Source organism: Coregonus clupeaformis, chromosome 33, assembly GCF_020615455.1.
Source record: "Coregonus clupeaformis isolate EN_2021a chromosome 33, ASM2061545v1, whole genome shotgun sequence".
NCBI lineage: Eukaryota > Metazoa > Chordata > Actinopteri > Salmoniformes > Salmonidae > Coregonus > Coregonus clupeaformis.
In genome coordinates this window covers 13,492,848-13,564,936 of record NC_059224.1, presented here as the reverse complement: position 1 = coordinate 13,564,936, position 72,089 = coordinate 13,492,848, and the positions used below count along the sequence as shown (strand labels likewise).

At 43.5% G+C, this 72,089-nt stretch overlaps 2 protein-coding genes across 2 annotated transcripts in view; both read left to right on the top strand.

The window, feature by feature from the left end:
- LOC121548506 (SNW domain-containing protein 1) overlaps positions 1-10,049 on the top strand; it is a 12,047-nt gene extending 1,998 nt beyond the window's left edge. Inside the window, exons 4-13 of the mRNA XM_041859962.2 lie at positions 1-27; positions 1,153-1,257; positions 1,440-1,509; positions 2,622-2,687; positions 2,810-2,926; positions 3,223-3,367; positions 3,890-3,992; positions 4,767-4,884; positions 6,226-6,389; positions 9,769-10,049. The exon at positions 1-27 is cut by the window's left edge and continues 176 nt beyond it. Of these exons, the coding sequence (XP_041715896.1) occupies positions 1-27; positions 1,153-1,257; positions 1,440-1,509; positions 2,622-2,687; positions 2,810-2,926; positions 3,223-3,367; positions 3,890-3,992; positions 4,767-4,884; positions 6,226-6,389; positions 9,769-9,961 (1,108 nt within the window). The 3' untranslated portion in view covers positions 9,962-10,049. The remainder of the gene's footprint in view (positions 28-1,152; positions 1,258-1,439; positions 1,510-2,621; positions 2,688-2,809; positions 2,927-3,222; positions 3,368-3,889; positions 3,993-4,766; positions 4,885-6,225; positions 6,390-9,768) is intronic.
- Positions 10,050-30,461: 20,412 nt separating this feature from the next.
- On the top strand, positions 30,462-68,858 carry LOC121548508 (serine palmitoyltransferase 2-like). The gene is made up of 12 exons (XM_041859963.2): positions 30,462-30,683; positions 38,270-38,464; positions 39,323-39,477; positions 40,471-40,619; positions 41,377-41,501; positions 53,684-53,777; positions 54,269-54,374; positions 55,097-55,316; positions 56,061-56,187; positions 59,482-59,617; positions 66,918-67,047; positions 68,308-68,858. Exons 1-12 carry the CDS (start codon positions 30,525-30,527, stop codon positions 68,458-68,460), a joined length of 1,749 nt encoding a protein of 582 aa, XP_041715897.1. The 5' UTR covers positions 30,462-30,524; the 3' UTR covers positions 68,461-68,858.
- Positions 68,859-72,089: the final 3,231 nt, after the last annotated feature.

Here is a 72,089-nt window from a genome sequence, read left to right as displayed (position 1 = left end):
CAAGCAGGCCCCTGCACAGTACATCAGGTATGGTTGCTCTCTGTGATATACTCTGTGGCCAGTTTATTAGGTATGCCCATCTAGTGCTGGGTCGGACCCCCCTTTGCCTCCAGAACAGCCTGAATTCTTTGGGCGGTGGATTGTACAAGGTGTGGCGTTCAAACGTTGCTCGATTTGGATCAAGGGACCTAACGTGTGCCAGGAAAACATTCCCCACACCATTACACCACCAGCCTGTACCGTTGACACCAGGCAGGATGGAGCCATGGACTCATGCTGCTTACGCCAGATCCTGACTCTGTCATCACCATGACGCAACAGGAACCGGGATTCGTCGGACCAGGCGTTGTTTTTACACTCCTCAGTTGTCCAGTGTTGGTGATCGCGTGCCCACTGGAGCCGCTTCTTCTGTTTTTAGCTGATCGGATTGGAACCCGATGTGGTCGTCAGCTGCAAAAGTCCGTCCGTGACAAGGACCGACGAGTTGTGCGTTCCGAAATGCTTTTCTGCACGCTGTTGTTGGCCTGTTTGTGGCCCGCCTGAATGCTTGCATGATTCTTGACATTCTCCTTCGATCTCTCGAGCAGTTTTTGGCCACTGGACTGCCGCTGACTGGCTGTTTTTCGTTTGTCACACCATTCTCTGTAAACCCTGGACACTGTCGTGAGTGAAAAGCCCAGGAGGCCGGCCGTTTCTGAGATACTGGAACCGGAGTGCCTAGCACCCACGATCACACCATGTTCAAAGTCGCTTAGGTCACTCGTTTTGCCAATTCTAACATTAAATCGAACAGTAACTGGTACCTGTCTGCCTGCTTTATATAGCAAGCCACGGCCACGTGACTCACTGTCTGTAGGAGCGAACCATTTTCGTGAACGGGCTGGTGTACCTAATAAACTGGCCTCTCAGTGTATATGATGCACACATTTTACATCATTGTATGTATTTCTGTCCTACAGAATAATATAATACTACGTCTTTCAGACGCAATTTAGAAATCATCATTGTGGTCTGAACACAAAAGTACAATCGCATACTTCCATTTACTTCACGTTCAGGACAGTCCCCATGAAACCTATAATGGATTCAGTGTTTGTGTGGTTTATTGAAATGGGCATGTAGATGCTGATACCTTGTGTGTTATTCCCCCAGGTACACTCCTTCCCAGCAGGGTGTGGCCTTCAACTCCGGGGCCAAGCAGAGGGTCATCCGTATGGTGGAGATGCAGAAGGATCCCATGGAGCCCCCACGCTTCAAGTAAGTACATTTTCATCATGGTCACTGACTAAATTCACGCTAAACCCGTTTAACTTACATGCTTGTCACTTTTATTATCTTGCTGGGGGAACTCGAGTCATGCACATCCTTAAACAAAACTGATGTAGACTAGAACCCACCCCCTGCGTTAACTAGGATGTAATGTTTGGTTGTTGTTTCAGGATCAACAAGAAGATTCCTCGTGGACCTCCCTCCCCTCCTGCACCAGTCATGCACTCCCCCAGCAGAAAGGTACCGTTGGGGTTCAGACTAGGGGTGGGACGTTTAAACATTTGAACGAATTTGGGATCATTTAACGTTTAGAAAAAAATCCCTAACCAAAACCTTTTTATTTATTTATATTCAAATCCCGGTGCAGTTATCACAGAAATACCACTAACATGTCCTGATCATCATAAAGGCAAAACATTTAAATGTAACAAATACCTAATGCAATAATGCTGTAAGTAGGAGATATGCATCTTTCAAATGATTTGCCTCGGCTATAAAGCGCTCCACACGTCATCGTTGTTAACTGTTGGTAAAATGGCAGAGAGTGAGACAAGGAAGCGACAGCAGCGAAGACCTGTACGGCAATACTTTGAGAAGTTAAATGAGAAGGTGATGAAATGCAAACTTTGCGAAGTGTAATTGAGCTGCAGTGGCAGTACAGGTGCAATGCTGAAAGGGAGGCGCCGTGAGACCAAACCCGTTGCTGGCAGCAGAGCGATAAGGGACGGAGTGAGAAAATCACAGCGCTCATTACAGAAATGATTACAGTTGATATGCAGCCATTGTCAATGGTAGAGGATGTCGGCTTCAATACCCTGATGGCATATCTAGAACCAGACTACAAGATGGTAGGTAGCCATGACTGCGGTGCATTGAACTGCATTGCCCCCTAGCAGTCGTACGCAGGACCATTTCTGAAATGTGAATTCATGTCATTTTATGAAGAAAATAAAATGAACGAGAGAGAAAAATGTCAGTTTAAACGTTAAATAGTTTTAATAATTTGTCACAGCCAGCTGTACTGTGTTTCCTCGGATACGGTGCGGCTGGCTTCCGGGTTAAGCGAGCAGTGTGTCAAGAAGCAGTGCGGCTTGGCAGGGTCATGTTTCGGAGGACGCATGACTCTCGACCTTCGCCTCTCCAGAGTCCGTACGGGAGTTGCAGCGACGGGACAAGACTGTAACTACCAATTGGATATCACGAAATTGGGGAGAAAAAGGGGTAAAAAATAAATAATAAAAACATACAAAAAAAGCATTTGGTCAATTCAATACATTTCATCTAGAACTTTCTCCCTCTAGCTGTGTAAATGTTGGACAAAGACGTGAAGTGTTTTCTCTCTGTCCTTTCAGATGACTGTCAAGGAGCAACAGGAGTGGAAGATTCCTCCCTGTATTTCAAACTGGAAGAACGCAAAGGTACTGACTAACTCTGCTTCCTCCCTCTGGAGGCATTAGTGAATCAATGAGACATTTGTCTTTGTTTGAGGCCAAGAGCGACGACATTGGACGAAGCCCAACTCCTGTGTTCCGTGTTCTAGGGTTACACCATCCCACTGGACAAGCGTCTGGCTGCAGATGGGAGAGGACTGCAGACCGTTCACATCAACGAGAACTTTGCCAAACTGGCCGAGGCGCTCTACATCGCTGACAGAAAGGTAAACAGTCTGTGGTTTTGGACCCTGGTGTTTGTCCTGTGCCTAGCAACTTCTCAGAGCCTCTCTGAAATATCTGGTCATCTCTCTGTGTCCATTTTCAAAGCTGACTACAATTCTGTATGCTCTTGATTTCAGAGTGATTCTGTCACCATGAAAATATGATTCTGTGCTGTGTTCTCTCTTTGTTGTTCTGTGTCTAAGCCTTTATGTCTGTGAGTCACACTTACGCTTGTGACCTTAAGTATAGAACATGATGCTGATTCACATAGCAATTCTTCCCGTTGTGTGTTGTCTAGGCCAGAGAGGCTGTGGAGATGAGAGCCCAGGTGGAGAAGAAGATGGCCCAGAAAGAGAAGGAGAAGAAGGAGGAGAAGCTCAGAGAGCTGGCTCAGATGGCCCGGGACCGCAGGGCAGGGATCAAAGGTCACGGAGGGGACAAAGGTCAGTCCACCACCCTCTTCCTCCTTCAGGTTTACCCTAACCACAGATCTAGGATCAGGTCATCTGTTTATGATTTCATGTTTTCTTGTACAAGGACTTCCAATATATAGAGTAGTAAAGCTGTGTGCATGGTCACATAAATCCTTAATAAGTACATTTGAAATTAAATATACTGACAATGTTTAACCAAACGCAGCATTGAGAAACACAAACCAATAGATCTTTCTGAGTCTTGTCCAAGTAGCTCTGTGCATGTGGAGGGAGGACTCAGCTGTCATTTCTGTTTATGTGAGTGAGCCTCCTGGTAACCACGTTGCTCCCTCTCTTCCCCTGCACTGTCCTACTCTCTCCATCCCCTGTTCCTTCTCCATCGCTCCTTCTCCATCTCTCCATCCCCTGTTCCTTCTCCATCTCTCCATCCCCTGTTCCTTCTCCATCTCTCTCCTCTCATACCTCCCTCTATCACTCCCTCTCCTATACCTCCCCTCTATTTCTCTCCTCCCTCCGTCTCTCCTGTGTCAGCTGGAGAGGACGGTGAGGCCAGAGAGCGTGACGAGATCCGTCATGACCGGAGGAAAGAGAGACAGCACGACAGGAACATCTCCAGAGCCGCCCCCGATAAGCGGTACATGCTTCTTTAACAACGCATACATACACAAACCATATGTCCATACACCATCACATACACACACATGCACTCCAGCCACACACACGACACACTCACTTTACACACACACACACACACCTATCTACATGGTGCGTAACATTTACATTTACATTTTAGTCATTTAGCAGACGCTCTTATCCAGAGCGACTTACAGTTAGTGAATCATTTTTTTTATTTTTTATACTGGCCCCCCTTGGGAATTGAACCCACAACCCTGGCGTTGCAAACGCCATGCTCTATCAACTGAGCTACATCCCTGCCGGCCATTCCCTCCCCTACCCTGGACGACGCTGGGCCAATTGTGCGCCGCACAAGAAATGTTGAATGAATGCAGCTGGCCACAGCAGCACCCAGCCCTGACCCCTTGTCTGTCTGCTACGACTGCAGTGCGACAGAGAGACAGCAAGTGAGAGGGCGTGAGGGGGGGGGCAGGGAGTGAGGGAAGGGCAGGGAGTGAAGAGGGGGAGTGAGAGAGGGAGGGGCAGGGAGTGAAGATGGGGAGTGAGGGAGAGCTAGAGACCCACAGCGACTACTTAACCTTGCTGTGTGCTGGACGTGATCATCTGCAGATTTGTAGAGATTGGGAGGGTAACGTTATCGGACCGTGCCCAGGCGGTTTGGAGCAGGTTGGGGGCGCTAGGTTTAGCTCGTAAGCTGCATTCCATTGCAGTACACCTGAAATGAATAGTTATCCTGTTGTCTCTGTCCTTCCTCCTTTATTCCCATCGTCAGGTCGAAGCTGCAGAGAGACCAGGACAGAGATATCAGTGAGCTCATCGCTCTGGGCCAGCCCAACCCTAGGGCCTCCAGCGAGGCTCAGTACGACCAGAGACTGTTCAACCAGAGCAAGGTGAGATGGAGTGCGCACACACACACACCTACACACACACTAGTGATGCATGGGTTGACTTATAGCCCACGGTTATATCTGCCGGGCGGGTTTAGGGTCATGAAATATTGTGTGGATGAAGTCCGGGTGGGTGGCGGGCGGGTTGAATAAAGAGAAAACAAAACTTTAAATTAATAAATGTATCATTCTTGTGCGATTTCTATCTATAGGCTACATTTAGTCTAAAATAATGAAAGAAAAACCTATCTGGCATTAGTGCATAAGGCTGAGGGCCTAACTGTATGCATGCCAAATACCTTACACACCAATTACCAAATATTTTGGGGACAGGCAGTAAAAGTTCTCGTCGAACCATGGAGGCAAAAACAACTATTTGAGTTTAATTCAATAAGAGAAGAAGCTGTGAAATGGAGAGGTGAAGATAAAGAGAAGGGAGGGCCAGAAAAGTCGTGTTTGGGAAAGATTTGGTGAAGTGGTAAAAGAGGATGATAGCAGTGCCGGCTATGTTATGTGTCCCGTGTAGCTCCGCTATGATACCAAATGTAGGCTACATTTTGACTCGGGAACAGGAGTGGAGAAATATGATTTATTTCTTTCAGCATCTTGAGAGAATGCCAATGCACAGGTAGTGCTATCTTTATCAGCATCATAGAAGCTGATAGTATTTCAACCACATAAAATATGCATCCAAGCTGAGCTGAAGTCTTATCAGAAACATGTTGGGTAGTTTTCACTGCTTTCTATTTCCTTACTACCAGTCGAACTGATGTCATTTGAACGTTTTACACAGAAAATCTTTCCCATTTCTCTATTTTGTTATGGCATTTTCTCTCCAGTCCCTAAACGTTTTTGCTCCGCGAAAGAAGCAGCGGTGACCGAGAACTTTACCAATGTCAACTAGATTGAAGCATTCATGACAAGTTGACTAATGGATAGCCTACCAAAATGTCGGAAATTATAAACAGAAACGTCTACATCAAGCAAAACTAAGTCCTGCACCCTCTGTCAAATATCCCAAAATCATTCCGTCCAATTTCTATATTGGCGGGTTAGGGTCAGGAGTGGGCCTCAGATTTTCACTTTATCACATATAGTCTGTTGCAGATGGGTTGTTAGCAATTGCGGGCAGGTGAAAAAACATCTGCCCGCGCACCACTAATACACACACTTTATTGTCAGGGGTTAATAAAGGCTCTCAAGTGTCAGTGGGATCCGCTGGCTGTTAATACATCTGTTCGTAAATGTCAAGTGGTTCTCACAAAGAAGGTTATGAAAGTTGTGTGCTTCCCTGGTAGTTTTTTTGAACAATCCCATTCTAAGTCTGATGTCATTGTTTACCAGGGTATGGACAGCGGTTTTGCAGGCGGGGAGGATGAGATGTACAATGTGTACGACCAGCCGTTCAGGAGAGGCGCCGACATGGCTCAGAACATCTACCGGCCCACCAAGAGCTCTGACAAGGACATGTATGGCGACGACCTGGACACACTCATGCAGACCAACAAGTACGCAAGGCCATCTGTTACATTACCCTTCTGTGTATATACTGTTAGATATATACAGTCATGGTCAAAAGTTTTGAGAATGACACAAGTATTGGTCTTCACAAAGTTCGCTGCTTCAGTGTTATGAGATTTTTGTCAGATGTTACTATGGTATACTGAAGTATAATTACAAGCATTCCATAAGTGTCAAAGGCTTTTTATTGACAATTACATTAAGTTTGTGCAAAGAGTCAATATTTGCAGTGTTGACCCTTCTTTTTCAAGACCTCTGCAATCCGCCCTGGCATGCTGTCAATTAACTTCTGGGCCACATCCTGACTGATGGCAGCCCATTCTTGCATAATCAATGCTTGGAGTTTGTCAGAATTTGTGGGTTTTTTTGTCCACCCGCCTCTTGAGGATCGACCACAAGTTCTCAATGGGATTAAGGTCTGGGGAGTTTCCTGGCCATGGACCCAACATTTCAGAAGTTTTGTTCCCCGAGCCACTTAGTTATCACTTTTGCCTTATGATCTTGCTGGAAAAGGCATTGGTCGTCACCAAACTGTTCTTGGATGGTTGGGAGAAGTTGCTCTCGGAGGATGTGTTGGTACCATTCTTTATTCATGGCTGTGTTCTTAGGCAGAATTGTGAGTGAGCCCACTCCCTTGGCTGAGAAGCAACCCCACACGTCAATGGTCTCAGGATGCTTTACTGTTGGCATGACACAGGACTGATGGTAGCGCTCACCTTGTCTTCCCCGCCGGATGCCCCAAACAATCGGACAGGGGATTCATCAGAGAAAATGACTTTACCCCAGTCCTCAGCAGTCCAATCCCTGTACCTTTTGCAGAATATCAGTCTGTCCCTGATGTTTTTCCTGGAGAGAAGTGGCTTCTTTGCTGCCCTTCTTAACACCAGGCCATCCTCCAAAAGTCTTCGCCTCACTGTGCGTGCAGATGCACTCACACCTGCCTGCTGCCATTCCTGAGCAAGCTCTGCACTGGTGGTGCCCTGATCCCGCAGCTGAATCAACTTTAGGAGATGGTCCTGGCACTTGCTGGACTTTCTTGGGCGCCCTGACACCACCTTCACAACAATTGAACCTCTCTCCTTGAAGTTCTTGATGATCCGATAAATGGTTGATTTAGGTGGAATCTTACTAGCAGCAATATCCTTGCCTGTGAAGCCCTTTTTGTGCAAAGCAATGATGATGCAGGTAACCATGGTTAACAGAGGAAGAAATGATTTCAAGCACCACCCTCCTTTTAAAGCTTCCAGTCTGTTATTCTAACTCAATCAGCATGACAGAGGGATCTCCAGCCTTGTCCTCGTCAACACACTCACCTGTGTTAACGAGAGAATCACTGACATGATGGCAGCTGGTCCTTTTGTGGCAGGGCTGAAATGCAGTGGAAATGTTTTTGGGGGATTAAGTTAATTTTCATGGCAAAGAGGGACTTTGCAATTAATTGCAATTCATCTGATCACTCTTCATGACATTCTGGAGTATATGCAAATTGCCATCATCGAAACCGAGGCAGCAGACTTTGTGAAAATTAGTATTTGTGTCATTCTCAAAACTTTTGACCAGGACTGTACATATGTACAATGACATGTATGGAAATGACTGGGACATCTAGCTGGGCGATGTGGACAAAAATCCATATTGCGGTAAATTGCCTGAATTGATGCGATGGTGACAAATAGAACTATACGTTTATAACATTTAGATTTGATTAGGATCCACATTAGCCGACACCAATGGCGACAGCTAGCCTTCCTGGGGTCCGACACATAACCAGAAAGACATTACAGACAAAATACTTTATCATTTAAAAACATGTTTGCATCTATCAGTTCCACATACATGTTAGTACATACACACAACAAGTAGGTCACATGGGGGAGAGGCATTGTGCCGTGAGGTGTTGCTTTATTTGTTTTTTGAAACCAGGTTTTCTGTTCACTTGCTCTATATGAGATGGAAGGGAGTTCTATGCAATCATGGCTCTGTATAATACTGTATGTTTCCTTGAATTTGTGAGAAGACCCAGGTGGCATGTCTGGTGGGGTAAGTGTGTGTGTCAGTGCTGTGTGTAAGTTGACTAATGCAAACAATTTGGAATTTCAAACGCATTAATGTTTCCAATAGAAACAAGAACAGATGCAGTCACTTTCCTCAACTCTTCGCCAAGAGAGACAGGCATATTATTGATATTAGCCATCTGATTACAATGAAGAGCAAGACGTGGCTCTCTGTTCTGGGCCAGCTGCAGATTAACTAGGTCCTTCTTTGCAGCACGTGACAATATGACTGGACAATATTCACGATCACATCAAACTAGAACCTGCAGGTTTGTGTCAAGAACTGCAACGCTGCTGTGTTTTTCACACTTAACAGTTTCCTGTGTGTATCAATAATGATCCACCACCCAAAGGACATCCAGCCAACTTGACACAAGCTGTGGGAAGCATTGAGGTCAACATGGGCCAGCATCCCTGTGGAAAGCTTTCGACCCCTTGTAGAATCCATGCTCTTACGAACTGAGGCTGTTCTGAGGGCCAACGGGCTGTTCCTAATGTTTTGTATACTGGACACACTCATACAGAGTAACATGCTGTTTCCCTGCCACTGCGGCGTCCTCTCTGGGGAGAGACATATGGAGAGATGCACGGTCCACTGCTGATAAATGCAACGTTTAAGCCTAATTTATACCCTGCGTACCCAACGTGAGAACGCTCCAGTGCATAGGTACTATAGTGATATTGCACTAAGTGGAGCGTGCGGTTCTTAACAGGAGTCGACCGTATAGTGCGTATGCCAGAGCAGAAAGTCTTTACTTCATCTGGAGCATCCCTCCCCTGATGTCCAGTGTCTCCTCAAAGACAGTCTTCCTTGGTTTTTCTGGCTGCTTTATGTGATTGGTTTCTTTATGTGATTGGTTTCTTTATTGGGCTATAGATAATGGGTCACTTTAACAGGGACAGGTGTTACTAGCTATAGGCTGATAAACCCTATGGAACAGTGTATCTGATAGATGGTGGCGATCAGTGGTAAATTCAACCTGCCCTTATTACGTTTCAAATATGGAGACATTAGATGTAGAAAGTTAAATGGAAAATACTTCAAAGGATTAATTATTTAATGCATTTATTTACTCGGCTCTGCACTTCATATGGATCATGGCAACTCTGTCCTCTTATGTACCTACCAGAATTCAGCACCCAACCATTTTTGAGTGAACACTATCTATTTCCAAATGATTAAACTTTCCCTACCTCTGTCCCCTCACCTCTACGCCCCAGGGTTGCAGGGAACTAAAGGAACTTCTAATCCTGGTGGACATGGGTGCACATTTTTTGCCCAGCATGCAACTGATTCCTCCTCCCCTTCCAGGTTTGTTCCGGACCGTGAGTTCTCTGGTACGGACCACGGTCCTCGTCGTGACGGCCCCGTCCAGTTTGAGGAGGATCCGTTCGGTCTGGACAAGTTCTTGGAGGAGGCTAAGCAGCACGGCGGCTCCAAGAGACCCTCCACCAGTAGAGGCTCCAAGGACTACGACCACGACAAGAAACGCAGGAAGGAGTGAGAGGACGGAGAGAGAGAGAGAGACCCAGTCTGGTGGGATGGGAGGGTAGCTCTCAGTAGTCACAAAATGGCTGCGAATGTTTTGAACCAACAGTTCCCACCCAAGACAAGTCTGATAGTGGGGGATGGGAGGGTAGCGTTCATTTGGCACAAAATCTCAGAAAACATTTTGAAAAGTAGAAGTTGCCATTTTAGCGTCTCCAATTAATTTTCCTTTTTGTTTAAACTTTGAAATACGTCTGTCTCATCTGTTGTGTGGCTGAAACCCCCAGGACCTAGCAGGGATTGTTCTTTACATCTGTGTTGATAATTACCTTTTTTTTTTCTTTACGCCATCCCTTAATCTTTACATGGAACAGAGTCCCGCCTGTAAAGGTTTTTAAGTAAAGCCCCCGCTAGTTGTATTAAGCAATGTTGCTATGGCTCGTTTGATAGTCTTTGATCTAGCAGCATTCCTGTCATTGAGTTTGAATTCCGGTCTTACGTGATCTAGTCTATGGTATCTTGATAATAACTACACAACCTCTGTTACTGGTCGGATAGTGTGACCCTACTCTGTAACCACTGAATACACTTCATACAGTGGATTGAACATGTCTCTTATTTTTAGGTTTGTGCTAATAAACATGAAACCAGTGTGATTCTACAGTGATCTAAATGTTTTATTTGTCACATAATAATAATAATATGCCATTTAGCAGACGCTTTTATCCAAAGCGACTTACAGTCATGCTTGGTAAACAACAGGTGTAGACTAACAGTGAAACGCTTACTTACGGGCCCTTCCCAACAATACAGAGAGAAAAAAACCAGATGAATAAATACAGTGAGTAACGCTAACCTGGCCAATACATGGGGTACCAAGTCAATGTGCAGGGGTACGATGTAATTGAGGTAGATATGTACATATAGGTAGGGGTAGAGTGACTACGCAACAGGAAAAATAATAAAACAGTAGCAGCAGTGTATGTGATGAGTCGAGAGTTTAGGGCTGACCCCATTTAGTCGACTGGTCGATTGTTTGGTCGATAGGCTGTTGGTCGACCGAGATTTCTTTAGTCGAGCAAAAAAAAAAAATGGTGTACAAGACACCTGTCTGATTGCCGCCTGTCTGAGTGGACTGATCCATTGTTGAGGCCGTGGGGATGGCACAGTCCGTCACTCCTAAGACGTGCTACTGAAATTGCATATGGTTATATTACGTAGGAACAATGGGGCAACACTAATATAAACATTATTTTGTAAAAGATGCTCTTTCTATCCGAGTTGGATAGCGGTTGCTGTCCGCGGTTCTGAAAAACAACAGTGCGCTGTTGAATTGGCGCCTTTTCCTAGACCATGTTGCTATGTGAATAATAGCAAAGTTAACCAGCATATTGGTGTTGAGAACAATGGGGCGGAGGCAGCAGCGGAATGAGTTGAGAAAACAGCCGTTGCCTTATTGTCTAAGAAAAGTGAGGAGAGAGGAAACCCCAACTTAATTAGGTCTATAATCAATAGCCTAACTGTTAAATGTGCCTGGCTTTATAAATTATCCATATATATCTACAGAAATAAGACAGATCCTGCTTCTGTTGCATGTTGGAGTGGTTGTTTAATAGCCTACTGATTCCGGGAGCACCAAGCATCACGCAACAATTTTTCATCTTTGCTGTGCTGTAATAAAGACGTTATTATTTTTATTCGTTAGACCAGCCTCTGGTATTATTTATCATTTAGTTTGTGTTTACGCTGTTTGTAATTGTCGGAATTTTTTTATTTATTATAATAACCCTATTTTTTTCCCCTTATTACTGTTATTATGATCATCATAATATGTAATGTCATAAGTAGGCTTACTATAGCAGCCTTGTATAACCACCATCGAGCTGCCTAAGCGCATCCTGTTTACATTGCATTTAGCAGACGCTCTTATCCAGAGCAACTTACAGTAGTGAGTGCACACATTTTCGTACTGGTCCCCCGTGGGAATCGAACCCCCAACCCTGGCGTTGCAAGCGCCATGTTCTACCAACTGAGCTACACAGGACTTAGTCATAATAATGTAACTTACTTAGGCCTATATTTAAATATTTATGTAGGCTACTGTATCACTCCAATCATTTATTCGTTCATGTCATCACACAGCATACGAGTCATTCATGATGTGAAATGCAATCAAGCATTTTAGTTTTAAAATAAAATAATAAAGCAACCATTGAATAATTAGCGTAAGCAATAAATAGACCTAAACCGTTCCATTTTGGAAATTGCATGAAAGAATGCGACTGTTTTTAGTCTTTGCTGTAATAAAGGCTTTTCAAAAAAACGTTACCACAGACACTCTGGTACGCTTGTAATTTATTTAGTGTTGCTTACATTGTTCCAAACAGTTTGGCACATAATAGCCACGCAGCGCTTGATCCTTACCTTCTTTTTCTTGATCTCCAGTATTTTCCACAACTAGAGGGTCAATGGAGATAGCTATTTGGTTAGCTATTTAGTAGTCTTATGGGTTGGGGGTAGAAGCTGTTCAGGGTCCTGTTGGTTCCAGACTTGGTGCATTGGTACAGCTTGCTGTGTGGGAGCAGAGAGAACTAGCTGTGACTTGGGTGGCCTTCCTCAGACACGGCCTGGTATAGAGGTCCTGGATGGCAGGGAGCTCCGCCCCAGTGGTGTACTGGGCCGTACTCACCACCCTCTGTAGCGCCTTGCGGTCGGGTGCCAAGCAGTTGTCATACCAAGCGGTGATGCAGCCAATCAAGACGTTCTCAATGGTGCAGCTGTAGAACATTTTGAGGATCTGAGGACCCATGACAAATATTTTCAGGCTCCTGAGGGGGATAAATTAATAAAATAAAAATAAATTGGTCATTTAGCAGACGCTCTTATCCAGAGCGACTTACAGGAGCAATTAGGGTTAAGTGCCTTGCTCAAGGGCACATCAACAGATTTTTCACCTAGTCGGCTCGGGTATTAGAACCAGCGACCTTTCGGTTACTGGTACAACGCTCTTAACCACTAAGCTACCTGCTGGATAAGGTTTTGTGATGTGTGGACAATGATAGTTCTTCGGTGTCCACATCACTAAGGAGCTATCAGAGGATATGCTGTCCTACAAAATGCACTAATAGATTGCAATCATCAGTCACGTTCATTAGACAGACACCAACCGGAAGAGGACTGCAACCGGGAGGTCGCTCATTTAAGTGTTCCGTTGCGTGCCTTAATGAACAAGGCCCAGATGCATTCTCCTCAGTCAGTGAATGCAGTCCCTTCTCTCTGTAGGGTGTCTTGTTGTTGTAACTGTTTTATTTAGAGCGCCACAGTTTCCCCAGATTTTTAATCACGTCCTGAATAGTGCCTCTAATTTACATAGAAGATGAAATGCCCAAAGTTGATTCAGAGGACCCATTAATTCCCTAGCATGACCATCTGACATCAACGGATATGCTCTGCATCCTCTACTTCTGACCAGAGCCCTATGGGCCACTACTTCTGACCAGAGCCCTATGGGCCACTACCCCAAGACAGTTGTTGGTTGTAGGGCCATGTACCCCAAGATAGTTGTTGTTTGTAGGGCCATGTACCCCAAGACAGTTGTTGTTTGTAGGGCCATGTACCCCAAGACAGTTGTTGGTTGTAGGGCCATGTACCCCAAGACAGTTGTTGGTTGTAGGGCCATGTACCCCAAGATAGTTGTTGTTTGTAGGGCCATGGACCCCAAGACAGTTGTTGGTTGTAGGGCCATGATGTACCCCAAGACAGTTGTTGGTTGTAGGGACATGTACCCCAAGATAGTTGTTGTTTGTAGGGCCATGTACCCCAAGACAGTTGTTGGTTGTAGGGCCATGATGTACCCCAAGACAGTTGTTGGTTGTAGGGACATGATGTACCCCAAGATAGTTGTTGTTTGTAGGGCCATGATGGACCCAAGACAGTTGTTGGTTGTAGGGACATGATGTACCCCAAGATAGTTGTTGTTTGTAGGGCCATGATGTACCCCAAGATAGTTGTTGTTTGTAGGGCCATGATGTACCCCAAGACAGTTGTTGTTTGTAGGGCCATGTACCAAGAGACAGTTGTTGGTTGTAGGGCCATGATGTACCCCAAGACAGGTGTTGTTTGTAGGGCCATGTACCCCAAGACAGTTGTTGTTTGTAGGGCCATGATGTACCCCAAGATAGTTGCTGTTTGTAGGGCCATGATGTACCCCAAGACAGTTGTTGTTTGTAGGGCCATGTACCCCAAGACAGTTGTTGTTTGTAGGGCCATGGACCCCAAGACAGTTGTTGGTTGTAGGGCCATGATGTACCCCAAGACAGTTGTTGGTTGTAGGGCCATGTACCCCAAGATAGTTGTTGTTTGTAGGGCCATGTACCCCAAGACAGTTGTTGGTTGTAGGGCCATGATGTACCCCAAGACAGTTGTTGGTTGTAGGGACATGATGTACCCCAAGATAGTTGTTGTTTGTAGGGCCATGATGGACCCCAAGACAGTTGTTGGTTGTAGGGACATGATGTACCCCAAGATAGTTGTTGTTTGTAGGGCCATGATGTACCCCAAGATAGTTGTTGTTTGTAGGGCCATGATGTACCCCAAGACAGTTGTTGTTTGTAGGGCCATGTACCAAGAGACAGTTGTTGGTTGTAGGGCCATGATGTACCCCAAGACAGTTGTTGTTTGTAGGGCCATGTACCCCAAGACAGTTGTTGTTTGTAGGGCCATGATGTACCCCAAGATAGTTGCTGTTTGTAGGGCCATGATGTACCCCAAGACAGTTGTTGTTTGTAGGGCCATGTACCCCAAGACAGTTGTTGTTTGTAGGGCCATGATGTACCCCAAGATAGTTGTTGTTTGTAGGGCCATGTACCCCAAGACAGTTGTTGTTTGTAGGACCATGTACCCCAAGATAGTTGTTGTTTGTAGGACCATGTACCCCAAGACAGTTGTTGTTTGTAGGGCCATGATGTACCCCAAGACAGTTGTTGTTTGTAGGGCCATGATGTACCCCAAGACAGTTGTTGTTTGTAGGGCCATGATGTACCCCAAGACAGTTGTTGTTTGTAGGGCCATGATGTACCCCAAGACAGTTGTTGTTTGTAGGGCCATGTACCCCAAGACAGTTGTTGTTTGTAGGGCCATGTACCCCAAGACAGTTGTTGTTTGTAGGGCCATGTACCCCAAGATAGTTGTTGTTTGTAGGGCCATGATGTACCCCAAGACAGTTGTTGTTTGTAGGGCCATGTACCCCAAGACAGTTGTTGTTTGTAGGGCCATGTACCCCAAGACAGTTGTTGTTTGTAGGGCCATGTACCCCAAGATAGTTGTTGTTTGTAGGGACGTGTACCCCAAGATAGTTGTTGTTTGTAGGGCCATGTACCAAGAGACAGTTGTTGGTTGTAGGGCCATGTACCCCAAGACAGTTGTTGTTTGTAGGGCCATGTACCCCAAGACAGTTGTTGTTTGTAGGGCCATGTACCCCAAGATAGTTGTTGTTTGTAGGGACGTGTACCCCAAGATAGTTGTTGTTTGTAGGGCCATGTACCCCAAGACAGTTGTTGTTTGTAGGGCCATGTACCCCAAGATAGTTGTTGTTTGTAGGGCCATGTACCCCAAGACAGTTGTTGTTTGTAGGGCCATGTACCCCAAGATAGTTGTTGTTTGTAGGGACGTGTACCCCAAGATAGTTGTTGTTTGTAGGGCCATGTACCCCAAGACAGTTGTTGTTTGTAGGGCCATGTACCCCAAGATAGTTGTTGTTTGTAGGGCCATGTACCCCAAGATAGTTGTTGTTTGTAGGGACGTGTATTTCAAGCTTTTGCAACATGCCTTATTCCTTCTCATAATCTTGCTAGGCTTCACATTTTGGTTCTACCTGCAATGTCATTATGTTTGGAACAAAACACACATAGTTCAACTACAAACACTTCAATCTGGCCCCTAGAGTTCCCACTCCGACAGAGAGAGAAACACCTGATAGAGGTAATAATGACAGGATGCCAAGTATACTAGCCTTGCCTCAGTGGTAGACTGTTCTCTTCTGCAGTCAGTTTATTATAGGCCCCATGCCGATTCTCTGATAGACAGTTTTCACACTCCACTTCCACACTGTGCCTCTTCAAGGCTTCACTGCCTGTCTCTAGTCACAGCTGTTATGTTGCCATCGGAATTCATTTCCCTCCCACAGTGAGAGGTCAGGCCAAATGGGATTATCACACACTCCCTGTCAACCCATGGAGCCTGCAAACAAACAGCGTGTGCGTTTGCGTGTGTTTGCGTGCGTGTGTGTGTGTGTGTGTGTGTGTGTGTGTGTGTGTGTGTGTGTGTGTCGGCTTGTCCACACAGCCCCTCGGGCACTGGAGAACAATAAAGCTTGACTCGCTCCATAGGAAAATGCTGTTTTATTTTGCATTGACCTTTATCATGTGGAGAAGAGTGGAACCGGTGATTGTAATCCGATAGCATCTCAGCAGGAGATGCTTTTCAGACCGCGGTGGAGATTCGCTGTAATGTTGTAAGACAAACAGTGGCGTGAGAGAATCAATCCACAGTATGACGAATCAATGTCAGTTGTTACTGGTCTGATGTAGGGCTGCATCTTTTAGTGGTTCAGAGTGGTGTCTCTGTTGTGTGTCGTCTGTAGTGTGTCGTCTGTAGTCTGTAGTCTGTAGTGTGTAGTGTGTAGTCTGTAGTGTGTAGTCTGTAGTGTGTAGTCTGTAGTGTGTAGTCTGTAGTGTGTAGTCTGTAGTGTAGTCTGTAGTGTGTCGTCTGTAGTCTGTAGTGTGTAGTCTGTAGTGTGTAGTCTGTAGTGTGTAGTGTGTAGTGTGTAGTCTGTAGTCTGTAGTGTGTAGTCTGTAGTGTGTAGTCTGTAGTGTGTAGTCTGTAGTGTAGTCTGTAGTGTGTCGTCTGTAGTCTGTAGTGTGTAGTCTGTAGTGTGTAGTCTGTAGTGTGTAGTGTGTAGTCTGTAGTGTGTAGTCTGTAGTGTGTAGTCTGTAGTGTGTAGTGTGTAGTCTGTAGTGTGTAGTCTGTAGTGTGTAGTCTGTAGTGTGTAGTGTGTCGTCTGTAGTGTGTAGTCTGTAGTCTGTAGTGTGTAGTCTGTAGTGTGTAGTCTGTAGTGTGTAGTGTGTAGTCTGTAGTGTGTAGTCTGTAGTGTGTAGTCTGTAGTGTAGTCTGTAGTGTGTCGTCTGTAGTCTGTAGCAGGGGCGGCCTGTTCAATAGGGCGATATGGGCGACGCACTGCCAAACGGGAAAAGGAAGGGATTTTTTTTCTAATCAATTATATCACGGCAACAGTAGTTATCAGTGTTGTAATCTATACGTCTGATCTGCCACAGTGCCACACTGCCACTAAATGTCGAATCAGGCTAAAGTCGTGCTTCAAATGGCTCCCCCCCCTTTTGGGGCGATTTCAGTCAGGTTGAAAATCGCCCATAAGTCTGTCATAGACTCCCATGTAAAATCTATTTTTTTCAAATTTCAGAGCCTTCAATACAATCTCAATGGGTGTCTGTGGGCTTGCACTTACGCGCTTTCGTCATACGTTACGTAACCATGAACGTAACTGAGAAAAGAGTGGATTGTTTGAAAGAAGTTCCTTTTTGTCGGCGAACAAATGAAGATAAATTGGCAACGAAACAATTAGGACCTCCCAGACCAAATTTAATAATTCAACAGGTTTCTACTAAAGGCGGAAAGTCCTACACCCGAGGATTTTCCAAAAATTGGTACGAACGAAAAAAGACATTGCCACTCACTCAACTGGATGACGAGGGATACAGGCTAGCTGTCCGCCGCCACAACGATGAGGTTAGTGTTGATAATCACAAGTTTACTGGAGAACCAACTGAGACCAAGTAGAGACTTTGGACAGGGTGGATATGGTGTAATAAAGGCAGTTTATTCAGAGGTAAATATATCTGGAATCGCGTTCACGGACCCGTTCGTCAAACTCTTAGGGAGCTATAAATTAAGCCCCATTACTTACCATATCAGATAAGAGAAATTGCTGCAGCTACATATATTTTACATCCTGGCCCTACATAGTTCACTATTTGCATCACTTACCAAAATATTACATGTGGTCATATATGCTTGGAAAGTGGAGATGCCATAGAACGTCAAAAAGTAAACATTGCTGGAGACACATTGCCGTTTTGGAGAAGACATCGCGTTTGCTAGCGAAGAGATTTGTTGTGGCAAATGAACTTGGGCTGGGAATTGCCAGGAACCTCACGATAAGATATATGCATCAGCATTGCGAGTCTCATGATTCTATACGTATTGCGATTCGATACTGTGATTTTATTGCGCACCATATGTCTGTTGCAGAGGGATCAGAAAGCCATGAGAACGAGTTTTGATCAGTCATGGAAATAAAAGTGCTGAAAACAAATTGGCTCCCAATGTGAAAAGATTGAGAACAAGCTATGAAGGAACAATAATGGTGTTTTGGTGCAGGTACAGCCAACTAGCGCTAAAATATTGCGATATTGTCAATACAGTATATCGTAAAGTATCACTATGTAACTCGATTTCTTTCACCCCAATCCCTCAAATTAACGGTAAATAACTGAATTGTTTGCCCCACATTTAGCTAAGATGATTAGCTAGCCAGCTAAAATGTTTTATTTAGTTAGCAGTCGCATCTACAATAGTTTACTATAACATGTCTCCAAAAATGACGTGGTGTCTCCAATTGTGTTGACATTTTACAATTGCGATGCGCATCCATGAGTATCCACTTTCTGTAGCTCAGCTGGTAGAGCATGGCGCTTGTAACGCCAAGGTAGTGGGTTCGATCCCGGGACCACCCATACACAAAAATGTATGCACGCATGACTGTAAGTCGCTTTGGATAAAAGCGTCTGCTAAATGGCATATTATTATTATTATTATTATTATTCTGAAGAGAGCCCCAAACATTGTGTGCAGACATTTTATGCAATAAATGAAGTAGGTTCAATCTAGTAGTTCTGATCTTCTGATTGGTCCTGATGAGTTGGGCGAGGTCACCTCCAGGCTACTGTCACTGTTGCATTGGCTCTGAGTCGGGTTCTCTGTCTTCAAATGTTCAGCCTAAGAGAGGGGATTTTTGTGTGTGTGTGTGTGTGTGTGTGTGTGTGTGTTTAACAGTGATGATGTGTGTGTGTGTGTGTTTAACAGTGATGATGTGTGTGTGTGTGTGTTTGTGTGTGTGTGTGTCCTCAGAGCAAGAACTCGTGAGTTGGAAGAACTGAGAGGCCTATGGCGTGGGTGTTGTCCTTGGCCACCTGCTGACAAGATAGGACCCTTTTGTCCATTGTTATTGGATAGGAACAGAACTTATAACCAGCTCCTGACCTAAATAGATCTTAGCACAACATTTTACTCAACATATCATATTCCATATTCACTATAACAAATATATTTACTACGACATTAGCAAGAACCGCCACATCCTCAGCCGGCTAATCCAGTGTGTGAAGTTTTGCGGAGTGTTTGAGTTAGCTTTGCGAGGCAAAGATGAAACTGAGGGCTCCACCAACCCTGGTAAGCCAACACTTTTGAGATCAGTCAATAAATGCTTCTGGTATTGACTTATATGCTGCCCCTGTCTTCATGTTGTTGCTGGACATATCTTTTTTTAAATGTGTGTAGGTCACCTAAATCATCAGAAAAATTGCCCCTCCTGAGAATTTTTTCAGGAGCCGCCACTGGTCTGTAGTGTGTAGTGTGTAGTCTGTAGTGTAGTCTGTAGTGTGTCGTCTGTAGTCTGTAGTGTGTAGTGTGTAGTCTGTAGTGTGTAGTCTGTAGTGTGTAGTCTGTAGTGTGTAGTCTGTGGTGTGTAGTGTGTAGTCTGTAGTCTGTAGTGTGTAGTCTGTAGTCTGTGGTGTGTAGTCTGTAATGTGTAGTCTGTAGTGTGTGTCATTGCTGGTATGGCTTAATTTGGAGGGACTGATATCATTTTTCGGCAAGTTGATGTGCTGTTTATGACATCACAGATAGGACCGAGAGCTTTACTGACCAAGTACCTGACTTCAGGGTGAGGGCCCAGAGAGCACCCCATTCTGTATGATGCTGTAGTCTACAAATTCAATTGAGCTTTTTGAAGCATAGCCCTAACACAGGCACCCTCAGCGTATTCTTTCAGTTCTCTGTTGAGCTTTGACCATTATTGTTGAGACCGTGAGGTGTATTTAATTTTCTCAGACAGCTTGATAATGGCTCTTCACTAGTTGTTCGGGCTGTGAATGTGGAACAGTGGAAGATTAATGAGTTTCTTAAGAAAACGAAATTGGTTCTTTGGCCAGCTTTTGTGTGGCTTTGAACACAAACAGCTAAACACCATTGTGTCCTTCCATAATGGAATCTTCAGTGTGCAGACGGAACACGATTTATAGGTTTTTATCTCTGTTCCCAGAATGGAACAACCCCCAGACAGAAACAATATTGAGTTGTACAGCAAATTTTTCACTTCAAGGGTGGTTTCTAGTTATTTGTTATTATGTATGTGTTTTTGTGATATTTTCCTTCCCTGTCAGTGAGAGAAAGAGGAAGCAATCCGGTTCAGTGATAAATGTGTGTGCTCTGTGGTCCTTTTGACCTGTCTAAAGGTCTGGACAAAGATCCTAGCAGACTGATGGTTTGTTGTTCCACGTGCTGAACTCGGACCCTCTTTCTTTTTATAGAATTACCTACTCTTATGAGTCAGTCTGAGGATTTGATTCTGCTGTATATAAATAAATAATATGCCATTTAGCAGACGCTTTTATCCAAAGCGACTTACAGTCATGCGTGCATACATTTTTGTGTATGGGTGGTCCCGGGGATCGAACCCACTACCTTGGCGTTACAAGTGCCGTGCTCTACCAGCTGAGCTACAGAGGACCGCATGACGCAAGCAAATCCTGACTCAGGCATCCGTTCAAAATACTCAGTGAGAATCTCAATTGCATACTCCTCGCGTCCTCTCTCCTTGCCTCCTTCTCAAAACCCATTGGTTGAGAAAGCCAGAGATTCCACCCCTCTGACCTTCTCCTCCAATGGGGTTTGAGAAGGAGGCGAGGAGAGAGGACGCGAGGAGTATGCTATTGAGATTCTCCCCATCATGCTAATCTAATTTTACTCACCCAGTCACTATTCCATGTTGCCTGGCTTGCACCGTTTCCTCATCACAACAGACTAGTGGAGTCTGGGGGTCTTGGCTTGACACTCATTGGAAAGTCAATCCAGACCAACATTCATATAGCTTGAGATTTGTCTATGGCTCGTGAGAATACTCTTTGGATGACTGAGCAGTCAGTCAGTGGGTGTGTAGCAGAGTCTGAGGCTAGCCTCTGAATCCTGGAGAGCTGAACAGAACCTCTGTTCTCCTGCACTCCACTCCTCTCCTCTCCTCTCCTCTCCTCTCCTCTCCTCTCCTCTCCTCTCCTCTCCTCTCCCTCCTCCCCTCCTCTCCTCTCCTCTCCTCTCCTCTCCTCTCCTCTCCTCTCCTCTCCTCTCCTCTCCTCTCCTCTCCTCTCCTCTCCTCTCCTCTCCTCTCCTCTCCTCTCCTCTCCTCTCCTCTCCTCTCTCCTCAGCCGTGGCTCCTCTTCCCAAGTATGACCGAGAGCATAATCCATTATAAGGAGAAGGTTTAGACAGGCGTAAAAACTCTCTAATGGTTGTGTCAGTCAGAGACCGTCCCCGCCTGGCCGTCACACACACACACATGCACACACACACACACATGCACACACACACAGGCGCACGCACACACACAGGCGCACGCACGCACACACACACGCGCGTGCACACGCACACACACATGCACACACACACACACACATGCACACACACACAAGCAGACATGCACACACGCACACACATGCACACACACACACACAGGCGCATGCACACACACACACACACACACACACACAGTTGCCGAGAGAGGCATGGCTGCCTGGAATTCAATGTTCAGCACACTGACAGCTCTGGAATGCGTTGTGTGATTGAGTGACAGCTGGGACAATGTCTTAATTTAATAAAAGACCAAGTTGGATGTTGTCTATCACAGTGCCATCCGTTTTGTCTCCAAAGCCCCATATAATACCCACCACTGTGACCTGTACGCTCTTGTTGGCTGGTCCTCACTACATATTCGTCGCCAAACCCACTGGCTCCAGGCCATCTATAAATCACTGCTAGGCAAATCCCCGCCTTATCTTAGCTCATTGGTCACCATAGCAACACCCACCCGTAGTCTGCGCTCCAGCGGGTATATCTCACTGGTCATCCCCAAAGCCAACACCTCCTTTGGCCGCAATTCCTTCCAGTTCTCTGCTGCCAATGACTGGAACAAACTGCAAAAATCTCTGAAGCTGGAGACACTTATCTCCCTCACTAACTTTAAGCATCAGTTGTCAGAGCACCTTACCGATCACTGCACCTGTACACAGCCCATCTGAAATTAGCCCGCCCAACTACCTCATCCCTATATTGTTATTTATTTTGCTCATTTGTACCCCAGTATCTCTATTTGCACATCATCTCTTGCACATCATTCCAGTGTTAATACTAAATTGTAATTATTTTGCACTATAGCCTATTTTATTGCCTTACCTCCATAACTTGCTAAATTTGCACACTGTATATTATATGTATTTCTGTTGTATTTTTGACTTTGTTTTGTTTTACCCCATATGTAACTCTGTGTTGTTGTTTTTATCGCACTGCTTTGATTTATCTTGGCCAGGTCGCAGTTGTAAATGAGAACTTGTTCTCAACTGGTTTACCTGGTTAAATAAAGGTGAAATAAAATAAATAAAAATAAAAGTGTCTTACTGTGGGGCCAAATGGCTCATAGTAGTTCCCTGTGGTTGTTGCTGTTCTTTTTCGATGGTGGTGATGTCTGTGATGATCATTTCTTCCATATTTCACTTGTTCCTCTTTCTCTCGTCTCTTTCACTTTCTCTCGTCTCTTTCACTTTCTCTCTCACACACGCGTTCACACAGAGAGGTCAATTATAATAGGTTATAATAGGTTATGACTCGTCAGTGTCCTGTATTCATTATAATATTTACCATGTACATATTGTGATGTCATATTGTGCTAAAGCTAAATAATAGGTATTTTCTGTCCAAGATCAGAGCTTTGTCTGGAATTTTAACCTCAACCTTATAAAACTATAACATTGAGATAGATGCATCTATCTCATGGGTAGGAGCCACCTTAGCCATCAGGGTGATTGGTGTTACTTAGGATCAGGGGCACATTCTGAAATTGCATTTTTGTCCCCCCCCAGTTTTATCATTGGAATGTGATACAAAACGAGACAAAAGTGTGCTTTAGGACCATGCGTATGCCTCTGAGCGGTCGGGTTTATCTGACTGGAATAATAAATAATGTCCCAACCACTTCTAAAACCAAAGTTGCGGCCCTGTTTAGGATTATAAATACAGTGGGGGAAAAAAGTATTTAGTCAGCCACCAATTGTGCAAGTTCTCCCACTTAAAAAGATGAGAGGCCTGTAATTTTCATCATAGGTAGAAATCTTGCTTGTTTGTAGGTGACCAAATACTTATTTTCCACCATAATTTGCAAATAAATTCATTAAAAATCCTACAATGTGATTTTCTGAATTTTTTTTCTCATTTTGTCTGTCATAGTTGACGTGTACCTATGATGAAAATTACAGGCCTCTCTCATCTTTTTAAGTGGGAGAACTTGCACAATTGGTGGCTGACTAAATACTTTTTTCCCCCACTGTAAACGGTAAACCTAGTAATGTATTATTAATCAGACTGCTTGTATTATAGATCTCAGTTCATCATTGTGTTAAGGACATGGCTTGGTCTGTAGTATGGCAAATGTTTAGTTTATTACTTCGACCATTTAAGTACACATAAAACTTGAAAAGCTATACATGCACATGAGTAAAATCATTGAGGAAAACACAAAATAAAGTTTAGGACTTATTTACATTGTGGTTCTCTTAAATTACATGGTGTAAAGTACTTAAGTCAAAATACTTTAAAGTACTACTTAGGTAGATACTGTACTTTAATATTTCTATTTTTGACTACTTTTACTTTTACTTCACTACATCCCTAAAGAAAATAATGTTTTCCTTGATAACCCAAAGTACTCGTTACATTTTGAATGCTTAGCAGGACAGGAAACACGTGGTCATCGAGAACACGTGGTCACCCCTACTGCCTCTGGTCTGGTGGACTCACTAAACACAAATACATATTTTGTAAATCATTTCTGAGTGTTGGAGTGTGCCCCTGGCTATCCGTAAATTTTTAAAACAAGAAAATGGTGCCGTCTGCTTTGCTTAAAATAAGGAATTTGAAATGATTTATACTTTTACTTTTACTTTTGATACTTATATATATTTGAGGAACTCCATTTACTTTTGATACTTAAGTATATTTAAAACCAAATACTTTTACTTAAGTAGTATTTTACTGGGTGGCTTTCACTTTTACTTGAGTAACTTTCTATTAAGATATCTATACTTTTACTCAAGTATGACAATTGAGTACTTTTTCCACCAGTGTGTGTATGTTGTTTAAAGACACTGGTTCCCAATAGGCTGTCTGGGGTGTATAGGGAGAGATTGATGCCCCTGGATGATTTCATTAGATCACATTTACAGTAGGGAAATGACTACACAGGCTGTGAATACATCATTTACATTTTAGTCATTTAGCAGACGCTCTTATCCAGAGCGACTTACAGAGCAATTACGGTTAAGTGCCATGCTCAAGGGCACATCGACAGATTTTTCACCTAGTCGGCTCGGGGATTAGAACCAGCGACCTTTCGGTTACTGGCACAACGCTCTTAACCACTAAGCTACCTGCCGCCCTCATCTACTGTAGGGAAATGACTACACAGGCTGTGATTACATCATCTACAGTAGGGAAATGACTACACAGGCTGTGAATACATCATCTACAGTAGGGAAATGACTACACAGGCTGTGAATACATCATCTACAGTAGGGAAATGACTACACAGGCTGTGAATACATCATCTACAGTAGGGAAATGACTACACAGGCTGTGAATACATCATCTACAGTAAGGGAAATGACTACACAGGCTGTGAATACATCATCTACAGTAGGGAAATGACTACACAGGCTGTGAATACATCATCTACAGTAAGGGAAATGACTACACAGGCTGTGAATACATCATCTACAGTAAGGGACCCATCGATTGAATGTAACTCATAGGCAACACCATGCAATAGATTACCAATGACGTGTTTACCTGTCAGAGGAGACACACAATAATTAAGTTGTTGTTCCTGTATGGATATTTAATATGGGTTGATGCATTTTAATGATTACAGACACATCTGTCCACGTCATATTGTGGAGATTGGTTTGCAGGGATTTAACTTTGCAGAAAATGACTGATGAGACATGGATTGTGTATGTGTGCCTTTCAGAGGGTGAATGGGCAAGATAAAAGATTGAAGTGCCTTTTAACAGGGACATCCAGCCAACTTGACACAACTGTGGAAAGCGTTGGGAGTCAACATGGGCCAGCATCCTTGTGCAATGCTTTTGACACCTTGTAGAGTCCATGCCCCGATGAATTGAAGCTGTTCTGAGGGCAGAAGGGGTGCCGGTGCAACTCAATATTAGTAAGGTGTTCTTACCTAAGTGGCTCATCTGCAACAACAACATTGGCTATCTGTATCTATGCATCTCTGCATTCACTGGATGGAGATAACAGATACATGAAAGTGTTTTACCACAGGCAGATATATCTCGGCTGTTAAAGTATTGGTTGTTTTGGCTGTGTCTTCAGCACATCTGATCACAAAAATTCTTACAGCAAATGCAGACCTCTGTGACAAAATTAACAAGTGATTGATCGATGTGTTTTGTGATTTCCATATGTAATTTCTCCCATAAATAATCTGCTGGAGAAGATAATATTGTTCAGAAGCAAAATATCAATTCAATCAGATTGGATTCCAGGTCTAAATCTATTCGATGTAACAACATTATAACATACAGTGTGTCATCCATTAGATCCCCAGCCTTCTCCCACTTAACCCTGTCCCAGATCCAATTAAAGCGTTACAGTCTCATCTCCACTATTAAGAAGAGATCTTAAGGCTGTGGCACAAACAACACCCTATTCCCTTTATAGTGCACTTCATTCTTTAACAGGGCCAGCCCATAGGGCTCTTGTCAAAAGTAGTGCCATTTGTGACGCATACTATTGGTCTTAACAACCTCTGTGCACGTTGGCAGAGCTAGTCGACATAATCCACTGTAACACAGTGAAGGTATATGACCTTGAATAGGGCGCAAAGCATAAAAGTATCCCGTTGAAAAATCGATTGGACAGAGAATTAATTGCTTTGATGTTATCAGGAAATAATTGTCTTAATCTCAGAGTTCACATTGAGTTAGGTTAGAACATTGCTGTTGTACATTGAGGTATACTGTATAACCAACAGTGGTGTTAATCGAAGAGCGAAGTATTTGGTGATATGATCTTCTCTACTGTTTCTATGGTCCTAAAACGCAATCTAGGAGGGTAAGAGGAGTAGTGAAACACTTATACAAACAACCCTGTTCAATCAAACCCATATGTATGGATAATCTCCAAACCCATATGTATGGATAATCTCCAAACCCATATGTATGGATCATCTTCAAGCCCATATGTATGGATAATCTCCAAACCCATATGTATGGATAATCTCCAAACCCATATGTATGGATCATCTCCAAACCCATATGTATGGATCATCTCCAAACCCATATGTATGGATCATCTCCAAACCCATATGTATGGATCATCTCCAAACCCATATGTACGGATAATCTCCAAACCCATATGTATGGATAATCTCCAAACCCATATGTATGGATCATCTCCAAACCCATATGTATAGATAATCTCCAAACCCATATGTATGGATCATCTCCAAACCCAGTTACTGGTTCTACTGCTCACACAGGGTAGAGTTGTGTTGGAGTGTTTAATTTAGCCTTTGGCTAGACTCAAAGTGCACTTGAGAGAGTGTTCTGTGCCAAGAAAGCAAGTGTGTGTTTATAACATCTAAAAGACAGTACTTTAATAATGCAGCATGGTGAAGCATGTCTCTCTACACTGAGTGTACAAAACATTAGGGAACACCTGCTCTTTCAATGACATAGCCTGACCAGGTGAATCCAGGTGAAAGCTATGATCCCTTATTGATGCCACCTGTTAAATCCACTCCAATCAGTGTAGATGAACGGCGGGAGACAGCATAGCTGCGGGAAGTAGTTTGGGGGTGCTGGAGGTGGGGTAGGCGACGGTGCTGAAAAATGGTTTTGCCCACGCTACAGACGTCTATATCGGTCCACTAATACAGGACTCGTAAAGGCCCAGTGAACTAGTTTTGTAAAAAAAAAAATATATATTGTTTATTTATTGGTTTATTCAGATTTTCCAGGGGGTGCTGCAGCACCTTCAGCAACCCTACTTCCTGCGGCTGTGGGAGGAGACTGGTTAAAGAAGGATTTTTAAGCCTTGAGACAATTGAGACAGGGATTGTGTATGTGTGCCATTCAGAGGGTGAATGGGCAAGACAAAATATTTAAGTGCCTTTGAACGGGGTATGGTAGTAGGTACCAGGCAGGTTTCCTGTGTGTATCAAGAATGATCCACCACCCAAAGGACATCCAGGCAACTTGACACAACTGTGGGAAGCGTTGGAGTCAACATGGGCCAGCATCCCTGTGGAACGCTTTTGACACCTAGAGTCCATGCCCCGGTGAATTGAGGCTGTTCTGAAGGTAAAAGGGGGGAGCGAGTGCAACTTAATATTAGGAAGGTGTTCTTAATGTTTTGTACACTCAGTGTATATCTAAAGGCTGTTGAAGCATGCTGTCTATTGATTGGAGTGGTTGAAGTCTCTTTTGGGTATTGGCTTTGTGTGTGTGTGTGTGTGTGTGTGTGTGTGTGTGTGTGTGTGTGTGTGTGTGTGTGTGTGTGTGTGTGTGTGCGCTTGCGCATGTGTGGGTTGGTGCGTGAGTGCACGTGTGTGTACGTGTACATGTGTGGCGTGCACGAACATGTTGACCAAACAGGAAGAAATGCCGTAACATGACCTGGAAGGCTTTTAAGAGCCAAGTTATGCTTGATCTGAAAATGTGGTCGGTTGGAGGTGCTGTATGGATGGTGTGACGCAATTGTGGAGCCTCTGGAAGCATGCAGAGGCCAAATTGAGCTCCGTACCGCATCGCTGTGCGCCTCTTAAATGTTGTAACAGTGCAGAGGGCTCCGTATAGCTCCGCATTGACATGATTGGTTGACAGGTAGGTGAGGGCAGGAGGTCCTGTATAAACACAAATAAACACAAACTCACTTCCTTGACCACTTCCTTCACAACAGCCAGTGGTGTAAAGTACTTACAGTAAGTAAAAATACTTTAAAGTACTACTTAAGTAGTTTTTGGGGGTATCTATACTCTACTATTTATTATTTTTGACAACTTTTACTTTAACTTCACTACATTCCTGAAGAAAATAATGTACTTTTTACTCCATACATTTTCCCTGACACCCAAAAGTACTAGTTAAATTTTGAATGCTTAGCAGGACAGGAAAATGGTCCATTCATGCACTTATAAAGAGAACATCCCTGGTCATCCCTACTGCCTCTGATCTGGCAGACTCACTAAACACACATGCTTTGTTTGTAAATTACGTCTGGGTGTTGGAGTGTGCCCCTGGCTATCCGTAAATAAATAAAAAACAATAAAATATTTAAAACCAAATACTTTGACTTTTACTCAAGTAGTATTTTACTGTGTGACTTTCTCTTTTACTTTAGTCATTTTCTATTACGGTATCTTTACATTTACTCAAGTATGACAGTTGGGTACTTTTTCCACCACTGACAGCAATTCTGCGCTGCTCGGCGAAGAGCAAGAAGTATAAATGCCCTGACTTCTGCTGAGGCCATATCACCGTAAATGCTGCACGGCCAATGCAGACGTCGGATTGACCAAGGCCAACTTTTTTTTGCTCGAGACTAAAAAAAAAAAAAAAAAAAAAAAAAGTACTGCACTTCAGGATATCAAGGACTATTGTTTCTCCATGGCAGTGGCTCCACAGATCAGGAGTGTTCTTTTCCTTCTATTCCAGGAATGTCTTAGCTGGCAGTTCCAAGCATAGCACAGGCTATGACTGCTGTGTTTGTTATTGTTATGTTCCACTTCTTGTGCTGGTAGGTACAAGAGCAAATAACTGGTAGATAAATTAAATAACATTATGCGGTAAGATTACCTTTATTGTAAGGTTACCTTTATTATAAAGTGTTTATGAATGACTATCACACAATTTTAACCAACAAATGATAGGTGTTTAAAAAGCATTTATAGTGTCTACATTGATGGCCAATTAACAAATTATAATCGCTTTATATATATAAAGTAATCTTGTTTTAAAGCCTTACCGAGGGGATATTGTTGTTTTAAAGCGTTACTGAGGGGGATATTGTTGTTTTAAAGCGTTACAGAGGGGGATATTGTTGTTGTAAAGCTTTACAGAGGGGGATATTGTTGTTGTAAAGCTTTACAGAGGGGGATATTGTTGTTGTAAAGCCTTGCCGAGGGGGATATTGTTGTTGTAAAGCGTTATTGAGGGGGATATTGTTGCTGTAAAGCGTTACCAAGGGGGATATTGTGTAGGTAAAGAAAGGCCCACTGATAGAGGAGCAGATAAGGATAAAGTTACAGGTTACTGTTTCAGGTCCCTGGCAAGTCATTGTGGCTGTGTTTTGCTATGTGGCAGTATGTTGCTATGTGGCAGTATGTTGCAGCATGTTGCTGTGTTTCTATGTTCAACAGTAGGCTATGACTAGGGTAACTCATCATAAAAGGTACACCTGGATGTGCAATTGAATGTGTCCCAAATGGCAGCCTATTCCCTAATAATGCCCTACCTTTGACCAGAGCCCTATGGTCTCCCTATGGGCCCTGATCAAAAGTAGTGCACTACATAGGGGATAGGGTGCCATTTGGGATACCGTGTTATTGGTCTAGGCGAGGTCTCATGTAGACTGAGTGGGTGAGGAAACATATCCTGCAACCTTGGAGGATTGTAAATCGATTAACTGTAAACATTAAACAAGTGATGCTAGTCATAAAAGCTGGAGATAATGTGAATAATTCATTAAAACAGTACACCGTATTATTTAATTAATGTAATTCTATTCAGTTTCCCAAAAATACTATTTTCACAAACATCCTATTCAGGGACATCTGGCTCAGTGAGTGGGTGTAAGGAAAATAGTCTCCTTTGACTGTTTTCCTGTAGGCTATGGCGCAAGGCCAAAGATACTTCACTGGAAAAATCGTCACGGTTTAACCCACGCAAAAGGTTACTACCGGCCCTTTCGATGGCAATTTACATAACTCCGTATTTATTCCTTTTTACATGACGTCATAAATCCCTCATTGGTCGCTGAAAGTTAACAGGGGCGTGTATTTCCGGTAATCTCATTGTGTATTTGCAGTTTCCCCAGCCACAGAGAGAGAAAAGAAGTCCCCGTGTACATAAGTATACAAACCTGGATATTCAGGCGAATAAATGCCACCAAGTATGACCGAGTGCTCGGCGAATAAACTGATACATGGAGATGTTTGCCACCGGACATCCAACAGTAAGACATCATCTGGAAGGAACGGTTTCGTGAAGAATCATTGCTTGTTCCAACAACCGCAACAGAAGAATCGGCGTCCGAGTGAGGTGAGGCCCACCCGTCAACACTACCGCTACTACCGCTCGATTGGAATAGGGAATGGCCACTAGAATATCCAGCAACAATATAGATTGAATAAACACAGCTCAATAAAATATGAAATCGTTGGAATAACTCGCTACATCTGTAACTTTTATAAACTAGTCTTGAAGTTGAGTAATTGTGATAGGGTGGATGCTTTGTAACGAAATTATTACTCCTCAGAATGTGTTGACTGAATAATAATTATTATTATTTATCGTGTGCCTTTTTGAAAATGTCATGCATCTCAACACACCACAGCATCACCACATAAGTACATCAATATATACATGAATTACAAACAATAACTACAGCAGGCAACACGTGGTTACAGTTAACGTTATTCAGTTCGTGTGGGGGGGGAGCAGTTATTGATTCAATTGCCATATACTGGTGGGGATGAATGATTTGTGGGCTCAGGCGGTTTTGTGAAGATGGACTCTGTCCGCGGGCTGATGGTAGCTGGTACTCCTGGTTGAGTGGGTGTGTCAGGACGGTGGCATTTCTCGCTCCTGCCCTCACCACTCTCTCCAAGAACAGCGCTTCCATGTTCTTCAGGTTAACGCCACTGATTTTGCTTGACAGTTTTACTATTTTGTGTAGTTGGTTTTGTTTGAGATGGATAGTTGATTGTACCAGGCTTGGAAACAGAAAGTGAGAACACTGAACAATGGATGTGTATAATATGGTTCCTATTCTTTTGACCTGGTATTTATTTAATCTCCTCATGAAATACAGTCGTTGTCCCTTGTTGTGTGTTTGCAGTCCGAGAGAGTTTTGAGTCGATTATAGTTCCCAGATATTTGTATTGCTCAATTGATTCTATTTGTTCTGAGTCAATATGGATGGGCCCGGTGTCGTCTTTTACGGTTCTGAAGTTTGTCATTTCCTTGTTTGTTTTTTCACATTAAGAATGAGTCTGTTTTCTTTGCACCATTCGGTGAAGTGTGTTATTACTGTCCTGTAGTAATCCTGGACCCCTCGATTAGACTGAAAAATAGGCTAGGGTTGTTGTCAGATAGCGTAATCATAGGCTGCTATGCTTTCATTCTTAATTGGTTAATAAAGTGAATAGGCTAGGCGAGGCCACATGCTTGACTCATTTTCACCATTGTTTTTATTTTGTTTTCCCAAAAGTCACTTTTAAACTAATCATTTACATGATAGTCACTTTTAAAACTCCAGTCACCCAAGTCATAGACAGTTCTATCTGCTACCGCACAGAGCACCAAGTCTAGGACCAAAAGGCTCCTTATCAGCTTCTACCCCCAAGCCATAAGACTGCTGAACAATTAATCAAATGGCCACCCGGACTATTTACATTGACCCCCCCCTTGTTTTTACACTGCTGATATTCGCTGTTTATTATCATAGTCACTTTACCCCTACCTACTTGTACAAATGACCTCGACTAACCTGTACTCCTGCACATTGACTCTGTACCGGTACCCCCTGTATATAGCCTCGTTATTGTTATTTTATTGTGTAACTTTTATTTGTAATTTTATTTAGTAAATATTTTCTTAACTCTATTTCTTGAACTGCGTTGTTGGTTAAGGGCTTGTAAGTAAGCATTTCACTGTAAGGTCTACACCTGTTGTATTCGGCGCATGTGACAAATACAATTTGATTTGAATTAAACTCATAATTTACATCAATGTCACTCCTATAAACTCCAAACTCCTAGCCAGGTTTTACCTGGTGACATGATGATTTGATTGATTAGGATCACCATTAGCCGACGCCAATGGCGACAGCTAGTTTTACTGGAATCTGACACAACCAAAAATACATTATAGACAAAATACTTTAAAACATTAACATTTAGTGTGCGTGGTGTAGAAGGACTGGTCTCTGTTTACACTGACACTAACATGGAGAATACCAGTCAGAACGGGGAGCCAGGGCAGTTCGTAGTGTAACGTAACTGGAGAGGAGTACTTTGTCTCCCAGGCAGCACACACACATGACACAGCACAAGCCTCCCCCGGGGGATAATGGCTGCTGGCTATAGGAAGTGATCCCTGGGAGGGCTGAATGTCTCTGAGGACAGAAGGAGAGAGGAATGTGAAAGAGCGACACTGTGACTGCTTTGATGTGTTGGGAGCTTGGGGGATTGGACACACACACCTGAGGCTACCGCCGAATTCTATATCGACCCCTTTTCCTATACCCCTCGGGCAATGTAGATCTGAAAGGGTCAGATAGAAACCAAACAACATGGTAATAGCGTATATCTGGAGCTCCATCTAGCCCACTGATAGGCAGAATGACTATTCACTATGCATCTGACCTATACACTGCCTTGAGATATAAACAAGTGCCTTGGGGTCAGGAATTCAGCCTTCGGAAGCATTAGAATTGGAATTTGGAGCATTTGGAATTCAACATAACTGACAGGTTGGCCCCTTTGGCTACCCCTAGAAAGAGTTGTTGCTCTCAACCCAAACGTGATCTTTATTGAGCTAGTGATGCAGATAATGCAACAGTACCCTTCCTACCCTCCACACCCTTGGTTGATAGTACTGGGGTTGTATCACTGCCAATGGCTGGTCATGGCTCACATCAACACCATTATACCAGAAACCCTAGACCCACTCCAATTTGCATGCCGACCCAACAGATCCACAGATGATGCAATCTCTATTGCACTCCACACTGCCCAAAAGGAACACCTACGTGAGAATGCTGTTCATTGACTACAGCTCATCATTCAACACCATAGTGCCCTCAAAGCTCATCACTAAGCTAAGGACCCTGGGACTAAACACCTCCCTCTGCAACTGGATCCTGGACTTCCTGACGGGCCACCCCCAGGTGGTAAGGGTAGGTAACAACACATCTGCCACGCTGATCCTCAACACGGGGGCCCCTCAGGGGTGCCTGCTCAGTCCCCTCCTGTACTCCCTGTTCACCCATGACTGCATGGCCATGCACGACTCCAACACCGTCATTAAGTTTTCAGACGACAAAACAGTGGTAGGCCTGATCACCGACAACGACGAGACATCCTATAGGGATGAGGTCAGAGACCTGGCCGTGTGGTGCCAGGACAACAACCTCTCCCTCAACGTGATCAAGACAAAGGAGATGATTGTGGACTACAGGAAAAAGAAGAGGACCGAGCACGCCCCCATTCTCATCGACGGGGCTGTAGTGGAGCAGGTTGAGAGCTTCAAGTTCCTTGGTTTCCACATCACCAACAAACTATCATGGTCCAAACACACCAAGACAGTCGTGAAGAGGGCACGACAATGCCTATTCCCCCTCAGGAGATTGAAAATATTTGGCATGAGTCCTCAGATCCTCAAAAAGTTATACAGCTGCACCATCGAGAGCATCCTGACTGGTTGCATCACTGCCTGGTATGGCAACTGCTTGGCCTCCGACCGCAAGGCACTACAGAGGGTAGTGCGTACGGCCCAGTACATCACTGGGGCCAAGCTTCCTGCCATCCAGGACCTCTATACCAGGCGGTGTCAGAGGAAGACCCTAAAAATGGTCAAAGACTCTAGCCACCCTAGTCATAGACTGTTCTCACTGCTACCACACGGCAAGCGGTACCGGAGCACCAAGTCTAAGTCCAAAAGGCTTCTTAACAGCTTCTACCCCCAAGCCATAAGACTCCTGAACAATTAATAAAATGTCTACCCGGACTGTTTGCATTCTCCCCCCCACCCCCACCCCCTCTATTACGCTGCTGCTACTGTCTGTTTACCATCTATGCATAGTCACTTTAACTATACCTACATGTACATACAGTGGGGGAAAAAATTATTTAGTCAGCCACCAATTGTGCAAGTTCTCCCACTTAAAAATATGAGAGAGGCCTGTAATTTTCATCATAGGTACACGTCAACTATGACAGACAATGAGAGAGAAAAAATCCAGAAAATCACATTGTAGGATTTCTAATGAATTTATTTGCAAATTATGGTGGAAAATAAGTATTTGGTCAATAACAAAAGATTCTCAATACTTTGTTATATACCCTTTGTTGGCAATGACACAGGTCAAACGTTTTCTGTAAGTCTTCACAAGGTTTTCACACACTGTTGCTAGTATTTTGGCCCATTCCTCCATGCAGATCTCCTCTAGAGCAGTGATGTTTTGGGGCTGTCGCTGGGCAACACGGACTTTCAACTCCCTCCAAAGATTTTCTATGGGGTTGAGATCTGGAGACTGGCTAGGCCACTCCAGGACCTTGAAATGCTTCTTACGAAGCCACTCCTTTGTTGCCCGGGCGGTGTGTTTGGGATCATTGTCATGCTGAAAGACCCAGCCATGTTTCATCTTCAATGCCCTTGCTGATGGAAGGAGGTTTTCACTCAAAATCTCACGATACATGGCCCCATTCATTCTTTCCTTTACACGGATCAGTCGTCCTGGTCCCTTTGCAGAAAAACAGCCCCAAAGCATGATGTTTCCACCCCCATGCTTCACAGTAGGTATGGTGTTCTTTGGATGCAACTCAGCATTCTTTGTCCTCCAAACACGACGAGTTGAGTTTTTACCAAAAAGTTATATTTTGGTTTCATCTGACCATATGACATTCTCCCAATCCTCTTCTGGATCATCCAAATGCACTCTAGCAAACTTCAGATGGGCCTGGACATGTACTGGCTTAAGCCGGGGGACACGTCTGGCATTGCAGGATTTGAGTCCCTGGCGGCGTAGTGTGTTACTGATGGTAGGCTTTGTTACTTTGGTCCCAGCTCTCTGCAGGTCATTCACTAGGTCCCCCCGTGTGGTTCTGGGATTTTGTGATCATTTTGACCCCACGGGGTGAGATCTTGCGTGGAGCCCCAGATCGAGGGAGATTATCAGTTGTATGTCTTCCATTTCCTAATAATTGCTCCCACAGTTGATTTCTTCAAACCAAGCTGCTTACCTATTGCAGATTCAGTCTTCCCAGCCTGGTGCAGGTCTACAATTTTGTTTCTGGTGTCCTTTGACAGCTCTTTGGTCTTGGCCATAGTGGAGTTTGGAGTGTGACTGTTTGAGGTTGTGGACAGGTGTCTTTTATACTGATAACAAGTTCAAACAGGTGCCATTAATACAGGTAACGAATGGAGGACAGAGGAGCCTCTTAAAGAAGAAGTTACAGGTCTGTGAGAGCCAGAAATCTTGCTTGTTTTTAGGTGACCAAATACTTATTTTCCACCATAATTTGCAAATAAATTAATTAAAAATCCTACAATGTGATTTTCTGGATTTTTTTCTCAATTTGTCTGTCATAGTTGACGTGTACCTATGATGAAAATTACAGGCCTCTCTCATCTTTTTAAGTGTGAGAACTTGCACAATTGGTGGCTGACTAAATACTTTTTTTCCCCACTGTATTACCGCAATTACCTGGACTAACCGGTGCTGACTCGGTAACGGTACCCCCTGTATATAGCCTCGCTTCTGTCATTTTACTGCTTTTATTTTTTACTAATCCAGGTTTACCTAACAGTTATTTATCTTAAAACAGCGTTGTTGGTTAGGTCTTGTAAGTAAGCATTTCACTGTAAGGTCTACACCTGTTTCAGCTCATGTGACAAATAGAATATGATTTGATTTGATTTGCCAAGAGTTCAATAAAGATTAGGTTTAGGAGCGGCAAAAATGTAGCAGCTAGGCATTCATGTGTGGAACTCCTGTCTTTTCATGGAGTAGGAAACACCCTATTAGATCACAATACTGTGGACTACATTTCCAATTTCATCCCAGTTTCAAAGCAGAGTCTGTGCTCACGTGACAGTTGGTCTTCGGACGGTTGTTAACGTGTAGCTATAAAATGTGTTCAAATATGATCTGTCTGGTTTTAGCAGTCTGTGGTAGTGGATGTAGGGCCTAGGACACTAACTGCTTTCTCTGAAAGGTATATTTGACTTTAAACATTTCTCTGTCTGTGTTTCAGTTAGCTTGAAGGTCTAGTTGTTAGCAGTCAGACCTCAGGGTGTATGTGGGTTAGTGGTGTAGTTTAGAGGGCTATTTCCTCATGCTCGTTCCTAATGGGAGAATGACCCTGGGAGCCAGTTTGACTAGTTCTGAGCTCCGTTGAGCACGTAGTCCACACACACACACACACACGCACCACAAAGGTATTTCAGAGAGGTGCATGACTGGGTCACATGTGGTTGCTAAGCAGCCAGGGTTTAATGAGCGACCAGGCTGACTGACTTTAGGTCATTTGATTTCAGAGTTTAGTTTTGAGGACAATAAGCCACAGTTCAGCTCAGCCTCAATTAAAAACCTGTGGATAGCCCTCTGAGCCCAGGGTCGACATGAGGTGATCTGGCTTTACAGGAGGGATCAACAACACTCAGTCACTGTATTGAGGGGTCTGTTTTGTCCCTCTGTTTTTGAATTAAGGATCTAAGGTGTAGGCCAATTTTTTTTAAATCTCAAGAACAGAAGGATGACTACGTCTATTTCTTCTCAAGTTTCCCTCTTAGTGTTTTGTCTATAAAGACGTCTACACTGAGTGGACAAAACTTTAAGGACACCTGCTCTTTCCATGACATACTGACCAGGTGAATCCAGGGGAAAGCTATGATCCCTTATTGGTGTCACTTGTTAAATCCACTTCAATCAGTGTAGATGAAGGGGAGGAGACAGGTTAAAGAAGGATTTGTAACCCTTGAGACAATTGAGACATGGATTGTGTATGTGTGCCATTCAGAGGGTGAATGGGCAAGACAAAAGATTTCAGTGCCTTTGAACAGGGTATGGTAGTAGGTGCCAGGCGCACCGGTTTGTGTCAAAAAGTGCACCGCTGCTGGGTTTTTCACGCTCAACAGTTTCCTGTGTGTATCAAAAATGGTCCACCACCCGAAGGACATCCAGCCAACTTGACACAACTGTGTGAAGCATTGGAGTCAACTTGGGCCAGCATCCCTGTGTGAAATGCTTTCGAAACCTTGTAGAGTCCACGCCCCGACGAATTGAGGCTGTTCTGAGGGCAAAAGGGGACGGTGCCACTCAATATTACTCAGTGTAAAGGCTCCATGGGCATATATAATTAGTTATCAGACACTGCTGATCTGCATACCAAGTTAAACACCGTTTCATGTTCACTCTTTCACAAATCACTGACGGAGCGAGCGTGGAACCGAAGGTGTTTATCCTTCTGTGGTTTTTGGCTGCACTGCAGGGAGAGCGTTCTAGTAGACAGATTAGGCCTGACTAAAGTAATCCATGATCCATGAGATCCAGTATGTCTGCTGAAAGGGCTTAACGCTTCTAGATCTGTGTTTATATGTAGATTACAGTTTAACACTTCTGTGATCAAAGGCTAATTCATTCACTCAAATGCCATTCGTTAATAATTTTTCTCACCTTGCGTGTGGCCCATGGGGCAGACTGCAACGGTGCAACCACCATTAGACCTTTCTGCAGACACCACGGGCTAACGTCAGGACGGACTAGGCTACCCAGTAAATGGTGGTTCTAATGCTCCCTGTTTTGCATGACCAATATAGCATTTTAAAGATCAACACCAAATCCCTTCCAGTCAGCGACACAACCATCTTCTGTTTTGTCCCTGTATTTTATTCTTCTCCAGAACAACCATGTTGTGCGTAACGCCAGCCTGTACAGCAAACCGTTTGTGGAGCAGTTTGAGGAGACTCCTCTGCTTGTGGCTGTCCTCACCTACATGGGCTACGGGATCCTCACCATCTTCGGGTACCTGCGGGACTTCCTCCGGGACTGGGGCATGGAGAAGTGCCATGTGGCCAGAGAGCGGGATGAGCAGAAGGTAAGAGATACAGTCATTCCTTTTTCCTTGTAGGCTATTTGCTTTTTTCTCTCTAGCTCCTGTCTTGGATGTTTCCTTTTGCGAAAGAGCAGACAGAAGGTATGTTAAGCCTCAGATATTTGTTTTCGACGACAGATCTAGATTACGGATTATCGGATTACCCCACCCCTGAATCGGATTACCCCACCCCTGAATCGGATTACCCCACCCCTGAATCCTTTTCTTTAACCATTAAGGGTTTGGAGAAATAGCCAACCCTGTTACGGGTTAGGGAAAACTTCTGCCTACCTAGTCCTTCATTGCCATTCATTCATTGCTTCTACTCTAAAACGCCTCTAAACGGTTTTATGATGTAGGCTATTACAGTGCTAATATTTACTCTGGTGCTGTGGGAATCGGGCGTGTCTGAAATGTCACTGAACGATACACACGTGTAACATGGGAAGGTGTGAAAGTGATGACTCGACAGATTCCACTACAGCTTTAGTGTGTTCTAAACCTGTTCTTTTGTAAACCACAACGCTCAGTGCAACCGTTATGCCAAACTAGTTGTCCTAAAGCTGTAGAAGATACACACCTATGCCTGAGAAGATTTTGCGTTGTCTTTTTAACGCAGTCTTTCAAGCAACAGTTAGTGCACAGCAAATGCTTTTAACGCTTTACTATTGAACAGTTCAGTTAAACGATTTCTCTGAAAGCTTGGGAGAATAACACACCTGTGTGTTTGCATCGATTCAGACCGTGTTATTGATTCCAACAATGACTGACAATTCTCTCTCGCTCTCTGTCTCTCTCTGTCCCTGTGTGTGTGTGTGTGTGTGTGTGTGTGTGTGTGTGTGTGTGTGTGTGGTGTTCTAGGACTTTGTTCCACTGTACCAGGACTTTGAGAACTTCTACACCCGGAATCTATACATGCGTATCCGTGACAACTGGAACAGGCCGATCTGCAGTGTGCCAGGAGCCAAGATGGACCTGTTGGAGAGGGCTTCCAAAGACTACAACTGGACCTTCGAGTGAGTGGCCCAGCCTAACCATAATAACCCTAACAGGGCTTCTAGTGTGTACATGTGTGGCTACTAGAGCATTTTATTTGGCACCGTACCCGTTGGACCTAGCCCTGGACTATCATGGCTATTACAGGGAGTAGCTGTGTGTGACCTACTGTCATGTGAATTTCTATCTCTAATTCAACCTAAGCTTGAATCATTACCAGAGGTTGTAAGGCTCTGGTTTTAATCATCAATGATTCAAGGTCCACAACCACGAAGAAGGATTTTCTGTATGTTTATTCATGGAGAGCTCTGGGGCCAAAGACCCAAACATACGATTTTATACCTCCTGAACTTGACTCCTCCCACCTTTTAGGTGGGTTTTCTAAACAGTTTCCGCCTTCCCCCTTGAATGTTTAGTACCGCCCCCTCTGTTAGTGGGTTGACACTTCATGATAATTCTAACATTTATACTGTATTTGGGGTGAAATCCTTTAGTCATTATTCTTAAAATCCAAATTAATCTAACACCTACCTATGTCATGGAAGGCTGTATCATGCCCCCTCTATCACCTACAGGTCATTGTCCTCCTTACAATGATAAGAGAGGGAAGTGTGTCTGGGGACGGACGTGATTAATAGAAACCAACTGACAGTATCTATCATGTGGCATTGTGTGGTAATGGTTGACCTCATTCACTCTTAGCTAGGCATGGTATGTGATTGTGTTAGCTGCTTTCACAACTACGTGTAAGTGTTAGAGAACCCGTCAAGACCAAGTTTAAAAACAAAACCTGATATTATTGTCAACACGATAGCTACTTTTGCTGCTTGTCAAAAATCACAAGTACAGTATAAAACAAATAAAAGAAACAGATGCCCTCGTTTGGTGTGTTTGTCATTGTCACAAGGTTTTAAAATTCAGAACTAACTTCCTCCACCACCACAACTGTCTAGTACCTACTTAGTGAGTAGTTCTGTCTCGTTAGAGTTGCTAAAAGTTGTCTTTGTACCCAGACACACAGGCAAGGTGGTGAAAGACGTGATCAACATGGGTTCCTATAACTACCTGGGCTTTGCTGAGAACACTGGGAGGTGTGCCGACGCTGCCACAGAGTCTACCCACAAGTACGGCGTTGGAGTGGGCAGCACCCGCTATGAGATGGGTAAGACTGGGTTATAATAACCTTCTTGTAGGGACAATGCTTTAAAACACTCATATCTGTGGACCTCTGTAGCTCAGGTAGAGCATGGCGCTTGCAACGCCAGGATAGTGTGTTCGATTTCCGGGACCACCTGTACCTAAAATGTATGCACGCATGACTGTGAGTCGTTTTGGATAAAATTATCTTCTAAATGACATATGTTATCTAGAACAAAGCACTGATACAAAACGTTGATAAAATATGCATCGCAGACAACCCTCTGGGGACAAACTGGCCCACTCATTCTGTTGTTGGTCTTGTTTGTTGCCGTCTTCTTAGTGGTTTTGCCATTTTTAAGGAAACAAAAGCCAGGTCCTCTGTTATCATGTACCCCACAATGACAGAGAACAGAATATAATGACATGTTGGACATTAACATTTTAGTCAAGTCCTCCTCCATGCATTGTTTATGTCACGCCCTTATTATGTGCAGGAAGCTGTTGTTTTGAGGTAGTGCATCCTTGTACTTACATGGACCATGTTGTTGAGTTATTGTATTATAGTATGACCTGGACAGTTGTATTGAGTTAAAAAGCATCTTTGTTTCTACATGGATAGTGATGTTGACTTAGAGCATCACTGTAACTGATATGGATACTAGTGAATTTTTGTTAGTACATCTTTATTGACGTCATGCACACTTTATGTTGACATAAACACTTGTTAAAGTAAGACATCATTTTATTTACATGTTCCTTCCTGTTCCTGCTGTATCCAGGTAACCTGGACCTCCATGAGGAGTTGGAACAGCTGGTTGCTAGGTTTCTGGGGGTGGAGTCATCCATGGCGTTTGGGATGGGCTTCGCTACCAACTCCATGAACATTCCGGCTCTGGCTGGAAAGGTAGGGAGGAAAAAATATATTTCTCACATGCTTCGTAAACAACAGGTGTAGACTAACAGTTAAATGGTTACTTACAGGTCCTTTTCCAACAATGCAGAGTTAAAGATAAGATAACAATTTTAAATAAAAACATAGATATCGTGACACAAGGAATAAATACAGAGTGAATAATGAATAACAATATTGAGAGCAAATAACATGAGTGTATATAGGGAGTAGAAAATAACATGACTATATACAGGGAGTACCAGTACTGAGTCGTGCAGGGGCAGTGGCGGTTCTAGACACATTTTACTAGGGGGGCCAAGGAGGGGCCAGTGTTTAATCAGGGGGGCACACATAAAAAAACTGGCAACACATGATATTCAAAGATTATAAACTTTATTTTACTTTAAAATCATATGACATTTATTATAACACGTATTTTGTACAAGAGTGCAGATGCAAGAGAGATAGTGCCATAAAAATGAAAAAATAAATAAATTAAAAAAAATTAAAAAGTACAGGGTACAAATACAGGGTTCATATTCAATGTGAACAAAACTCCAGGATACAACAAAGGGTACAACAATGTGCCATTTCCTATTTATGGAAGCCCCACTACTGTGGACAGTTGATTCCACATTTTGTTTTAAGAAAGAAAACTTTCTGAGTGATTTATAAACAAAACACACTACCCTGTATCCATTTAGGTAAAATAAACCAAATCAGAAAATAAATTCAATTCAAAGAGGCTTTACTAGCATGACCATATTGACATACAGTATTGCTAAAGCACATAAACAGGGAAACGTGTTACACATTAACATCCAGTAGTCCAATAGGATGCAGACAATAAACATTAAGTTAACATTCGTTTAAAAGCAACAATCATGTCAACACAATGTAGCAATATGAACAACACTGATGGATATCAGCAACAACATGAAAACAAGAATATTACAGGTGTCTGTGTGTGTGTGTCTGTGTCTTTGTGTACTTCACTGTCAGTTGATGAGCAGGTGTACAAAAAAAGGCTTTACAACATATATGGGCAAGTCCATTTAGGACAGCACATTTCCACCATAGTTCACATTAGGAAAAAATGACAGCATGAATGCTCACTAAACAAACATATACTACATATACCTTTTTATACACATTTTTTTCAGTAATTTTTTAAGAGTGAAAGGGAAGTAAGCAATCGCTCATCATAGGATCATACATATTTCAGTTACAATATTAGTTACAATATTAGTGTTAGTTAGATCATCATGTCAAAGCTGGACCTGCAAAGTCTGAACGACACAAGTGTGCAATGATTGGAGTGATTTTGTTTCTTTTTTTTCTTGCTTTGCTTGTTTTCAGAAGGAAAAATCATAGTTGGTAAAAAATAAAATAAACTTTCGTTGAAAGGTATCACACTGTATAATTTACAAATATCTAAAGAGGTTTAGTGGATGCCATAAAACATCTGTGGAGCTTGAAGATTTGTAGTACATAGATGTTTGGCAGAGATAATTCAAAAGAATAAAATCATAAACTCTATCTATCGAGAGAGAGAGAGAGAGAGAGAGAGAGAGAGAAGTGTTTCCTTAGAGCAGTACATGCAGCAATCACTTAATGGAGTGATGTCATAATGGGCCACAAAACTTTGGGGATGTGGATGGAAAGTTACAGGCAGGAGAGGGGAACCAACAGAAGCAGGTCTTGAGACATGAGTTTGCCCCTTTTTGAAAACCTCTTGAGAGAGGATTGGTGGGATATATATACATACATACAAACATACATACACTCTAGTAGTGTGTGGAACTACTGGTACTGTGAGGAAAAAAAGATAGATGATGTAAAATGAAAAATAAAACAAGCTTCAGCTTCTTAAGACACGGTGGGTTCATCTAAGTAGACACATGTAACTTCATGTGGACACCAGACTGTCTTTGTCTACACATCTAACTTCATATGGACCCCAGACCGTCTCTGTTTACACATGTAACTTCATATGGACACCAGACTCTTTGTCTACACATGTAACTTCATATGGGCACCAGACTGTCTCTGTCTACACATGTAACTTCATATGGACACCAGACTGTCTTTGTTTACACATTTAACTTCATATGGGCACCAGACTGTCTCTGTCTACACATGTAACTTCATATGGACACCAGACTGTCTCTGTCTACACATGTAACTTCATATGGACACCAGACTCTTTGTCTACACACGTAACTTCATGTGGACACCAGACTCTTTGTCTACACATGTAACTTCATATGGGAACCAGACTGTCTCTGTCTACACATGTAACTTCATATGGACACCAGACTGTCTCTGTCTCTACATGTAACTTCATATGGACACCAGACTCTTTGTCTACACACGTAACTTCATGTGGACACCAGACTAACTCCATTCATTTTACCGGTGGTATTGAGAACAGATAAACCCACCGTGTCTTAAGAAGCTCAAGCTTGTTGTTTTATTGTTCATTATATCTCTTTTTCCTCACAGCGGCACTCATACGCTACTAGCGTATATATCATATAGATACACTACAGCAACAGGATACGGCGGTTGTGCTGTCTGGCAAAAACGGTCCACAAATACATCAAGATCCAGAGCCTTGGCCCTTCTGGACTCTATGCTCAGGACACCAAGATCACTGAGTCTCTCATCACTAGTGGTGGACCGCAGGAAGGTTTTTATCAGTTTCAGTGTGGAGAAACTGCGTTCGCAAGAGGCTGAGCTTACAGGAAGGGTTACAGCAATCTTGCACAGTCTAAAGAGCTCAAAGAAAACTTCCCTGTATGGCTCAATAAAACAAACCAGCTCAACTGTACTGCATGGCTTTTTGACTTCACCACTCTGTATTTTTCTGTCCAAAACTCTCTTAAATTGATGGAGCTCATGCCCTAAATCATCAATGTCTGCATTATACAAACGGCCAAATGAAAAAACATTGCTCTCCTTTAAAAAGGTATCACTCTGGGGACTGAGAGACTGTATGCTTCTCATGAGCTCACAGTTTGTATTGGAGAAACGTCTGTTCAACTCATTGAGCATGCTGTCAATTACAGGATAGAAAAATGATGTGAGAAACATATCTTTGTCACGTTCTACCTCCCTCTGACCAACAGTGCTTAGCGTGCAGTAGCCACTGAGTCTAGAGCTCAGCATTTTCTGACGTTTCGCCACTGACCTTGTTGCAGAATCACACTGCTCACAAATATTCAATGCTTCATCCCACAACTCATCAAAGAAAGACTCCTGCCTGTGGTCTTTCAATGTCAGGACTAAAGCATTTACTAAGTCAACAGCACTTGACAGATCAACAGTTTGTGACTGTAACATGTCAGACAATAGCTTTGTCTCCCCAAACAACTTACGCAGAGTAACAAGATGCACAACAAATTCTAGGTCAATTTGAGCAAGAAGACCTCGGGCCTCAACAGTTCTTTCACCATGACGTTCTTGAGCAATCTCTTGCAGTAGTCGTTTAAGGGCAGGTAGAGTGTCCATGATATTACGTAGGGGCTAGAAATCGGCATGACCAACGTGTGTCGCTAAACGTTGCAGCTCTCTGGTTCTGCCATACATTTCTCTTTGGAGAGACAGCCATTTTGGGTGCACATATGAGGAAGAAGTAAACATATAAAGACTCTGTAACAAAGAAAAAAACTCCTCCGTTTCTGGGACACTTTTGACTACATCAACTAACACTAAATTCAGACAATGAGCACTACAATGGACGTAGAAGGCAAATTTAGCCTGTTCTTTGATCCTTGCCTGAACCCCCTGAATGCTTACCGCTCATAACGGCAGCGCCATCGTACGCTTGGCCTACGAGGTTATTTTTGTAGTCCAGGCCATAACGTTCCAGTAAGTGTACTATTTTTCCAGTAAGCCCTGCTGCATCTAACCTCTCTGCAGATTCAAAATGGAGAAAACTCTCCTTAATGGCCCCATTGTAATAGTACCTGAGTGTGAAGGACATCTGTTCTTTTTTTTGAAATATCCTTTGTTTCATCTGCCATGACGCTAAAAACCTCACTTTTCTTCACTTCTTCTATGATTTCAGACCGAACCATTTCTGCCAAACAACCCAAAACCTCATTCTGGATGATCTTGCTTGTGTACTTTGCATTGTGAATGGAAGTTAATCTTCTCTTAACAAGTTGGTCGTGGTTAGCAACTGTGTTAAGAATTTCCCCTAAAGTTTCCTTTGTTAGTGGACCCTTCAGATTCATCATGTCCTCTTTGTGCTATGTTTTGTGTAGCTGTAAGCAACAGCACTTCCCCAACTGTTTTAATGTATGCCTGATTTTCTTGTACTTGTTTAGTGTGTTCTTTGTCAAGGAGATCTGTTAGTGTTGCGTCAGTTCTAACAGCTCTTTGATAATCCCTCCATGCGATCATTGCACACTTGTGTCGTTCAGACTTTGCATGTAGTGAAAACCCTGCATTTCTCATAGTTGCCTTTTTCCAGTTTGTAAAACCAGGTGTTGAAACAAAAACGGTGTCTGGGGCATTTGGTGTGCTAAAATGTCTACATGCATAGCAACATGTAGAGTCCGTCATTACAGAATACTCAAGCCATGGATGAGTAGTGTACCAGTTTGGTCTGAAGCTTCGTCTTCTGTCCCCCATCAGTGTGGTTGGGAATATCTTCAAGTTCGGCTGTACTGGTACGTCATACTTAGACTTGCTGATATCTGAAGAAGATGGACAGTAAACATAGGGCACAACATTTATTTACTGTATATCTGCATGTATTTCAAAATGTAGGTAAAGTATTTACTTAAAAAAAAAAACAGAGCCATATTGACACAAAAAAGAATTAACAGCAGAAAGCAGCATTTTAAGGACACCCAGCAGGCCTACCATTACATTGTAATTGCATTGCTTTGCAAATAGTAAGAACCTTCCTCATCACAAACCTGATGGTGCAGTACTTGATCCACTTGCTGTCCCTCTGGCTGTTCATCTCTCTGTCCCTGTATGCTTTCTTCTTCATGCTTCTCACCCTCTTCTTCATTCTCCTCGCCCTCTTCTTCATTCTCCTCACCCTCTTCTTCATCCTCCTCACCCTCTTCTTCATCCTCCTCACCCTCTGGAATTTCCCTCTCTTTGTCAGACCCCTCACTTTCATCACATGCTGGCTCTCCCTCTTCCTCAACTTTCTCAAAACCTCGATTTGTTTCTCTCACCTTTTTTGTTTGCTGGGGCAAAAAAATGACTTTATGTCCCTTCCTCGTTTCATGATAACTATTAGAAGAAGAAAAAACGTAGGGGCATGCATTACATTTTGTTACCTAACCATCCCTCCCTACTTAACACTGGCAGATAACCTGTTGATTACTTTACTAAAAATGTATTTGTTATCGCGATGCAACAGCCAAGACGGATGAAGTTACGTGGTTAACATCACAACATTGTGTAGACCTAGCAAGGATAGCCTACTAACATTTGGATATTTGCTTCTGCTTCGATGAGTTTGCTTAGATATGATTACATTTCTAAACAAATCGAGACCAGACATTTAAAAACTTGATTTGATTTATGTGTGAGGAACAAAAGGAACATGTAGGCTATGTGCAAGAACAACAAGTCACTTATGATATTAAATCGTTTTGCTTACCTTCGACTCCTGCAAATCGTAGCTTCTCTCGCAAATAGTAGTTGCTGAGCTCTCATTCACCGAAGCAGCACCACACGTGGCAGGCAGGCAGATGGCAGGATACAGTTTTTGGGTGCGCCACTCTAATTTACCCGTGTAGAACGTTGCCGTATAGAGCGTTGCATTAGTTCCGCTTTTGGCGCTCGCGTGTAAAATAGTTATAAATTCATAATTTTTTATTTGGTCAGCACGGGGGGGCCACAGGGGTGGCCAGGGACATTTCCAGGGAGGCACGGGCCTCCCCCGGCCTCCGTGTAAAACCGCCACTGTGCAGGGGTATAATATAATAATAATAATATGCCATTTAGCAGACGCTTTTATCCAAAGCGACTTACAGTCATGCGTGCATACATTTTTGTGTATGGGTGGTCCCGGGGATCGAACCCACTACCTTGGCGTTACAAGCGCCGTGCTCTACCAGCTGAGCTACAAGGGGTAGCTACGTACTGTACAGATAGGTAGGGATAAAGTGACTAGGCAACAGGATGGATAATAGATGGTAGCAGCAGCATGTGTGTGAGTATGGCATCAGTATTCGTGTGTGTGTGTGTGTGTTTGTTGGGGTGTCAGTGTAAGTATGTGTGTGGGTAGAGTCCAGTGTGTGTGCATCAAGGTAGTGAAAAAAAGGTCAATGCAGGTAGTCCGGGTGGCCATTTGATGAGCTATTTAGCAACCTTGTGGCTTGGAGATAGAAGCTGTTCAGGGTCCTGTTGGTTCCGGACTTGGTGCATCAGTACCGCTTGCTCTGTGGTACTACAGAGAACAGTCTGTGGCTAGGTTGGCTGGAGTCCTTGACAATTTTTAGGGCCTTCGTCTGACACCGCCTGGTATAAAGGTCCTGGATGGCAGGGAGCTCGGCCCCAGTGATGTACTGGGGGTACCCACTAGAAGTTGACACGGGAACAGGACTCTTGCGGGTCCCACGGGATTCTGGCAGGAATGGGAGTGAAGTTCTAGAGTGAAGTTCTGGGACATGACGGGACAGGATCAACTGTCCACAGGAATGGGCAGTGCAGGAATAGTTATAAACAGAGTTTTGTTTTAGTGTGTGGAACATTCCATGAAAAAAATACAACTGTGTGGGCTAGGCCTCTATATACTATAATATATGCTAGGCCTCTATATACTATAATATATGCTAGGCCTCTATATACTATAATATATGCTAGGCCTATATATACTATAATATATGCTAGGCCTATATATACTATAATATATGCTAGGCCTATATATACTATAATATATGCTAGGCCTATATATATATATATGCTAGCTTATATACTATAATATATGCTAGGCCTATATATACTATAATATATGCTAGGCCTCTATATATACTATAATATATGCTAGGCCTCTATATATACTATAATATATGCTAGGCCTCTATATATACTATAATATATGCTAGGCCTCTATATACTATAATATATGCTAGGCCTCTTATATGGCCTCTATATATCTATAATATATGCTAGGCCTCTATATATACTATAATATATGCTAGGCCTCTATATATACTATAATATATGCTAGGCCTCTATATATACTATAATATATGCTAGGCCTCTATATACTATAATATATGCTAGGCCTCTATATACTATAATATATGCTAGGCCTCTATATACTATAATATATGCTAGGCCTCTATATACTATAATATATGCTAGGCCTCTATATACTATAATATATGCTAGGCCTCTATATACTATAATATATGCTAGGCCTCTATATACTATAATATATGCTAGGCCTCTATATACTATAATATATGCTAGGCCTATATATACTATAATATATGCTAGGCCTCTATATACTATAATATATGCTAGGCCTCTATATACTATAATATATGCTAGGCCTCTATATACTATAATATATGCTAGGCCTCTATATACTATAATATATGCTAGGCCTCTATATACTATAATATAGTTGACTTAATAAAAGGTCATTTCCCCCTCCCCTTTTAAGTCGGCTCACTCTCGCGCCTCGCTCCAGTTGTAGCCAGTCACCAGGCTACCTCAGATGCCAACCTACGTCTGTAGGCTAAGTGATGAAGCATTCAACAGAGGAATTGCAACTTTGCAGCCAAGGACCCATCACTAACATTAACATTAGAGCCAAGGAAAGAGCGTTTTGGCTACGTTTGATGGAGTTGTCTTTGACAATAAAGGAACCAGTACATGGCTTGTAAAAAATAATGCTGTGGTTTAATCAAATAGGCCACCACCCGGAGATGGGGACAAGTAGCTGCTCTACTCCCAACAACTTTACCCTCAAGCCCAATTGTTTACGTATTTAACTAAACCCGTGCCATATTGACTTATGCAGTACTGCCACTCAGGTTTTAGAATTGTTTTATGTTCATGTTGTTAATGTGTTGTAAATGTTCCTATGTGCTCAGCTGTAGGCTACAGATATATGTGCTGAGCTGTAGGCTACAGATGTATGTGCTGAGCTGTAGGCTACAGATTTATGTGCTCAGCTGTAGGCTACAGATGTATGCCGGTGCTGAGCTGACCATCCTGCTGGGGTCTCTGTCCTCATCCTCCAGCCTTAATCCAGCTACATTTAGGTATTTTAGAATACGCTCTCATCCAGAGCGACTAAAGGCCTACAGTCAGTGCATTTAACTAAGATAGGTAAGACCACCACATATCACAGTCCCATATTGCATTACTGAAATTATTTTCAAGACTTCCTAATCAAACACAATAGCCTACATATTTCTGCGCGCAAAAATGAGCACGGGACGGGAGTGATTGTTATCGGGAAGGGACAGGAAAGGTCCGGGGTTATGGAACTGTTGCTGGATCAGGACAGTACAGGAACTATTTTTTACAAGACAGGAATTAATGTTCTCTCCTGTGTCAACCTCTAGTACGGGCTATCTTCTGTAGCGGCTTGCGGTCGGATGCCAAGTAGTTGCCAGACTGTGTTGTTGTGTGTGGACCATAATAATTCCTTATTGATGTGGACACAGAGGAACCGGAAGCTCTAGACCTGCTCCACTACAGCCCCGTCGATTTAAATGGGGGGCGTGCTCTGCCCTCCGTTTCCTGTAGTCCAATCAGCTTGTTTGTCTTGCTGACGTTGAGGGACAGGTTGTTGTCATGGCACCAGACTCTCTGACCTTCTCCCTATAGGCTGTCTCATCGTCATTGGTGATCAAACTTAATGATGGTGTTGGAGTCGTGCGAGGCCATGGGTGAACAGGGAGTACAGGAGGGGACTAAGCACGCACCCCTGAGGGGCCCCGTGTTGAGGTTCAGCGGGGCGGATGTGTTGTTACCTACGCTCACCACCTGGGGGCGGCCTGTCAGGAAGTCCAGGATCCAGTTGCAGAGGGAGGTGTTCAGTCCCAGGGTCCTTAGCTTAGTGATGAGCATGGAGGGCACTATGGTGTTGAATGCTGAGCTGTAGTCAATGAACAGCATTCTCACGTAGGTGTTCCTCTTGTCCAGGTGGGAAAGGGCAGTATGGAGTGCAATAGAGATTGCGTCATCTGTGGATTTGTTGGGGCGGTATGTGAATTGGAGTGGTCTAGGGTGTCTGGGATGATGGTCCTGCTCTCGCTACATATATTTCTCACTCACTCACTCCACAAACATTCCTGCTCTTGCTGGCAAGGTAGGAATGCCTCGCTATCTCTCTCTCACTTTTATCTCTCTAACTATGTCTGTCTCTCTCTCTCTGTGTCTCTCATCTCTGTTCTCTCTCTCTTTATTATCTCTCGTTCTCTCTCCCTCTCTTATCTCTCTTATCTCTCTTTCTCTCTCACTTTCTGTAAGTCAATGAACTGAAGTAACCTCTCCTTCCCTGAAATGATCGCTGGTGGGAACACAGCGTTTTTCCTCTGCAAGGTTTTTATTCACCAGTTGTACATTGGTCTTAACCAGTTGAATGATAGGGCAACATTTTGATTTACGCCTAAATAGACTTACCAAAACGTAAAGATTTTTAATGAGATGGCCATAAACAATAACTGGTTATGTTGCATAGTTTTAGAAAGGTCTGGAACTCAACTTTCTGGTACAAATAGTTATACATTGCTGAGGTGTACTCACTTGAGGACACAAGCTCAAGTACATAGTACATATATTATGAAAATATGAAAAATCAGATTTCTTTCCTATTCAACAAAAGTGCGGCAATGGGTCTTGAAATGACTGAAATGCTTTCTAATTATAGTAACAATGAAATGATAAACAAATGCATAACTGTACAATAAATATGATAATACTTAGTGATAATACAATATTGGCACTATTTCATATAACTGTCGACAGAGAATTTTCTCCTAAACGTCCACTGAGCAGCACAGAAACACCATTCCATGTTTGCAGACTCGTTACTTCATCTTTAAGCACGAAGTGATTTTGTTTCAAGAGAAAGTGATCTTGTTTCAATTCATTGAAATTATTTAGTTGAGAGGTCTAAATCCGGCCGAAAATATTACACCGAGATGAAACCACAATGGCTGGATTGGTTTGACTGTCACGTTTATTTGCCCTTTCTGAAGCTGGGCTCGCTCGCTCAGAGGAAGAGATAATCGATTCTTTGTCTGGATAGGCCAAAAAAATGTGACACGTCACTCCTTGGAAACGGAGAGCAGACAGATGTTTTTTTTGGCATTATAAGGCAAGGGACCCTACAGCATTCACAGAGTGCTTTGTACACCAAAATGTCAGTCGGAACCAGTCCAGAACCACTCAAAGTCCCTCTAGTTTCCTCAATGTGTTCTCAAAACATTGAGAGACGGGTCGTCAATCGTCATGATGCCTGAAAGGCCTTTAGCTACTAGGATAGGAAGCTCTCTCTCTCACACTCCCTCTCTCTCTGCCTCTTTCTGCCCCCCCACTCTCTTCCTGCCTCTCTCTCTCTCTCCGTCCCCCTCTCTCTCCTACTGTCCCTCTCTTTCTCTCTGTCCCTCTCTATCCTACTGCCCCTCTCTCTCTCTTTCTCCTACTGCCCCTCTCTCTCTCCTACTGTCCCTCTCTCTCTCCTACTGCCCCTCTCTCTCCTACCGCCCCTCTCTCTCTCCTACTGCCCCTCTCTCTCTCCTACCGCCCCTCTCTCTCTCCTACTGCCTCTCTCTCTCTTCTTCCGCCCCTCTCTCTCTCCTACTGCCCCTCTCTCTCCTACTGCCCCTCTCTCTCTCCTACTGCCCCTCTCTCTCTCCTACTGCCCCTCTCTCTCTCCTACTGTCCCTCTCTCTCTCCTACTGCCCCTCTCTCTCTGTCCCTCTCTCTCTCCTACTGCCCCTCTCTCTCTCCTACTGCCCCTCTCTCTCTCCTACTGCCCCTCTCTCTCTCCTACTGCCCCTCTCTCTCTCCTACTGCCCCTCTCTCTCTCCTACTGCCCCTCTCTCTCTCCTACTGTCCCTCTCTCTCTCCTACTGCCCCTCTCTCTCTGTCCCTCTCTCTCTCCTACTGCCCCTCTCTCTCTCTTTCTCCTACTGCCCCTCTCTCTCTCCTACTGCCCCTCTCTCTCTCCTACTGCCCCTCTCTCTCTCTCTCTCTCTCTCCTACTGCCCCTCTCTCTCTCCTACTGTCCCTCTCTCTCTCCTACTGCCCCTCTCTCTCTGTCCCTCTCTCTCTCCTACTGCCCCTCTCTCTCTCCTACTGCCCCTCTCTCTCTCTCTCTCCTACTGCGCCTCTCTCTCTCTCCTACCGCCCCTCTCTCTCTCCTACTGTCCCTCTCTCTCTCCTACTGCCACTCTTTCTCTCCTACTGCCCCTCTCTCTCTGTCCCTCTCTCTCTCCTACTGCCCCTCTCTCTCTGTCCCTCTCTCTCTCCTACTGCCCCTCTCTCTCTTTCCTACTGCCCCTCTCTCTCCGTCCCTCTCTCTCTCCTACTGCCCCTCTCTCTCCGTCCCTCTCTCTCTCCTACTGCCCCCCTCTTTCTCTCTGTCCCTCTCTCTCCTACTGCCCCTCTCTCTCTCCGTCCCTCGTTCTCTCCTACTGCGCCTCTCTCTCTCTCCTACTGCCCCTCTCTCTCTCCTACTGTCCCTCTCTATCTCCTCCCCTCTCTCTCCTACTGCCCCTCTCTCTCTCTCCTACTCGCTCTGACTCATTAGAACCCTTTACTTCTCCTCTTCATAAGTTCAGTTTTGACAAAAAGTGAAATAAAATTAATTTGACTGGCAAGACGCATGGTCATCCTCGTGAGAGTAGTGAACACATTTCTTCTCTTGACAGACAGGCAAAGGGCCAGTCACATGTTCCTGACAGATCATGAGTTCTTTAAACCCAGTCAGTGTTTCTTTTTTCCTCCTCTCCTCGCTTCTTCTTGTAAATTGCGTCATTGCGTAATGTGCTCAGTCATTCAATCACTAGACGATTAAATTGTGTAACTAAGCAACGGGTGTGGGGTTTCGTTGTGTGATGGCCGAGGTGTTATTGACTGTGAGACTGTGTCTGTGACCCCTTCAGGGAAACTGTCTTGTATACCACTTTAGTGCATCAGTGTTGTGTATTGCTATGTAAGTAAATGATATTATTTTGGTGTAATTCCAGGGCTGTTTGATCCTGAGTGATGAGTTAAACCATGCCTCTTTGGTGCTGGGTGCTCGGCTGTCTGGAGCCATCATCAGAGTCTTCAAACACAACAGTGAGTATCGGAAACTAGCGTCATGATCACCATCTGTCTTACCTCAGGCAGCTCTCTACAGTAAACTTACAGATCACAATGGGACCTAACCTGCTCCATACAATCAACACAACACTAAAGACCAACTGTCTTTCATTAGAAGCTCTACTCTCTGTGTGAAGCTGTTTGTTTACCGTACGTTAGAGGCTGAGCACACGTAGGCCATGGCACCATCCATCCCCAGCCACCAATCTACTGTTCCTCCCTTTCTAATAAGACATGACTCTGTAGTTAGGTGTGTCAGGTAATTATACAAATACTGATATTCTACATCTTTCATGCCAGTGTTTTAGTTTTCCCTCATTGCTCCTCCTGACGGACAGGGGAGATATAAAGCATGAACTCTGTTAGCCAGCCATCTTGTTGTTGTCTTGCTTTGGGATACAACGTCTAAACATTCAGGTACGTAGGCTGCATTATTCAGACCCTTTCTATGTTCTGTCTGTCTCTAGATATGGTGAGTCTGGAGAAGCTGTTGAGAGACGCCATAGTCCACGGCCAGCCCAGAACACACAGGCCCTGGAAGAAGATCCTCATTCTGGTCGAAGGAATATACAGGTAGTGTATCTTTTTTTTAGAAGTGTCATATGTACAGCTATCATCTACATTTTTATTCTGCATTTCTATTGAACTTTCATTAATGAGTTCAATAAATAATGGGAATAACCCTAGCTGAATCAGATGCTGACGATACATGTAAGAAAACCTCTCTGCAGACTCCGCACGGTCTAGTCATACAGTTAGGAACTATTTTTACTGGGTGTAGCTGGACGTCGACTGAATCATTTACTAGTATTTTGCATTTTATACAAATAATAATAAAATAAAAATAGTGTGACTTGAGTTATTTTTTAAGGTACTTACTGTAAAAGTCAAGTCAACCAATCCATAATGATCAGTATGGTTCTTGGTAAAGCTGCCTCTCCTTAATCAATATAGTTCACTAATGTGTCGTTAAAAATGGTCTGACACACCCTTGGGGATCTAGAGAAACACAGTCATTGACTTCTGACTGCAAATAAAGATCAAGAAGAAAGATGCACTTTGCTTACATTGTTTTAGATTACACATAGGGCGACTTATTCACCTGTCTTAGTACGGGTGTGTGTTCATTTTCCAGACACAACAGTTGATCCACAGAATGTTTATAGTGTGTGTGTGTGTGTGTGTGTGTGTGTGTGTGTGTGTGTGTGTGTGTTTTGTGTGCTGTGTGTACGTGTTCATGTCATGTGTTTCTCCCTCTGTCTCTCCTCCCTCCACATCTCACCCTTCTTCTCCAGTATGGAGGGATCCATTGTGCGTCTGCCTGAGGTGATAGCCCTGAAGAAGCACTACAAGGCCTTTCTCTATCTGGATGAGGCTCACAGCATCGGGGCACTAGGACCTCACGGTGGAGGGGTGGTCGACTACTTTGGTCTGGACCCCAAAGATGTTGACATCATGATGGGAACGTTCACGAAGAGCTTTGGTGCTGCTGGAGGGTACATCGGAGGAAAGAGTGTGAGTCGGCTGTCTGACAGGGGTCAGAGGTCAGGGGTCAGAGGTTAGGGGAGGTCATGATGGGGGTGTTTACCAAGAGCTTTAATGCTGCTGTAGGATAGATTGGAAGAAAGAGTGTGAGTCGGCTGTCTCCAAAAGGCATTCCATTAACTGGCTGAATACTGGACTAGGAAGTAGGGCTAAGTGACTCTCCAAAATATCTGGGATTAGGATAAATGTTCTTGGCAGGATGCCAAGACCTCTGAAGCAGCACTCGGTGCTGGAAACACCAAAACATTCAGTTGCAACAGAGCTATGTGCAGTGGTCCACCCTTCTAACACTGAAACTGCCTTGGGTGTTTCTCACATAGATCATCTCCACTGACATGAGTCATGACATCAAGTATATTGCCAGGTCGCAGTTGTAAATGAGAACTTGTTCTCAACTGGTTTACCTGGTTAAATAAAGGTGAAATAAATAAATAAATAAAAATAAATATTATGAGTGGAAGCCTTTAATATATTCGGGGATGGTTACTGATACAGTTTACTGAAAAAGTTTCGGTGTGGTGGTTTCTTCATCAACAGGACAACCCGGTTTCATAATTGCCCAATGATATGACACATTTCCCACAGTACTTACTGAAAACAGGTTTCCATGGCTCAGTTGGACCATGTTGTTTGATTTCAGAATAGATCCCATACTGGCTTCATTCTTTCTGTGTGTTATATTAGAATGACAATGGTCTCTTCTGTCCCCCATAGGAGTTGATAGACTACCTGCGGTCCCACTCCCACAGTGCTATCTACGCCACCTCCATGTCCCCTCCCGTGTCCCAACAGATCATCACTTCTATGAAGATTATCATGGGGGAGGACGGCACTACTCTGGGTGAGTTTACCCAGCAAGCCTCCCTCAGCTGGGAGGGACCACACTGTGTTGCTGAATGAGAACTAGTTAGTATCTCAAATCCTGCCATCAGTTACATTTGACCCCTTTTTATATGTACACTGAACAAAAATATTAACGCAACATGTAAAGTGCTGGTCCCATGTTACATGAGCTGAAATAGAAGATCTCCGAAATTTCTCTCAAATGTTGTGCACAAATTTGTTTACATCCATGTTAGTGAGCATTTCTCCTTTGCCAAGATAATCCATCCACCTGACAGGTGTGGCATATCAAGAAGCTGACTAAACAGCATGATCATTACACAGGTGCACCTTGTGCTGGGGACAATAAAAGGCCACTCTAAAATGTGCAGTTTTGCCACACAACACAATGCCACAGATGTCTCAAGTTTTGAGGGAGTGTGCAATTGGCATGCTGACTGCCAGAGCTGTTTCCAGAGAATGTAATGTTAATTTCTCCACCATAAGCCACCTCCAACGTCGTTTTAGAGAATTTGGCAGTACATCCAACAGGCCTCACAACCCGCAGACCACGTGTAACCACGCCAGCCCAGGACCTCCACATCCGGCTTCTTCACCTGCGGGGGAGGGGGGGTGCTGAGGAGTATTTCTGTCTGTAATAAAGCCCTTTTGTGCGGGAAAAACTCATTCTGATTGGCTGGGCCTGGCTCCCCAGTGGGTGGGCCTATGCCCTCCCAGGCACACCCATGGCTGTGCCCCTGCCCAGTCATGTGAAATCCATAGATTAGGGCCTAATTAATTTATTTCAATTGACTGATTTCATTATATGAACTGTAACTCAGCTCCTGGAGAGCTATAGAGTGTTACTATCTGGTTAGGTAGTTCTCTGGTTATAGGTTACTGTCTGGGTAGGTAGTTCTCTGGTTATAGGTTACTATCTGGGTAGGTAGTTCTCTGGTTATAGGTTACTATCTGGTTAGGTAGTTCTCTGGTTATAGGTTACTATCTGGTTAGGTAGTTCTCTGGTTATAGGTTACTATCTGGGTAGGTAGTTCTCTGGTTATAGGTTACTGTCTGGGTAGGTAGTTCTCTGGTTATAGGTTACTGTCTGGTTAGGTAGTTCTCTGGTTATAGGTTACTATCTGGTTAGGTAGTTCTCTGGTTATAGGTTACTGTCTGGTTAGGTAGTTATCTGGTTATAGGTTACTATCTGGTTAGGTAGTTCTCTGGTCCTGGAGAGCTATAATGGTATATGCGTTTGTTTAAAAAACCCCACTGAAAAACATGATTCAGTCATCAATACTTAATCATCAAGAGCTTCCTTCATGTGTTGAATCTGGGCCAAAGGATTGATTACTGCTATACACAAGGTTTTTACTTGCATTAGGTGGTGGCTGGCACCACACAGTGTCATTACCACCAGTAACCGCAAGGTGGCAGTACAGACCTGGAAAGCATTACTGACCTTTGACTGACTTTATTGATACTTGCTCACAGGAAAACTGAAGAAAAGCAGAATTTACATTTGATAAAAATATGCACTTAAAATACATTAAGCTGTGTGTGGATTCTTCCAAACTAAAACTAAAACACGAATACAACATGAAATGGCTGTTGAGTCCTCTGGTTAAACTGTAGTTTTAAACTAGTGAAAGTTGGGTCTCCTGTCTGGTCCTACAATAGAACACAATCTCCTCTCTTCAACCTGAGTTCTGTCATCAGGTACAGTGGGGTTGACGGTCACTCCTACACACACTGTACAGCAAACATCTGGAAGTAGCTCTCCTTCCCTTCCCAGCTCAGCCCATCCATAGTATATGTATCTCCATAGCACCAGGCTGGGTTAAAACCTCCAGTCAGTCCCCTGCTTCCCTCAGGGTTCTGAATGATTGAAGCCTGTGAACTGGTAGACTTTCCCCACATATGGCTTTCAAATGTCTGTCTGTCTGTATGTCTGTCTGAGCTCCACAGTGTGTGTGTGTGTGTGTGTGTGTGTGTGTAAGACTTCCAGCCGTGTACAAAGCGACGTACCACAGTTCTCTCAGGAGTTCACTGTGCCCAACACACACGCAGAAACCCAGGCTAAACCCAGCGAGGGTCCGGGTCACTCCAGGGTTGTGTTACTCGTAACAGGGAGGTTCCTCCCGTCTCCTACCAAGGTAGTTTCCCATAATCACAGATCTACGATCAGATTACTCTATACCCAACCCTAACATTAACCAATGGGGGATGAAAACATATCTGATCCGATATCAGTGGATAGGGACAAAGTGGGCCACAGAACAGAACTGATGGATCTGCACCGTCTCAATGGTCCAGAACAGTCTCAGACAGACACAGAGACACATGGAAATGGCTGATCTCACAGTCTTGACCTAATCACTTGACAGTTTTCTCAGGAAAGAGTAACGTTGGCAGTTTGATTGATTGTTCACAGCCTCATGTGTTTGAAATTCAAGCCTTTTGAAGTTACTGCCATGGTTAGATCACTAGGAGAGATAGTAAGGCTGTGAATGTATTGGCCATAGTGCTTTGTGCCAGAATGGCTGACTGGGTTTAGAATCTCAGCCTAGATGACCCATCATACTGAAACATCTCCATTACACAACCAGAATGACTTTCTCTGGTTTGAAGTGCAAATCAAATATCTGGATAGGACAGACAATTAAAATAAATATTTCATATCAGGATGGGACAGGGAACAGTCAGGACATTCCTACCAGAGAGCCCGTCAATATAAAAGGAATGTGAAACAAGTGGAAAGCGATTCCTCCTGAAAAATATCCCTTACTTTTTTCAGCTTATATCACTCTACAGCTCACAGAATGGTTTTGAATTCCTGGGCTCAGGAAAAAAAGTGTGTGAATTTAATTTCAGACTTGTGTCTTAAGAAACTTTGAAGCTGTATGTTTCTGTCTTTCAAAATGAAATGGCAGATGCTGGTTTGGAGCTTTTTTCTCATATTGCTGAACTCACACCAACACCTGTACCCACTACCCAGGCATAGTGAACAGGCCGCTACTACTGCCTAAGACCTAAGAAAGGTCCCCTGGCTGCCAGCTTGTTTCTGCCCTCTTGCCAACTCCTTATGGGATTGACAATCACAATGGAGAAGGAACAAACTCAAACCCATCAGGCGATAAGGGAGGGACTAGAATACAGGGTGTGAGCACCAGTCCTTTTAATGGGTGTGGTTTACCTGTTAATGGTTTTACTGGTTAATGGTTGTAATCACTAATGGTTTAACAGGTTTACTAATGGGTTTACAGGTTAATAGATTAAATAGAGAATGGTTTCATTGTGTTGTTTCCAGGTGGGGTTCGTCTGAGGCAGCTGTCAGAGAACACTACGTACTTCAGGAGGAAACTGCGAGAGATGGGCTTCATCATCTATGGCAACGATGACTCTCCTGTCGTACCAATGATGCTCTACATGCCCGCCAAGATAGGGTAGGTCTGGTAACAGCTAGTTACAGATGGTTACCACAACACACCAAGATAGGGTAGGTCTGGTAACAGCTAGTTAGAGATGTTTACCACAACACAAACAACACACCAAGATAGGGTAGGTCTGGGAACAGCTAGTTAGAGATGTTTACCACAACACAAACAACACACCAAGATAGGGTAGGTCTGGGAACAGCTAGTTAGAGATGTTTACCACAACACAAACAACACACCAAGATAGGGTAGGTCTGGTAACAGCTAGTTAGAGATGTTTACCACAACACAAACAACACACCAAGATAGGGTAGGTCTGGTAGCAGCTAGTTAGAGATGTTTACCACAACACAAACAACACACCAAGATAGGGTAGGTCTGGTAACGGCTAGTTAGAGATGTTTACCACAACACAAACAACACACCAAGATAGGGTAGGTCTGGTAACAGCTAGTTAGAGATGTTTACCACAACACACCAAGATAGGGTAGGTCTGGTAACAGCTAGTTAGAGATGTTTACCACAACACAAACAACACACCAAGATAGGGTAGGTCTGGTAACAGCTAGTTACAGATGTTTACCACAACACAAACAACACACCAAGATAGGGTAGGTCTGGTAACGGCTAGTTACAGATGTTTACCACAACACAAACAACACACCAAGATAGGGTAGGTCTGGTAACAGCTAGTTAGAGATGTTTACCACAACACAAACAACACACCAAGATAGGGTAGGTCTGGTAACAGCTAGTTAGAGATGTTTACCACAACACAAACAACACACCAAGATAGGGTAGGTCTGGTAACGGCTAGTTACAGATGTTTACCACAACACAAACAACACACCAAGATAGGGTAGGTCTGGTAACGGCTAGTTACAGATGTTTACCACAACACAAACAACACACCCCTGTTAGTGAGCATTTCTCCTTTGCCAAAACAATCCATCCACCTGAAAGGTGTGGCACATCAAGAAGCTGATTAAACAGCACACGTGACTTCCGTCTCGCTTCCGCATTGTCTCCGTGCTGCTGTGCTGTTTGTTGCTACTTGGCTACCTGCCAAACTATTCACGTTTTACTTTTAATAAACGTTTAATCAATCTCTGTGTTCAACAAATTTACCAACTTTTTAGTTTTGTCCTCACTCATCTTTTTTCGTTAAACTTTTTCACCCCGGACGTTTTATCCCGAGACAGAAGAGTCATTTTCCTGTGCGTTTTAGCTGCCAATTTTACTTTATTTTCCTTTTTTCCATCGCAACTTTTTTCCCTTATTCAACTTTTTCACTCCGGACGCTTTATCTGGACATGGTTCGTCAACATCTTCAACAGCCGAAGCTAAGTAGTAACATTAACATGATGTCTTCTAATTGCAGTCGCTGTACTCATAATATACAGGAGAACGATCGCCTTACGGCGAGAATAAGCTGTGCTACAAGCCCAGCTTCAGACGCAATCGTTAGGCAAGGGTAATTTCAGTGTAGGAAAGGAAGAAACAGCGTCTGTGCCACCAGTAAGTACAGACAGTAACGTTAGTATAAATCCCCCCGCACAGTCCCCGCAGCCGGACAACTTTCTCATGGCTTCTGGAGGGAAATACTGTTGGAATGCTCAACCGGTGTCGCTCATTCAGCCGACAGAAACCTTCAACCGGTTTTCCCCATTATGTAGCGAGTCTGAGTCTGAGTCTTCTCTTGTCTCTACTCCTCCCGTTACGGGGTCTGAGACGCCGAAGGCTCCCACCATTAGCTCTGACAAATTGAAAACCCTAGTCATTGGCGACTCCATTACCCGCAGTATTAGACTTAAAACGAATCACCCAGCGATCATACACTGTTTACCAGGGGGCAGGGCTACCGACGTTAAGGCTAATCTAAAGATGGTGCTGGCTAAAGCTAAAACTGGCGAGTGTAGAGAGTATAGAGATATTGTTATCCACGTCGGCACCAACGATGTTAGGATGAAACAGTCAGAGGTCACCAAGTGCAACATAGCTTCAGCTTGTAAATCAGCTAGAAAGATGTGTCGGCATCGAGTAATTGTCTCTGGCCCCCCTCCCAGTTAGGGGAAGTGACGAGCTCTACAGCAGAGTCTCAGCACTCAATCGCTGGTTGAAAACTGTTTTCTGCCCCTCCCAAAAGATAACATTTGTGGATAATTGGCCCTCTTTCTGGGACTCACCCACAAACAGGACCAAGCCTGACCTGCTGAGGAGTGACGGACTCCATCCTAGCTGGAGGGGTGCTCTCCTCTTATCTACCAACATAGATAGGGCTCTAACTCCTCTAGCCCCACAGTGAAATAGGGTGCAGGCCAGGCAGCAGGCTGTTAGCCAACCTGCCAGCTTAGTGGAGTCTGCCAATAGCACAGTCAGTGTAGTCAGCTCAGCCATACCCATTGAGACTGTGTCTGTGCCTCGACCTAGGTTGGGCAAAACTAAACATGGCGGTGTTCACCCTAGCAATCTTATTAGGATAAAGACCTCCTCCATTCCTGCCATTATTGAAAGAGATCGTGATACCTCACATCTCAAAATAGGGTTACTTAATGTTAGATCCCTCACTTCAAAGGCAGTCATAGTCAATGAACTAATCACTGATCATAATCTTGATGTGATTGGCCTGACTGAAACATGGCTTAAGCCTGATGAATTTGCTGTGTTAAATGAGGCCTCACCTCCTGGTTACACTAGTGACCATATTCCCCGTGCATCCCGCAAAGGCGGAGGTGTTGCTAACATTTACGATAGCAAATTTCAATTTACAAAAAAAAATGGCATTTTCATCTTTTGAGCTTCTAGTCATGAAATCTATGCAGCCTACTCAATCACTTTTTATAGCTACTGTTTACAGGCCTCCTGGGCCATATACAGCGTTCCTCTCTGAGTTTCCTGAATTCCTATCAGACCTTGTAGTCATAGCAGATCATATTCAAATTTTTGGTGATTTTAATATTCACATGGAGAAGTCCACAGACCCACTCCAAAAGTCTTTCGGAGCCATCATCGACTCAGTGGGTTTTGTCCAACATGTCTCTGGACCTACTCACTGCCACAGTCATACTCTGGACCTAGTTTTGTCCCATGGAATAAATGTTGTAGATCTTAATGTTTTTCCACAAAATCCTGGACTATCGGACCACCATTTTATTACGTTTGCAATCGCAACAAATAATCTGCTCAGACCCCAACCAAGGAGCATCAAAAGTCGTGCTATAAATTCTCAGACAACACAAAAATTCCTTGATGCCCTTCCAGACTCCTTCTGCCTACCCAAGGACGTCAGAGGACAAAAATCAGTTAACCACTTAACTGAGGAACTCAATTTAACCTTGCGCAATACCCTAGATGCAGTTGCACCCCTAAAACGAAAAACATTTGTCATAAGAAACTAGCTCCCTGGTATACAGAAAATACCCGAGCTTTGAAGCAAGCTTCCAGGAAATTGGAACGAAATGGCGCCACACCAAACTGGAAGTCTTCCGACTAGCTTGGAAAGACAGTACCGTGCAGTACCGAAGAGCCCTCACTGCTGCTCGATCATCCTACTTTTCCAACTTAATCGAGGAAAATAAGAATAATCCAAAATTTCTTTTTGATACTGTTGCAAAGCTAACTAAAAAGCAGCATTCCCCAAGAGAGGATGGCTTTCACTTCAGCAGTAATAAATTCATGAACTTCTTTGAGGAAAAGATCATGACCATTAGAAAGCAAATTACGGACTCCTCTTTGAATCTGCGTATTCCTCCAGGGCTTAGCTGTCCTGGATCTGCACAGATTTGCGAGGGCCTGGGATCGGGAGAGACACTTAAGTGTTTTAGTACTATATCTCTTGACACAATGATGAAAATAATCATGGCCTCTAAACCTTCAAGCTGCATACTGGATCCTATTCCTACTAAACTGCTGAAGGAGCTGCTTCCTGTGCTTGGCCCTCCTATGTTGAACATAATAAACAGCTCTCTATCCACCGGATGTGTACCAAACTCACTAAAAGTGGCAGTGATAAAGCCTCTCTTGAAAAAGCCAAACCTTGACCCGAAAATATAAAAACTATCGGCCTATATCGAATCTTCCATTCCTCTCAAAAATTTTAGAAAAAGCTGTTGCGCAGCAACTCACTGCCTTTCTGAAGACAAACAATGTGTACGAAATGCTTCAGTCTGGTTTTAGACCCCATCATAGCACTGAGACTGCACTTGTGAAGGTGGTAAATGACCTTTTAATGGCGTCAGACCGAGGCTCTGCATCTGTCCTCGTGCTACTAGACCTTAGTGCTGCCTTTGACACCATCGATCACCACATTCTTTTGGAGAGACTGGAAACCCAAATTGGTCTACACGGACAAGTTCTGGCCTGGTTTAGATCTTACCTGTCGGAAAGATATCAGTTTGTCTCTGTGAATGGTCTGTCCTCCGACAAATCAACTGTACATTTCGGTGTTCCTCAAGGTTCCGTTTAGGACCACTATTGTTTTCACTATATATTTTACCTCTTGGGGATGTTATTCGAAAACATAATGTTAACTTTCACTGCTATGCGGATGACACACAGCTGTACATTTCAATGAAACATGGTGAAGCCCCAAAATTGCCCTCGCTAGAAGCCTGTGTTTCAGACATAAGGAAGTGGATGGCTGAAAACGTTTTACTTTTAAACTCGGACAAAACAGAGATGCTTGTTCTAGGTCCCAAGAAACAAAGAGATCTTCTGTTAAATCTGACAATTCATCTTGATGGTTGTAAAGTCGTCTCAAATAAAACTGTGAAGGACCTCGGTGTTACTCTTGACCCTGATCTCTCTTTTGACGAACATATCAAGACTGTTTCAAGGACAGCTTTTTTCCATCTACGTAACATTGCAAAAATCAGAAATTTTCTGTCCAAAAATGATGCAGAAAAATTAATCCATGCATTTGTTACTTCTAGGTTAGACTACTGCAATGCTCTATTTTCCGGCTACCCGGATAAAGCACTAAATAAACTTCAGTTAGTGCTAAATACGGCTGCTAGAATCCTGACTAGAACCAAGAAATTTGATCATATTACTCCAGTGCTAGCTTCCCTACACTGGCTTCCTGTTAAGGCAAGGGCTGATTTCAAGGTTTTACTGTTAACCTATAAAGCGTTACATGGGCTTGCTCCTACCTATCTTTCCGAGTTGGTCCTGCCGTACATACCAATACGTACGCTACGGTCACAAGACGCAGGCCTCCTAATTGTCCCTAGAATTTCTAAGCAAACAGCGGGAGGCAGGGCTTTCTCCTATAGATCTCCATTTTTATGGAACAGTCTGCCTACCCATGTGAGAGACGCAGACTCGGTCTCAACCTTTAAGTCTTTACTGAAGACTTATCTCTTCAGTAGGTCATATGATTGAGTGTAGTCTGGCCCAGGAGTGTGAAGGTGAACGGAAAGGCTCTGGAGCAACGAACAGCCCTTGCTGTCTCTGCCGGGCCGGTTCCCCTCTCCACTGGGGTTCTCTGCCTCTAACCCTGTTGCAGGGGCTGAGTCACTGGCTTGCTGGTGCTCTTTCATGCCGTCCCTGGGAGGGGGTGCGTCACTTGAGTGGGTTGAGTTACTGACGTGATCTTCCTGTCTGGGTTGGCGCCCCCTTGGTTTGTGCTGTGGTGGAGACCTCTGTGGGCTATACTCGGCCTTGTCTCAGGATTGTAAGTTGGTGGTTGAGGATATCCCTCTAGTGGTGCGGGGGCTGTGCTTTGGCAGAGTGGGTGGGGTTATATCCTTCCTGTTTGGCCCTGTCCGGGTTTCTTCGGATGGGGCCACAGTGTCTCCGGACCGCTCCTGTCTCAGCCTCCAGTATTTATGCTGCAGTAGTTTATGTGTCGGGGGGCTGGGGTTAGTTGGTTATACCTGGAGTACTTCTCCTGTCTTATCCAGTGTCCTGTGTGAATTTAAGTATGCTCTCTCTAATTCTCTCGTTCTCTCTTTCTCTCCGAGAACCTGAGCCCTAGGACCATACGTCAGGACTACCGGGCATGATGACACCTTGCTGTCCCCAGTCCGCCTGGCCTTGCTGCTATTCCAGTTTCAACTGTTCTGCCTGCGGTTACGAAACCCCTACCTGTCCCAGACCTGCTGTTTTCAACTCTTAATGATCGGCTATGAAAAGCCAACTGAGAGACCTGAGCCCTAGGACCATCGTCGGGACTACCGGCCGTGGTGACTCCTTGCTGTCCCCAGTCCGCCTGGCCTTGCTGCTATTCCAGTTTCAACTGTTCTGCCTGCGGTTATGGAACCCCTACCTGTCCCAGACCTGCTGTTTTCAACTCTTAATGATCGGCTATGAAAAGCCAACTGAGATTTATTCCTGATTATTATTTGACCATGCTTGTCACTTATGAACATTTTTGAACATCTTGGCATGGTTCTGTTATAATCTTCACCCGGCACAGCCAGAAGAGGACTGGCCACCCCTCATAGCCTGGTTCCTCTCTAGGTTTCTTCCTAGGTTTTCGCCTTTCTAGGGAGTTTTTCCTAGCCACCGTGCTTCTACACCTGCATTACTAGCTGTTTGGGGTTTTAGGCTGGGTTTCTGTACAGCACTTCGAGATATTAGCTGATGTAAGAAGGGCTATATAAAATAAAATTGAATTGAATGAAATAGATAGGGTAGGTCTGGTAACAGCTAGTTAGAGATGTTTACCACAACACAAACAACACACCAAGATAGGGTAGGTCTGGGAACAGCTAGTTAGAGATGTTTACCACAACACAAACAACACACCAAGATAGGGTAGGTCTGGTAACGGCTAGTTACAGATGTTTACCACAACACAAACAACACACCAAGATAGGGTAGGTCTGGTAACGGCTAGTTACAGATGTTTACCACAACACAAACAACACACCAAGATAGGGTAGGTCTGGTAACGGCTAGTTACAGATGTTTACCACAACACACCAAGATAGGGTAGGTCTGGTAACGGCTAGTTACAGATGTTTACCACAACACACCAAGATAGGGTAGGTCTGGTAACGGCTAGTTACAGATGTTTACCACAACACACCAAGATAGGGTAGGTCTGGTAACGGCTAGTTACAGATGTTTACCACAACACACCAAGATAGGGTAGGTTTGATCAGTCTGCCACGTCACATCTTGGTCAACCCACACTGTTTTAGTGTAAATAACCGCAGTGAACATGATCAGATTGTTTCTGTTAAATTCACTTTTCTCTGACACGATCAACATGGCATTCCTCAGTCAGTCACAGAATAAACAGATTGTTCACACATTGGTCACATGGTCTCTAAACCCCGCTCTCTGATTGGTTCTCTCTCAGGGCGTTCGGTAGAGAGATGTTGAAGAGGAACATTGGGACGGTGGTGGTTGGCTTCCCGGCCACGCCCATCATAGAGTCCAGGGCCAGGTTCTGTGTGTCTGCCGCCCACACCAGAGATATGTTGGACATGGTGAGTCAACCAATCACAGACCACACAGTCAAAGGACTCCTCCCCCTCTCCATGGCACCATCTCTGTCTGCATCTTGCTGGTTATTTTTCAGAAGTGTTCTTCTGTCAGTCTCTCACTCAATAGCGTTTGTGTTCATCACTAGTTATATTATATTAAACTCTCTGTGATGTTAGTATAGGAAGGAAGGAGAATAAGCTGCACACCTCAAGTCTCTGTGGTCCTAGAATTAGGTCCAGTCCAATTGATGGGAATGGTTATGGTTGGTTACAATCATATGTCAATGGTTAGAATGTATGGTGAATACTTTATTTATCCTTTGAGACAACAGCATCATCATTTTAATAGCTGAAGGAATCCCTCCACATCTCTTCAAAGCAGTGAGAGTGATTGACTGACACTTTCCCAGTAGTGAGTCAGTCAAGCCTGTCTTCTGACTGTCAGGCCTGATGTGCTGCGGGTATGGACGACAGGAAAGGCATTTCAATATGTGCTTTATTAGAGGGGGTGAGAGGGTTCAGAAAGGATTTTTCTTTGCCTGGCGCAATGGAACCAACAAAATCCTCCCATAATTGCCAAGGCCACCCATCTGGCACACACAGGCAGGTTTTTTGGAAGAACATATACTATTTGAACCCAGTTGTGGGTGGGAGTGACTTGGAAGGACGACAGCACAGGCCAATACTACGGTTGAGCAGCGAGCTCTGACATAGTTTTATTTAGACATAGTCCAAGGACAGTCCATTCATCTTTTTGATGAGTGTGTCAACACCGTTTTTAATAGTCCATCACATCAGCTTCAACTTGTTGAAATGTATGAAGACACTTTGTCTCTCTCTCCTCTCTTTACTAAATTCAGAGAAGGTATAAAAAATAAAGAAAATAGAAAGTCGAGAAAGGTTGATTGTTTCCAGGTGGGTTGCGGACCGATGGTATTGCAGGACAGATAGCTCAGTTGTGTTTTCTTTGTTCACCCTTACGCAAATGGCCCCCATTTTTCTTCACTAACAATTTCATCAGGTGAATTTCAGGGTTCAGCAACCCTCACAATGCTGTAAGAAACATCACCCCCCTCCCGTAAGCTTGTAATTTCTCCACAGTAAGGGATCTTGCTTCTGAGACCAAATGTAATGGATCCAGCACTCTCTCTTACTGTTGTTGATCTTCATGTTGTGTAGCTTGTCATTTCTCCACAGTAAGGGAGAAGTAGCTTCTCTTCATTCCAAATGTTGTTGTTCTAGCTTCTCTCCTCTCTTCCCCAGGCGTTGGAGGCCATCAGTGAGGTAGGGGATGTCTTACAGCTGAAGTACTCCAGACACCAGAAACATCCTCATCTCCCCTCTTCCCAGGGTTCATGGTCCTCTGAGGAGAGTCTGCTCCAGGAGCCCAGCCACGTCAAGCCTTCTGTCATGTAACTAACTGAAACGCCTACACTAGTGTAAGGTCCAAGTTGCCTCCTAGATGCCGATCTTGTGTCAGTTTAGCATTTCCCCCCACTAATAGTTAAGTTTAGGATTGGGGGAGGGAAAGCTGATCCTAGATCTGGACCTAAGGGAAACTTCACCAGGTCTGAAAAGTCATCATGGTCTCGTGGTGTGTGAGCCCCTATGGTTTTCTTACTGTATCTTAACTTATTGTGAATTTATTTTTTTGAGTTTGGACCTAAACGTTAAGTCTTAATTATGTCTGTGTGCTTTATGGAGTCTTCCAGTGCAATAATATCAAGATTACATTTAGAAGACACTCTTATCCAGAGCGACTTACTGGAGCAATTAGGGTTAAGTGCCTTGCTCAAGGGCACATTGACCGATTGATCACTTATTCGGCTCGGGGATTCAAACCAGCGACCTTTCAGTTAATGGCCCAACACTTTTAACCGCTAGGCTACCTGCTGCGGTTGTTAGAAGATATTTTAAGCTTTTTAAGACAGGAGGGAGTAATCAAGGGGTCTGAAACGTGGAACGTTTTCATATTCAAATATACAGGTTTGGTTATACCAATGGTTGGTTACTGACAGGAGTTATATAACAGACAAGAAAGTAAATAAATAATATCTATCATTCATTACATTAGTAGAGCACTGTATATATGGGTAAAATACCCCCACCCTACATAAATATAGGGCTTCATATCACATGGGGTACATCAAGTGTCAACTTTTATTTATTTATTATTAACTTAAAGCTTTCCACTCTAATCAGTGTTTTATACTTGAATATTGTCACTGGGTCCTTTCTCTAACGAAATCTATGTATTGTATATTATCTACTGTTTATACTGTAAATTAACAGGTGAAATCTTAACTTCTTTGACCTAGCATCGTAGCTAGTCACCAATGACAGAGCTCCTTTCCTAGCTCTCTCTGTAAGCTACATATCACACCTGGCTCATGTTCATTAGGGCACATCTTAGCCAAAACAAGCATTTCTTATTGGACAAGCCCCGCTAGTCCCTCCCCGTTTCAGTTAGTTTTGTTCCTTTTTGTGCCTAATGAATACGACCTTGTTCCAAAAAGATGCGTTGAGATATTTAGAATAGTAGGGGAAAAGCCCTTTGAAGAGCTGACATTTTGTGAATGTTTTATACAGTATATTGCATCTTATTTTCAATCATTTTTCAGCCTTTAATATTTAGTGTTTACACCTCCACTGGAATAACTTGAGCCCAAATGTCTTCAACATTTTGAAATGCTCTAGAGTCTTCAACGTATCGATAGCTGAAAATTCTCTAATAATGCTATAAGATTAATTAGAGCTCTAGAGTCCAATGTATTGATAGTTGAAGATTCTCTTAATACTGCTATGGGATGAATCAGAGCCAGGTCGTGTTGTGTGTTTCGTAGGATCGGTTTCCTGGAATAAAAAAAAATGTATATTTCAATGGAGATTCTTGGCTTCATCTGTGTCCGGGGAAACTGACCCTTACTGAAGAGACATGTCATGTGATGTGAATCTCTAACTGTATATTTTAACCTAAGTGCTTATTATATCATTAACAATCCAGCGCTGATGTCTTCTTACTAAACAATGACACGCTGGGTTGTAATGTAACCTAACTGTCTATCTGTACGTATGACGATGCTGCATCCTAACCATGCTTCTCTGATGTACAGATATGTCCTTATTCGGAAAACACTTCCTATGGATACCCTCTGTAAGGTATAAGTGCATCCATAATGCCTTATGAGCTATGTATAATGCATTATAATGCAGAAAGTAGGTTTAATACAGGAAGTGTTACCCCTTTTTATTTATTACAAATGCCCTATAGTTTTTCAATCTGCCTTATTTTGTGGAAGATGTTTCTAATATAATATAGTATCTCTTGGTGGCAGCTCTACTTATTTTCCACAGGGGTTCTTCTAAATTCCATTTAAATTGAACCAATTCAGCAAGTCAAATTTCATGGAATTTCATTTTTGATTTTTTGGGAGGATTTCAGAAAACTATTAGAATTGCAGTTTACCTCCTAAATTGACTTGATTTGTAATGGAATTGATCCCAACCCTGATCCAGAGTAACTATGTACGTGTGTGTGTTAGTAACCAACGACCCGTCTTCAGTATGAATACTACTGACAGGCATTGGAAATGCACAGATGATGTAGACTCACTGAAACCACAGGCTTTACAGCTGGCTAACGAATGCTTGGTTTGAAGGAACCGTCTTTTTGCCGCCGAGTGTCTGTCTCACAATGATTCTTCTTATCTAACATGGCATTCAAGAATTAGCAGATTTGTTTTGGCTGGCTTGTATATTTGTTTTGATTTTTAGTTTATTTTGTGTAAATTATATATTTGATTTTCCATGGGTCAACCTATGAGTTATTTCAAGTGTAATATTTTCATTTGTCAAATATCCGGTTTGTAGTTAATTTGTGTGAGTGTAGCTGAGGCTAGCACTGTGATCATTCCACCACTACAAGCTCCTTTTTAAACTATCACTGACATTCAAAGTGTCTAGAAGTTGTTCAGGAGTAACACTGAAACCTTGTTGCTTATACATTGTAGTTGGTTCAAGTTGGGTGGGCCCATGTAGAGTCTCTCTGAGTCCCAAATGGTACCCTATTCCATATAGTGCACTAGTTTTAACCAGATCCCTAGTCAAAAGTAGTGCACTATATTGGCAATAGGGCACTATTTGGGATGCCTGCTCTGTATCCTGTTCCCATCTCTATTGAGGCAGGATGTGATTGCTCATATCCAGCAACATGATCTCAGGAAGGCTGTTAAGATTTCAACAACGCAAATAACCTTAACAACAGATGTAATTAATCACTGGCCCATTTTCAAATGAAAAGATTAAAAAGTCCTTTTGATGTAAAATGACATTATTTAACCAGCCATGGGAGAGATTTGGGAACTGACCTACTATGTACGCAACTGCATTAAACCGGTCTGTTATCAGTAGGCTTTTACCCATGGCAAGTTCAATGTTTGGAGATAGTTAGGGTTGAAAGATAAACCATTTGATGAGGTTTTTGAAGCAATGGGGTGTGTTAACCGTGCTGTTGGAAACGGTGCTAAGATTAAATCATTCTTTGTTTGTATCAAGCTCTTGGTTAGATTTGTCTTTGGCAAAGGTCTTATATACATGAACACAATGTGTAATGTCATCTATCGGAAAGTCTTTACAGAATGAATACCATTAAATGACTTACAACTTGTTTGTTTCTTAAAGAAGACGTCTCTGATTTATTCTGTTTATTTTTAACTACACACACACACACACACACAGTGACCTATAAATAAATGTATCTACCACTATGACTAACACCAACATCTGTATTTCTGTGGAAATTGGAATTGATAGAACTTATGATTCCGTGAGATGGTGTGTGCTTGTCCTGCTCATTGTAGAATTGAGGAAATATATGCATCTCATTGAAAAACACCTCTTTCCTGTATGATTCAAGATTTCCGATAACATTTTTTGTCAGTCCCGAAAATGTCTCCAGTCCTTTCTATGTTCTTTCCTATAGCTGTTTATTTTTTCACCTTCTCTGTTCTGTCTTAACATCTGTGGATATTTATCTATTATTCTGA

Coding starts and splice junctions, on each gene's coding strand:
- LOC121548508 (XM_041859963.2), top strand. CDS start 30,525: ATGCCACCAAGTATGACCGAGTGCTCGGCGAATAAACTGATACATGGA. Junction 38,465..39,322: donor GAGAGCGGGATGAGCAGAAG/GTAAGAGATACA, acceptor GTGGTGTTCTAG/GACTTTGTTCCACTGTACCA. Junction 41,502..53,683: donor TTCCGGCTCTGGCTGGAAAG/GTAGGGAGGAAA, acceptor GTGTAATTCCAG/GGCTGTTTGATCCTGAGTGA.